Source organism: Candoia aspera, chromosome 2, assembly GCF_035149785.1.
Source record: "Candoia aspera isolate rCanAsp1 chromosome 2, rCanAsp1.hap2, whole genome shotgun sequence".
NCBI classification, from domain to species: domain Eukaryota; kingdom Metazoa; phylum Chordata; class Lepidosauria; order Squamata; family Boidae; genus Candoia; species Candoia aspera.
The window spans coordinates 240,709,245-240,777,950 of NC_086154.1; the positions used below are offsets into that span (position 1 = coordinate 240,709,245).

At 39.3% G+C, this 68,706-nt stretch overlaps 1 protein-coding gene across 1 annotated transcript; it reads right to left on the minus strand.

Annotated features, from left to right (window-relative positions):
* Window positions 1–16,802: 16,802 nt before the first annotated feature.
* GPBP1 (GC-rich promoter binding protein 1) lies at window positions 16,803–46,885 on the minus strand. Its single transcript, XM_063295638.1, has 13 exons — window positions 46,788–46,885; window positions 44,882–45,796; window positions 43,502–43,564; window positions 32,981–33,097; window positions 30,171–30,294; window positions 29,471–29,694; window positions 26,453–26,519; window positions 25,047–25,234; window positions 23,891–24,028; window positions 23,569–23,730; window positions 22,200–22,393; window positions 20,827–20,929; window positions 16,803–17,672 (listed from the first exon to the last, which is right to left on the minus strand). The coding sequence occupies exons 4-13, from the start codon at window positions 33,041–33,043 to the stop codon at window positions 17,517–17,519; spliced, it is 1,419 nt and encodes a 472-aa protein (XP_063151708.1). The 5' UTR covers window positions 33,044–33,097; window positions 43,502–43,564; window positions 44,882–45,796; window positions 46,788–46,885; the 3' UTR covers window positions 16,803–17,516.
* Window positions 46,886–68,706: the final 21,821 nt, after the last annotated feature.

Consider the following 68,706-nt stretch of genomic DNA (forward strand, 5'->3'; position numbering starts at 1 on the left):
GACTGCCCATACCCTGATGCCAAGGCAGACAAGCCAATCACTGTCAAGCTTGGAGGAGGTATTTTAATTCAACCTTCCTGAATTACACATGTGACTCTTCATGTTGTTCTCATTACTACAAGCCTACTGTGGCCAAGACCCTTGTAGACAGAGAGGTAAGGAGCTGACTAGTTGACAGAAAACAAACCCTAGACTGTCCAAAGATGTGGAGAACCTGCTGAAGTTTATTCTCCCCAGTCCCTTCAGCAGTCGGGGGCAGGTGTTCAAAACAAAAACAAACTCTTTGGAGCCTCAGCAGCCCAAACCAAGAACTCAAAGTAATGTTCAAAATAAAAATTTTAGTCAAGGAAGTAAACAGAGCTGGTAGAAGCAGTTTCAACCTTGTTCTCCTGCTCTTGCACCTTCCAGCCTCAGCTGTAGGCATATCAGTAACTCCTTACTTGGCTAGTCTCTGGCCCCCTCTTCCCTCAGAGGAAGACTTTCCAGCTTGAGGAACTAGCTGTCTTCTCTGCCCGGGCAATGAGATGAGTCAAAGCCAGGCAGTGTAGAATGGTAGGGGAGTTTGTACAGGCTAGCATAATCCAGCAGCTGCTTTCTCATTGTTATTCTCTAACATCAACCTTCTCCTCCACCCCCCACACCTGCTCCTTCATCAGAGCAGCCTTTATGCTCAGCAGGCCCTGAGTCCACAGGTGCTCCTACCCTGCTGCTGTGGTTTGGAGGCTGGTGTTTTCCCTTCCCGACCCCTACCTGCATTTCTTAACTTTTTCATATTCTGTGACTCCCAGGAGTATATCCACAGTATGAGAAATAAATGTTATTTGTTTATGATGAAATTCATATGGCTGCTCAACTGGACCAATTGCAACTCTACGTAGGCGGTATACAATCAACCAAGCAGCAAGTAAGCAACTATAATAATTTATTAAATTTATATGCCACCAGACTCCCAGAGACTCTGGGCAGTTTACGAATAGTTAAAAATGTTTAAAAACAAAGAAACAACACTAAAAAAAATGCAGAGAAACAACACAACCGAAGAAACAAAAGATCACTACAGATAAAACAGCAACAAAATTATAGTATTGTTCCTAGTGAGTAGCTGCACTGTTTGCAGCTCTTTTAAAAATTTAGAAGCCTCAGGAAGAAAAGAGGGAGGCAGAGCCATAGATAAGCAGCACAAATGAAAGCCATAAGAAGCTTGAAAAAGGGTCATGCTGGTATATGAATGAGCTGCTATATTTGCAAATTCTGCCCAAAGCAACAGGTCTGGCAAATTGTCCTGCTGGCAGTCAATATAGCAGCAAAGTTATTGCTCTGGAGTAGCATTAGATCATTTCACCTTGCTGTTGGACTGTAGATGATGGGTAGAGAATAAATGGATCTGAGGATCAAGTACAGTAATTGGAACAAGGCTTCCCAAAAACATGCTGTAAATTGCATCCCCCTATCTGAAATGAGTTGATTAGCCATGCTTCTATATCAGAATGTTATCAATAAACAACTTGGCAATTTCTGATGTAGATGGAATGCTATTTCAAGGAATGAAATTAGATATTCTTATAAACAGATCCATGACTACCAAAATAGCAGTCAGGCTTCCATCACTTGGGAGGTGAGTAATGAAATCCAAAAAGACAATATCCCAAGCATCTTTTGGAGAGAAAAAAGGGTATAACAGCCCATCTGGCTTGGTAGCTAAAGTTTTGGCATGCAGCAAATGTGACAAGTGGAAAGAGAGTTTTCAAACATCAAAATGTCCCATGGTTTGATCGTCATGACAGAGTTCCAAGACTTCTTCCCTGATGGAATGTACAAATGACTGTTATGGAGCAACTGACCGCATTCCAAGAGAAAGGGGGGAATTAACAGGAGGGATCCGCTAAAAATTATTCAACCAAGCCCATAGATATGGGTCTGGCTGCTCCAAGCTCATTCATTCACTAAATCAGGAATATGCCTCCCAGTAAATGTTATAGACCAGGTCAAAGACATCAAAAATGCATTTTTCTAGCTTAGCGTACAGCTTTTGTTTATGAAATAATGTCAGAATATTCCTGACATGTTCCATATGGGCAGCTGGAGATTTTGAAAAAATCAAAATGTCATCTAAAAAATCACCACATATGAGTCCAGGATGTCTGAAAATATTTAATTCATGGATCTCATAAATATCAAGGGGCAATTTGAAAGTCCAAAGGGCATCACAGGGTATTCACACTTTCCATAACACATCCAAAGTCATTAAATATTAATGTCACTCCTTCATATGCATCAGACTATAAGCCCCTCTTAAGGCCAATTTAGTAAAAATACTTTCATTTGGTAATTGTTCCAGAAAACCAAGTATTAGTGGAGGCAGGTTGTGATCCTTAACAGTTGCAGCATTCAAAACTGTGAACTTATGAACCAGAGTCTTAAAGATCCATGTTTCTTCTTGACAAAATGGGAGCAGAGACAGGAAATAAGATGGTATAATAATCCTTTTTTGGAGACTGCCATCAATACATTCCCTTAAACAAACCAATTCCTGTATAGCTATAGGATATTGGGACACTGCAGGGATATAAGCTATAGGAACCAGGGTGATAGTACAGTCATGGAAGTCAGTGGCAGTGTATCTGCTCCTTTCCAAAAGCATCAGCAAAATCTGAGTGCATTCCCGAGAAAAATCCCTCTTTGAACTAGTTCACCCAGGAGAAAAGTAACTAACCTCCTGTACTCTGAGAAAAGGTATTCAGTCCTTTCAGAATGAAAATGCTTATTCAGTAAATAAAACCAGACCTTTATTGTGTATTCTAAAGTTAAGGAACTACTAGGAATTGAAAGCCAAAGGGGGAAATAAAACAAAATAATAATGGATTCTGCAAAGTTTATCCTAGTGGCTGCTCTTCCAGCCAGGAATAAATGCCCAGAGAATACTACAAAACAAAGATAATGAAGGTATAATTCAGCTCATTTTCCAAAAACAAAATTTAGGTTCTAATTCACTTCCTAAATTGATAAATATTTCCTGGATCTCCAGTTCTAGTTTTCTGATAAAAGGTAAAACAAAGGCAAACCTCCACTCTTAAAAACTCACCTGAAAGAATGGGAAAAGTTCCCTTTCCTGATTGGTTGGTTGCTCAGAATTCGCATTTCCTTGATTAGTCTCTGCCCACTATCTAGATTGTCAGGTTAGATTGATAGCTCAAATCAAACCTTTCCTTTAACTATTTCATGTCTGAACCTCTTGGGTAGGATTTTCTCGATAGATGATAGATAGATAGATAGATAGATAGATAGATAGATAGATAGATAGATAGATAGATAGATAGATAGATAGAATCTCAGAATGCAGTAGCACAGATATTAGCTCATATCACAAAGCTTTCCCTAATATTCAGCTGCCTTCCAGGTTCCTGGAATCACCAATCAGCTTAGCTGCTGATTCCATACTGGAATTCTAAGAATTCTATCTAACTCATCTGAAAAGCATGCACTTAAGGAAGACTATGTATATTAGCATGGGAGCAGAGATACACTCACTAGTCTCTGCTCCAATGTTTCATTCCACATTTCCATCTGGAACCTCAAAAGCTGCTAACTGGGACACAGAAAGTTTGTATCATTAATCCCTCCCCCTTTTTTTAAGACCACAAACACCTTCAGGCTCATGAGATTAAAAATTAATCCTGCCTTTCAAAGTCTAGCACATTGTGTTTTACTAGGAGCTGAGACCTCTTAATTAGCACAGTTTTGATGAAGTTATGCTTATTAAAAGGTGTTGTTGAGAGTGATAAGAACCATTCTTCTAGAGGCACAGCTGTTACCAGATTCAGTTTTTTAAAGGATGCCTGTGATGTGCTGTAATGAATATGTATATTTCTATTCCACCACAATACATGCCAATATTTAGATCGCTAGATTGGGTGAAGCTGGGTTTAAGAACCAGAGACTTCCTAAACACAAAAAAAGGCATTGAGAAGTAAAACCTTGCTTTCCTGAGCTAGACAAAATTCCATATGGACTGCTTCTGTTTAGGCTTCCAGATACACCTTTCCAATTCCTGTCCAAACCAGTTTGCTGCCTTCTCCCCCTTCCCCACAACCCCACCTCCAAACTAGCCACTTTAAACTATTTTGTTAATGCTTCTATCTCTGTAGGAAGCCTTTCCCAACTTGATGGCTTCCAGATATGTAGGACATCAATCTCATCTGCAACGCATCTGGAAGGCACCAGATTGAAACAGTCTTATCTATTTACCAGTATTTACAACATCTTAGAAAAACTCTCTGGTCTCTCCAAAAGCTGTCTGATTTCCCCTGTAGCAACTAAACTCATAACCTGTACTCAGCCTGTACATAGTTGTAAGCAACTGCACCTATAGTAGTATAGAGACAAGTACTGTCTTTGGACACAGATTTTTTTTTCCAGATGGCCTAGCTATCAACACACCTAACTTCTATGCATTTGTTGAATCCATCCCTTTGGCTCCAAAGTTAGGTAAAGGAATCCAAGGACCACAAATGGCTCCCTAGAGTCTTGAGTACAGACCTCAAAAGTTGCCACAAATTGTAATTATAATATGATAAAAGAGGGAACATTTGCATTAACTCTATGGTTTAATATAATTTAATTTAATTTTAAAGTTAATCAAAGTTGGGGGGGGTGTTCTATCTCCTTTTGGTGAGTAACCCAAGTGTGGGCCTTGGCCCCCAAATGTGTATTTTTCCTGCCTTATCACTTTCAAGAAAGACTCTCTGAATTGCCTGTTTTGCTGGGGCACTTTCCATTAATCAGTGGGACTTCAGTCATTACTGTGTGAAGCTACCCAAGCAAAAACTGAAACAAGGTTAGTCTGGCAACATATGTTTTTGATCTTATTCTGAAGATTTAAACTGATTTAAGTGAAGAAGTATTCCCTGACCATGTTTGAATCTACAGTTGTGATCGAAATTATTCAACCCCCATTGCAAGTCAGGTTGATTGTCAAACTGAACAGACTTTCAGCTGTTTGCAATGAACAGATCAAACAAAAGCAACTGAAATAGCTCAACACAATGAATGCTTCAAGTGGTGTCCCCAGATTCAACTGAAAATGCAACTTATCATGACTTCTCCAGTCTCAAAATTATTCAACCCCCTGAATAGAATCCAGCACAACAGCACACAGACAGTATGCAAAATAGGTATTGTCTCAAGCACACCTGATACAACTAATCAAGGGCTTCATTAGTTGCACCAGGTATGCTTGAGCTGGAACACATGAAATACCTGAACTGGCTAGGGGTTTGTTGAGTGCCACGTTTGACTGCATTTTAGAAATACAGTATGGCTAAGTCAAAAGAATGGTCCAAAAAGGTAAGAGAAGAGATCATTGCTCTTCACAAACAAGGAACAGGATACAAAAAGATAGCGAAGGCACTGAATGTTCCTAGAGACACCGTTGGAAGCATAGTTCTCAAGTTCAGAGTTAAAGGAACAGTGGTTACACTACCTGGACGGGGCAGAAAAAGGAAGCTGTCAATGGCTGCAACCAGATTTCTGAGAAGGCAGGTGGAGAGAAACCCTCGAGTGACTGCAAAAGACCTGCAGCAAGACTTGGTGGCAACAGGCACTGAGGTTTCAGTGAGCCCAGTAAGGCGCGTACTAAACACAGAAGGTTCCCATGCCAGAACTCCAAGACATGCACCACTACTGACCCAAAAGCACAAGAAAAGTTGTCTCCAACACGCTCAAAAGCATATAAATAAACCACAGAAGTTTTGGGATTCTGTTCTGTGGAGCGATGAAACAAAACTGGAACTTTTTGGCCCGATGGAGCAGCAGTATGTCTGGAGGAAGAATGAAGCATGCACTGAAAAGAACACTCTGCCTTCAGTTAAGCATGGTGGTGGCTCGGTGATGCTCTGGGGCTGCTTTACATCCACTGGCACTGGAAACCTGCAGCATGTGGACAGCAAGATGGATTCACTGAAGTATCAGGAAATCCTAGGAGAAAACCTCATGCCATCTGTAAAGAAGCTGAAGCTTGGGCGTCATTGGACCTTCCAACAGGGCAATGACCCCAAGCATACTTCAAATTCCACTAAGGCTTGGATGCAGAAGTAGTCCTGGAAGATTCTACAGTGGCCATCACAGTCACCTGACTTGAACCCCATAGACAATCTCTGGTGGGATTTGAAGAAGGCAGTTGCAGCACCCACACCCAAGATTATTACTGAACTGGAGGCCATTGCTCATGAGGAATGGGGTAAGATTCCTCAGGAACGCTGCCAGAAGCTGGTGTCTGGCTATGCATCTCGTTTGCAGCAGGTCATAACAGCAAAAGGGTGCTCTACTGAGTAGTGAAGATGCTTGCCATGAAGGGGCTGAATAATTTTGAGACAGGAAAAGTCATTGTAAGTTGCATTTTCAGTTGAATTTGGGGACACCACTTGAAGCATTCATTGTGTTCAGCTATTTCAACTGCATTTGTCTGATATGTTCATTGCAAACAGCTGAAAGTCTGTACATTTTGACAATCAACCTGATCTGCAATGGGGGTTGAATAAATTTGATTACAACTGTATCTTAAGCTTCAGTTCTGACCCTTAAACAAGACTAGTTAAGAATTTCCTGGAAGAACCATGCCTGGCAGAATTTGTCCCCCTACAGATACGAGAGTAATTAAGTCTTTCTGCTACAATTTCATGCCTCTTTGAAAATCCAGAAGTAATGTGAGCTGTAATAAGGACAAGAACTAATTAATTAATTAAAAAGACGTAGATGGACACCCATCTCACATGTGATTCTAGGCAGTTAGTAATTTAGTAATATCAACAATAACACAGGTAATTGTGTAACAATAGTACAATAGTAACAATAATAATCAATATAATACATTGGTGTTCAAGTTTGAATAAAAAAAACTCCACAGAATATGTACATCATACAAACTAGGTTCAACCTAACACGCTGGCTCCAGGCTTTGGGAAAGTCCTCATGGAAAGGCAACAGGTTGACACCATCTAGTTGAAGCAAATGGTGTTCCATGGGGCAGACACCAAGGCAGAGAAAGTATTTTCCTCAGCCCCATTAGATGATACTACCTCATAGAGGGAACCCAGAACATGCCTACTCTGTCAGATTTGGTGGAACAGACAGAAACAATCGGAGACAGATGGTGTTGCAAATAACTTGTTCCTGAGCCATGAAAGGTGTAAAGATGATAACCAGCAACTTGTGTTATACCCAGAAGCCTACTGGAAGCCAGTGCAGTTCACAAAGCAGTGGTAACACATGGGGATACAATGATGCACCTGAAACTGCCTGCACCTCTGCATTATGGACCAATTAAAGCTTCCAAATACTCATCAAGGGGATGAAAAATACATTGCAACAGTGTACATGAGAAGTGAATAAATAAGGCACAAGTGACCACGAGCGGGGCCTCCTGGTCTAGAAATAAGGACAGTTGGCACACAAGATAGATTTGTGCAAAGGCTATCTTGACTATAGCTGCCACCTACTATTTGAGTAGAAGCTGCAAATCTAAGAGGATGTCCAAGTTGCCCACCTACTCTGTATGAAGAAATCAACTCCATTCAGATTTAAATTTGGAAAATCTCCACATCCAGGAGGCCTCAAAACCCATAGCCACTTGATTTTCCCAGATTAAGCAGAAGCCTGTTCTTCTCCATCCAAACCCTGTCAGCCTCCAGATACTGTCATGTTCATCGTTCCAATGGTTTGCATACATCGTAACGTTTTGCATGTCATGTTTCTGATCCGTGTCTATCACCTGTGGGATGGGGAATTCCAGCCCTGCCAGGCTGTTATCTTTCTGTTACCCTGAAGGAATGTGTGTTTGGGTTATGACATGTATTCAAGGTTACTTTCCCAGGCAGATGTGTGATGCTTGCCAATGCTGGGAGGGGGTGGTTGCGATGTTGGGGTGGGGGGCGGGATCGGCTTGGAGGCAAGGGTTTTTAGTTTGTATTTGGCGTGCTTTTGCTTATTCTCAGCTTTCTTCGTATTTGCATACTATCCTTTCAATAAATGTTTTATTCACTAAACTCTGGTGAGACTGACTTCGTTGGGATAAGGCAATCATTACAGATACCAGGAAAGAATCTTGGCAGCATCACCTGGTAGGCCCAGCAGAGAGATGTACAGTTGATATTGTCAATATACTGATACCTCACACCATGTCAACAAATTACCTCACACAGAAGCTTCATGCAGATATAAGAGTAAGGAGGAGCATGGAGTCCTAAGTATCCTGCAGACCATGGGCCTAGGGCAAAATCTCTCTCCTCCCCCAACATTGACTGGAACAGGCCCCAGAGGAAGGAGAACTACCACAGCACTGTGCCTCCCACAACCCCTGAAACTAGCCCAGAAGTATACCATGGCTGGGTATCAAAGGGTGAGAAATCAAGGAGAACTGGGATGGATGCACTTCCACATTCCTGGTCCAGAGGTCATCCACAAGTGCTGTCTCAATGCTACAACCAGGTCTGAAACCCAACTGAAAAAGTCCAGATAATCCATTTCCCTAGGGGCTTCTGCAGCTGCATGCCAACCACTTTCTCTAGAAAGGTAAGGTTGAAGACTGGATGAGATTTGTCCAGGTTCGTTGGATCCAGCAATGATGTCTCAAGGAGAGGGCTGACATGTTTTCAGAGTTGGAAAACCTATCCCCTCCCTCAAAGAAGCATTCATAACCACCCAGATCCAACCACTGTTACCTCCCAGAAGGCCTTAAGCAACCAGTAGGGTCAGGGATCTAAAATACAAGTGGCCAAACTCACAGCTTTTAATATAACTGATAATCATCATTTCTCCTCTAGCATTTTCTTTCACATGAAAACACAATATGGAGCATTAAGTGGAGAAAAACATTGAGGAGACAAGTTTTCTTCACTCAGATTGTTTTATTTTCCACTGCAGAGAAAAAGATAAGTGTATTCAATTTCCTTTCTTTGCAAGTGAAAAAACAGCTGTGAAGTTTCTTAAGTGAATCGTGACCAACATAAAAAGGGCAGGTTTTTAATTTTGAGGTCATGGCCACTACGTTAATGTTTTTTACGCCCTCCCTAAACACTCCTGAGTATGAGTCATACAAGTCAAATGTACATTCCTTTGAGTTCAATGGAACTTATTCCCAGGCAAGTATACAGGATGCAGCCTAAATCACTGAGTGGGGTGGGTTTTTTTTTTTTACTCGTTCAAATACTTGTGTTTGTTCTCAGAGCCCTTTGATACTATGACACACACACACACACACACGAAGTGCTTGGACTCCACATCTCTTTCGCAGAAAACATGAAGAAAACCTGTTGTTCTATAAGAAGGAGAAAGAGTTTTGAGCATATAGTTCTGGGTTGTTTTGCTTATACTGGCTTGGGTGAGCTTTTTGCTGCAAGATATTTATCGGCTGTCAAAGCAATAGTGAATGACATTTAGAGCAAAAGAAGGATTTTGTCATCACAGAACAGGGAGCAGGTATTTCCATCAACCATGCATTTTTCCAATCATGGGCTGTCTTGTACTGCATTTCACTAGAAGGCTTTAGAGAATTTGGATAACCATACCCAGTTTCAATCAGTTGCAGTTTAGTTGCACTGAAATGGTTGGAACAGATGTTCTTATTAAACCTCTCAGTAGCCTTTGATGCCATATTCTTATGGCCCACCTGCAGGGGTTGGGAATTGGGGGCACTCTCTTGCAGTGATTCCACCCCTTTCTTATCAGGATGTTCCAGCTGATGGTTGTGAGGAAAGGGAAGTCGGCCCTGTAGTACACTTGTACTACAAATTTTGGTCCTTTCCCCTGTATTTCATTATCTACCTCAATAAGCCAAAACACACAGAAAGAGGCCACTCATGGGGTACTCTTGTCAAATGCTCTATGTCCAAGAGACCAACCAGATGCTCAATTTGGCACCTGCAAGGTTGGTGTGAGAATCCCCAGAACCTTCTGGAATCTATCAGGATCAATCAGGCACCTGAGGTGGGTCACCCCAATCACTCCATTCACATTTTGGAGGTGGAGGCAATTCTGCAGCAATGTCCCTACTTCCAATTGATTGATATAAAGATATATTTTGTTTTTGTCTCCTAAGGGCTGACCTTTGGCTAATTCAAAGGAAAAAAAGGTGGCTCAGCAGAGTAATAGAGTTTTGGGTGAAAATATTATGGACCAAGGATCATGACCTGCCTTTCTATTAAAGGTTTCTTTTCTTCTTTTCCAATGAAAGCATTCTGACTGCGTCAAAGACTTGATTTCCAGGAAAGTTTACAACTATTGCATCAACAATGAACTGCCTAAACTAAACATGAACAAATATAACCCCAAAACAAATGACATCTATGAATCATGTTGATTTGAAATATAAACAGGATATTGCTCTTTCAACTGTAGTACTGTAGTACTGTGTACTAATGGGCATGCAAGTAAACTGAGCAGTATTTTAAGGTTATCTTAGGTAACAGCAATAATTCTAATTATAGTACTCTTGCATACGCTTATATTACCAGAGTTTTCATCACTGATTCTTGATCCTGAAGCTCCAATTTTATCCAATTTTTGTGTGCTAGAGAGAATTGTCTTCCAATTAGCTTTCAGTCAATAAAATCCAACTCTCAGTTGCAGTTCCTTGAAATACTGTACCTCTATATGAAGGCTTCTTTGCGTAATGGCTGTCTATATAGGCCTGGTGATGGACTGTGGTCAGGGGCTCCACAGCTGGGGGGAGTGTAAAAAAAATAAAAATGGCAGCTACTACTATGCAATCAAAGCCCCACTTGTTTTTACATTCATCACACATTGCTTTGATTGTGGCTCTCATCTTGACCAAATCTTGGTTGCAAAATTCTAGGTAAGTAGTAGATAACTGCAAAGGAAGTTAAGCAATGCAATATTGTATTATCTATTCAGAATACAAATGAGAATATCTGTACAGATTCTAAACTCATCAGTCAACTGTGTTCTAAGCTGATTTACCCAAAATCTTTATCAACAGAATACCATAGTTCTTTTACAGAGAAGTAGGTTTACCAGATTTATCCCAGGATCAGGTTGCTAACTTTTACTTACTTTTCTCACTTCAAGAAATTGCCACTACAATTAAAATCTGTGAAATTGAGGAAAACTCCTGTCCCTACTTCCAATTGATTGATACAAAGATATATTTTATTTTTGTCTCCTAGATATATAGTGCAGATTTTTGAAATAAATCCCTGCCTTTTAGATTTAATGAAGCAAATATCACATGTTGGGCAAATACTTTTTTCTAACCATAGGCCTATTTCCTTGATAATTTGCTGTACTGCTTACCAGTAAACCTCTGAGCCCACGGAAAGTGCTAGTGGTCACCTACAAAACCTCTACAATGTAGCACTGGGTTAGACCAGGCACAGCCTCACCAATATTGGATCTGCCAATTCAGTAAGAACATTGCAAGAAAGCCAGCTTAAAGTCAACCTTCTATGTGGGCTGGGTGACCAGCCTTCTCTGCTGTAGCCCATCTTCTTGTTTTATATATAATGTAATTTCCAGGGTCCTTCCCCCCACCAGCTCCTATGCTGATTAATGCTAAGACTGATCCTTTAACCCAGCTGATCTTTTAATGCTGTTTTAAGTACACAGTCATGCCATAGCCATTTTCTTCTTTTGATGATCACCTGACCATGCATCGTTGCAGTTCACTGTATGTATGAAAAAAGAAATTGGATGACAATAAAGGGCCATAGAGATGTCCTTGGGGAACAATGCAGCAACAGTTACAAAAATAAAAGCATGTTTTAAGATGGGGAAACTAGGAAAGCATAAAAAAGAAACTCAAACTGGTTCTGGTTTAACTCCCTGAGGTATAAGAGGGAGGAAAGGGAAAACACAGTCAAGCTTTCAGGGTTCTGTTACTACAGCTTTTATCGTATGGCATAGCAGTTCGGTGTTCATGCTGTTTTTTCTTGCTGGGAAATCCTTGTGAGGTCCAGCAGCCAGATGTGTAGACTATTTAGCCATGACAAGTCACGTTGCCCGGGGTGCACCACAAGGAGGCTAGTCTACATTGCACCAAGTTGGGCTGAGAGAGAGTGACTGGTCCAAGGTCACCCAGCCAGCTTTCATGCCTAAGGCAGGACTAGAACTCACAGTCTCCTGGTTTCTAGCCCAGCACCTTAACCACTAGACCAACCTGGCTCTCTACAGCTTATCTCCATAGAGTTCCAGTCAAACTTCTGGAGTCTGTTTCCTGACCTGGACTACCTGGAAGGACTGACAATAACAGTGCTTTTTGCACCTGTGCAAAAGTGTGAGGGTCTTTGGGAATTAAAAAAAAAACATTTAGAATCACTAATCAATTAATTAGAGATTATTCAATAATCAATTATCTCTGGAATGTATACACTCACTGCAAAACAAGCAGAAAAAAGACCTACCTCTTTCAAAGACTATTAACTCCCCTAAATACGAGGGCCCCAATTCAGCCTGGCATGAACGTGCTGCCTATCATATTTTGCACTTGTCAAGTGCAGGAAGGGAGAGGAAAAACCATACTTCTTAAAGGCACAAAATAGAGTATGAAGAAGTACCTCCCCCAACAATCATAGCAATACTGCTAATGGTCAGCAACGATGGCCAATGTAGTAATGATGCAAGATTGCAGATACTGCAGAAATGCCCTCATGGCACCAGACAAGAGAAGAACCAGTTCAATTCAATCTTGCTAATCACTTCAAAAGCTAAGATGCATGTATTACCATGCTGAAATACTATGAATAGGCTGTTGTGCTGGTATTTAATCATTCTTTTGCAAGGGGAGTTCATAGCTATCAAGATGTTCATTATATCATGTTATTGTGAGATACAAAGAACAGTGCTATGTAGCAGGTACCAGGGCTGTAACATTTTCTGAAGTTGATGATCAATTATTTACCAGATTTTAATTGGTCTGGGAATTAAAACCATAAAAATGTTTTCTCTATCCTCACTCACCCATACAAGTAGTCCCATGTTCTAAACCACAGCTGATTAATTAAACTCATCTGAACAAAGAGTTATCTTTGATCATGATAGCAATAATTGCAGAATAAAATAAAAGTGTAAGTTGTAATGTACATTTTACAAAACCATAGTTTTAGCTCCATCTGGTGGTTAACTGGATCTCGTTCCTCAATAAAATGCAAGTGTACCAATGGCCAAAGACATCGGTTCAAAAAATTCCAAAGCCTTATCAACACCACAAAATAATAATTCCTAAAGCTAGAGCCACCAATCTAGCAACTATAGATACAATAGTTCTATTTATATGGGAAGATAGGCCACCAAGAATTTAATTTTCTAAACTGAGAAAATTGATGGTTTTAATTTATCACACTTTTTAAAAAAATTACTTTATCATCTATATTTATGTGGAATTATAATTTAACTGAATTCCAACCTTTATGGGCTGAACTGGAAAGTTATTACTTATTTCCATTAAGATCTTGGCAATTACCTGGATCATAAAGCAAAAAGAATCTTTTATTTCCTGGCTTGAGACCAGCTAGACATACTCGGGCCCTAAAAATCAGATTTTGATGCGAAGTTTCATGATTATTCAACTTTTTTACATTAATTCAAAAATACAGTAGATGGTAAAATGTTTTGTTGGAAAATATGGGCAGAGTCTGGAATGGTAATTTTAAATGTGTACATTCAATTACTTTTGAATGATTATTTTAAGGAATGTCAATGACCTCAGATTTATTTCCCTAAAACACAACAGTGACAATATATAGTAATTGCCTCAAACGTTTGATAGGTCACTTAAATCAGATCCCCTAATCACTTCAAAGAAACCTGAGATGCTCTCATTTATTTATCAAATTTGTCACTGCCCATCTCCTCCCACCAGAGGGACTCTTTATGTTGTGAAATTGATTTCATATCTTTATCAGAAACTTAAAATTAATTTTAAAATTGGAATTACTGACATTTATGATTGATAGAAGAAAGAGTTGGAGTATCCAATAATGGAACATCAATGGATACTAATCTTAAGAAATGTTAAATTTGTTCTTTGGACTTGAAGTTGAAATTAATTCATCAGAATATTTTGAGTTTAGTGGATGCCCCAAAGAATCCATCAGAAAGGATAGACCGTAGATTGTTGATGATGTAAGAAATTTGAGAATACGTTAATCCATGTGATTTGGTTTTGTTCATTATCGGTTCCTTTTATGAATAATATTGTAACGTATATAAGTAGATTAGTTGGTAACATTGTCATGTTAAAGATGTAAATGCCATTTTAAATTATATCCCACTTCTGAAGTACATGCTGTTTTTGTGGGTTATATGTAGATTATTCAAATATTTTTGCATTTCTTATACTTCGTTTTTATAAAGCTGCCTATTGCCATGTGTCTGTTCTACTGGAAAACAAGTTTTTGTTTTGTGTCTCCATGGGCTTGAGGAAATCCAGATGAGTATTCCTTTTAATCATGATCAGTTGTACAGAGTTATAGCTGTCTATTGCCTCATACAGGTGGTCCTCGCTTAACCACCACTCGTTCAGCAACTGTTCGAACTTATTACAACACTGAACGAGTGGTACTTAAGACCGGTCCTTGTACTTATGGTCACAGTGTTTCTGCGGTCAAGTGATTGCAATCCAGGCACTTGGCAACCAACTCCCAATTACATCGCAGCATCCTGCGGTTAAGCGATTGCCATTTGCAACCTTCTTTGCTGGTTTCCCACAAGCTGGTTTCCTACAATGGGGAAGCGGCAGGAGGTTGCAAATGGCGACCATATGATATCCTCGCTTAATGACCCATAGTGATTCACACTTTACAACTGTGCTGCTTAGCAATGGAAATTCTGGCCCCAATTACCATTGTTGAGGACTCTCTGTAGCTACTTTCCACCAGCATTTTGCATGTCTTGCTAAGGTATATACATTTATCCACTTGCTGTACTTTTTCACTATTTATGTATAACTTGCAATAGTTCAATCGATTTTCCCAGGCAACTATAACTATCTTGGTATTTGATAAATTAATTTTCAGAGTCCATTGGAGATGTGGACTTTTGTAAAGTACCACCTTTGTTATAACCTCAGATGTCAGTGGGACACCACAATAAGCATACAATAATTTCTTTGGATCAATGCAATGTTGTCAGTTTCCTTACACCAAATGTCAAAACTGATTGCTTCCAAGGCCTCTAATAAAGCTTTGCACAAAGCTTTGTACAAACGTTATGCTGTTTATCATATTTCTAATGCATATTCCACAGTGCATCATACCATTTAACATTTGCTGCAAATCATTTGGGTTCTCAGCCAACATGTCATCATCTGCATATGCTCATGTCCCCAGCCAAGGTACCTCTATTATCAAAATCATTCCTTATACATAGATCTGTCAATTCATTAAATCACCTGGGTGACATCACAGATCCCTTCTCAGTGTTAAGCATTCTCTAAGCATTCCATTTATTCTCACATATGCTTTACTTCCATCATAAACCACTCTTATTCATTCAGCAGCCAACCTCCTTACTCACAAAGTATTCCCTAATTCAAACCTATTGATTTTTTATATACATTCTCAACTTTAATAAATCTACAATATACTTTATTGTATAGGGATCTGCAGGGATATGGGGGAATAAAAATTCAGTAACATGTTGAATTCCTCTGCACATCCCTACCTGGCATAAAACCATACTGCACTGCCCAAATTTTGCTCATTGTCACCTCTTATATCTCTTGGAGGATTTTGCCAAACAGCTTCCCAGGCACACTCAATAAACTAATACCCTATGGTTTTTGTATTCACACCTTTTCCTGTCCTCAGGGAAACAGTAACTGCATTATTCCAATGATGAGGCACAGATACAGTTGTCTCACACATAGTTTACAGCCATTCCATAAACAAACCACATATATCTCATTGGTTACACAACCTACAACTGCAGAGCGTTTTTTTTTAATGTTCTCACTAGCATTTATGCCTTTTCAAAAAAGAAAATTCTTGGATGCTAACATTTACATCGTACACATCCCAAATAAATCTCTAAAGTATTTCTTCCAACATTCCTTCATTTCAGTTTATCCCAAAGCTTATCACCCCTTTCATTTTCATTCACTTCACTGGAGGCTCCTTGTGCAGCCCTCTTCACTCTTCCTAAGCAATGTTTTCTTTCCATCAAAATTGCTCAGCATTTTCTCTGCCTACTTTAATCTTAACTATTCCTTGTTCTCTTTGACTGCATTCTTTGCATCTACCTTTTTCTTTATAGCCATATTACACAATCATTCTCATCTTCATTCTTTGCAGCCATTACTCTGCATTTTTTTCTCATCCAGAGCCTCTTCTACTTCATCATTCCACCAATTATCTCTCAAAAAACAGCTCTTTCAAGAGAAAACACTGGCTTCTGTGAAAGTATTCCTTTGTGCAGCTGGATCAGACAATTCATTTTTCAAAAATCTTGTTTCAAGGGTTTATAGGCAAGTTTCTACAAATTGCCTCTGCTTTCCATATAAAAGCTGAGACTGGATAGCAAACCACAAAACAGGCATTATATAAAATTAATAGGGGAAGATACTGCATCCATCTTTACTGTTGGATTCTATACAGCTAATCAGGAAACTAGTGTTCTATTTTAGAACTTATTTATTGTGCAGCAACACATACCAGTCAAGATTCTGAAAAAAAATATATTGATTAAAGGACTATTTACATAAGTATATTCAGTGGAATGTTCCAAGATTCTAAAGAGCTTTTATTTTGTACATGCTGGATAGATCCAGCTCAAGAAATAAACTTTCTACATCTGAGTAATTTATCAAAATAATGTTTATTTTCCCCACAAGGATCAGCACCCATTGTGGAGGATCGAGATTCCTGGGTGTTGCAGCATCCAAATAAAGCTTTTGATTTACACCACTTCCATAAAGTCTGGAACTGAAGCAAGTCTTTTCATAATTACTGTAGTATAAACTGCTAGAGAATTACAGCTATGTTTCAAGAAGTGGAACAACTATAACAGTTCAAGAAATAGATGTTTTAGTGCACTTTTGTCATTTTTAGCAGACATGGTACTCTGTGTATTGTCTGTGCACAAAGCAAACACTAGAAATTTCCATTGTAAAATAAATCTGCCTCAGTGAGCAACATACTGAGTCAAGCTGCCATTTTATCCCTTACACCTGCAGTTTTAAGACAAAACTTTGCCAAATATTACATAATCTTTTTATTATTATTATTAAATGAGAAAATCTCATTCTCTTACATTGTCACATTGCTAGTCAGAGAAATGCTGCAGTGATGAAGAAAGGCAATGTGGAAAAAAGTTCTCATTTCTACAACATCCATTTACAAAGAAATTAAAAATCATGTTCAACACAGCTCATTAGCACAACAATCTTAGGTTCTTTCATGAGGAGTCCCAAATATCCTCCTCCTACTGGTGCATATCACTACATAAGAGTATAGTTCTCCTTTTTCAATATTTCTTAAATTGTATGAGATGCAGTACAAATCTTCAACTCTTCACACATCATCATCTGATGTGTCACTGCTGCTTGTCTCTGTATCTTCATTCTCAAGCATTGCTTTGAAAGTGCTGTTTTTCCAGGGACTGAACTTGAAGTCACAGATGAGGCCATTTTTTAGAATACCATTTTTTCTAAGGCCATTTTTTTGTAACTGAAATAGAAAACTAACAGGATTAGCAGTCTTACAATGACAAAGGGATCTTGATCTTGGCTTTTTGGTTTTATACTCAACAAAATATAGCTTGACATATTTTGAATAGTACAGTACTTCTGTTTTTAATTTTAAGCATCTGTGAATCTTTTGTAAGTATTTGGTTGATTATTATGTAGTAAGCCAGGATTTAAGGAGAGTTTTTTTTTCTCTCAAGGCGAAAATAGGAATTAAAGCATCCTTCTACTGTACAAAATTGAAAAACTCCTTCAAATAAGGAATGATAATCACTACTCTTCTTCCAATCTTGTTAGGAGGGGCAAGGGTTGAAATACACAAGGGCAACCTCAAGTTTAATGAACTAAAAGGAAATCTTTCAAGAGTAGATATAAGTTCTCACTGAGTCCCAAGTCAGACCAGGTGGGAGAAATTTTTAATTAAAGTAGTTGAATAGGTAAAAAGACTCAGCTGTGTGTGTGGGCAGGCAACTATGTATGTTTGTTTTGACCCTGGAAAGTGGCTGTAAAACTTACATGTCTGTCTGATTTTTCTTTTCATTTCTATGTTTGTCATAACAAACATGATAATCTCCATTGCCATTATTAGCTTAATGTGGGACAGGGATAGGACAGTTAACTGCTACAAAAGTTGGAAGAGAAGGAAGAATATCAGAGCAAGCAAAATGGAATGTTAACCACCATACTGAATAGTTAAGAGGCTAAGCTATTATATTTTGCATTTCAAAATAATGACTGTATTTCCTTGTAATAGGCTTGTGCACACTTCAAAAATGATTACAAAATAGTACTTCGCATCTTGAAAAAGCATTACACTCTCCTATTAAGACATGTCTTTTTTCAGCTTTCTTTAAAAGTTATCTGAATGAATTCATTAACCTACAGTGAACGTTAGCAGCAAACTGCTGGTAACAGTAGTGCAACTGCCCAAGGCAAAAAACATGGTACATGAAAAAGTTCACCCTAGGTAAAGTTTTTTTAATTTTTTAAACATGTATGGACATAATATTTTATCTTCATTCAAACAATATAAAGGTAAATATGATATAATTAAACAAAAACTATGCAAAATTGACATTGCAAACATTTATTCAACAAAAAATTAACAGATATACTATTTTCTTTTGTGGAAAAAGTAAGTATACCATTGGCTGTATGTAATACCTGGTATTGCTCCCTTTGGCAGAAGCAATCTCAAGTAGGCATTTCCTATAATTTTCTACCAGTCTCTAACATCTAAATGGAATTTTTTGCCCATTTCTCCATGACATTTTCTGCTGTGCAATGTTTGAGCGGTTTCTTGCATGCACAGACCATGTCACATCACCCCAACACCATCTCAATAGGATTTAGACCTAGACTTTGACTTGCCAGTTCTAGAACCCTCCACCTTTTTTTTCCCCCAGCCATTCCTTGGTGGATTTACTGGAATGTTTAGGTTCAGTGTCATGTTACAAGGTCCACTTTCGGCTGAGCTTCAATCTTGTGACAGATGGTCTCACATTATCCTCAAGCACCCTCTGGTACAATGAAAAATTCATAGTGAAGTCTATGATTGTGAGCTGCCCAGGCCCTGATGCAGCAAAGCAGCCCCAAACCATAACATCCCCACCACTATGCTTTACAGTTGGTATCAGATTCTTCTGGTAAAATGCGATCTTTGGTTTTTGCCAAACATGTCTTCTGGTGTTGTGCCTCATCTGTCCAGAGAACATTGTTCTAAAGGTCCTAGTCTTTGCCTAGGTATCATGAGCACACTTTAGTTTTACCATGATGTTCTTTCTGGACAAAAAAGGTTTCCTCCTGGCACACCTCCCACGTAGACTGAATTTGTACAGCTTCTTTCTAATTTGTACAGGTTCTTTGACATCAGTAGTAGCAAGAGCTACTTCTAGGTCACATGATGAAATTCACGGTTTTTAGAGACTTCTTTCAGCATCTTGCATTCTGCTCCTAGCTGAACATGCTGGGATGGCAAGTTAGCAGTTGTTTGCAATCTTCTCCACTTGTATATGATGTTCTGGACAGTGGAATGATTGATGTCCAATTTTTTGGCAATCTTTTTAAATCCCTTCCCAGACTCATAAGCATCTATAACCTTCTTTCTGAAGACCTCAGAGAGTTCTTTCAATCTACGCATGGTCATACCACACACTTCAACAACAAAGCAAATCAAACTAAATGGCTGAGGTTTAAATTAGACAGGTTCCTCCCAGATCCTCTCTAATAATATTCTAATCATCTGCACCTGATCTTCAGCAATTTTAGGTGTTTGAAGTAGTGATAAATGTAGGGATATACTTACTCTTTCCACATGGATTTACTTACTTCCTCCACATGCAAAATTTGCATTTATGTTTATTTAAATTACACAATGGACTACAAAATGTAAATGGTGCATGATATTTGTTATTTAATATTCACTTTATCAATAGTGTTGAAACGAAGATCAAATATCTGTACATTGAAATACGTTGAAAAAGTTAAAAATTTCAATGGGGTGTACTTACTTTTTCATATGACTGTTATGTAAACTTTTATTTAATTTTTTAAAAAATCCCAAAGCCTGTCCTCAAAATCAAGCAATCCTACAAGAGCCCTGTCCCATCTACCACTCTATCTCCTCTAATCCTCTGTCACCAAATATGCATTTTAGGTGCCCCAGGCTACTTAGATTGGCCATTACTGATTTACTCTAACATGCAAGCAGAAACTTGGTTTCTTCCTGTCTCCTCCTCATGGTCTGAAATTGGTTTATTTAGCAATTAACTACAGTTTATCTAAAATTAATCCTCCTGATCTACATGCCAAGATATAACTGGAATGAGATCTAGTGAAACTGAATCCTGGTTTATTTCAGAGGAAGGGGGAACTCAACAGCTTTTTCAGGTTCTTTCTGCTTGCTCATGTGCTGCCAAAATATAATTCAGCCATGTGTGTGTACCCTTGCAGAATTTCACAATGAGACATAGAAAATTCAATAGATCAGGCGTCACTGGCTTTTGAAACCTTCAAATGTTATACCATCAACAGGATACAGAAATTACTTTAGGAAATATTAAAGAGGTATCCTGGTCTATAGTTTGCTCAAGAAAATGTTTCACTCTGAACACACATTTTGTGCTAATTTATCTTACCTGTTCACTAATGACCTGAAATTCCCTCATTTCATCCTCAGTTAGTGGGGCACAAGTGTCATCATTTTCACAGTCTTCCTGCCAACCCATTTCCTTTAACAACCTTTTAAAAAAGGGAGAATGGTCAATATTTTTTATTAGATTTATATCCTGCCTTTTGGTCAGAAGCTCAAGGTGGCATATACAATGTTCTCTCTTTCAATTTACCTCTACCATAACAATTCTGTGAGGTAAGCTGGGTAAGAAAGAGTCATATTACTTATTAGATTTATGTAATATATTAGATATGTTACATATTATATTAGATGTATGTAATAGATACATATATATGTAATACATACATACATGCGGGCCTTCTCTGCAGTGGCTCCCGCCCTGTGGAACATGCTGCCCCCGGAGGTGAGGTTAGCCCCATCGCTCCTAACCTTCCAGAGGAACGTGAAGACTTGGTTCTGCCGTCTTGCTTGGGGCGGAGAAGGGAGTAGCTCCGCTTGGGGATGACTGGCACCCTAGAGCGCTCCTCACATACATGGGCTGTGTAAGATCTTGCCACTTGGACGTTATTTTTACTCTTATCTTTATCATTATTAATGGTGTTTATATTTTTTATACAATGCATTGTATTTTATATTTATTGTTTTTATTGATTACTTTTGTTGTAAACTGCCCAGAGTCCCTCTGGTGGGAGGAGATGGGCGGTGACAAATTTGATAAATAAAATAAAATAAATAAATAAAAATAGTCTAAGGCCTATGTAATACTCTGTAATAGTCTTCAGACTCAACTCAGTTACCTGAAAGAGGGGCAGTTACAACATTTACTTGCAAGACTTTTCTACTTGGAGCAAATCCTCAAAAATTCATGGACCTGTAGAAAAGTACATCTGCTTCTCTGGCTTGATATTTTCCCCCTCATGTTAAACACCTAGTTCAGAAGTATTTGTACTTTTATAGCCATTTCTCCTTATTTTTTCAAAGACAGATTGTAGAAGGCAGGAAACCCTCCTCCACCCTCACTCTTTATTTCTATTTTTTTACTTCTATTTTGAAGTAAAAATGTGATTATAAAAATAATTTAGACAGACAAAACAAACCAAGAAAAGGAAAAGAAAAAAAATACAGAAAAAAGCATTCTAGTAGCCCCTCCTCTCTTCCCTAAAGCTGCTAATTGCTACTTAAATATTTTTTATACTATGCTCTGGACCTCTGTGATTACTGATCATTTCTATTTGATTAAGTTCTGCATTCCAAAGAAATCCTGTACCAAAATTATTTGACTCCTTTTAAAACAACTTAATCCTGTATAATAATCCTTAACAACCTTCCTTCCCCTGCCAATGATTAAAATTATTTTAATAAAACCAAAATACTTACCGATGTTCTGCCTCAAGTGAACTTGAAAGGACATCAGTCTGTGGAAATGCTGAAGACTGGATCATCTGCTGAGTTATTGCAGCTTTTCTATTATCCTGAGGAATTTCATTTTCAAAATTTCGGTTTACATCCCTCCCTTGGTGGCCACTGTTGCTGTTATGTAAATTAAATTCATCATCATCATCATCATCATCCTGTTAAAGAAGTCACATATCTGAGTAAATTCCAAAAAGAAAAAAAAAAGATTTTTTTGTAGACAAGTTGTAGACAAGTTCATACATCTGGAAAATGCCAAAATTAGGAAAGGCTAAACTCTGTCCCTCGGAATGTGTAGATATTTGGACTGGACGTGGGAAAGTGCTTTAGACGCAACATACATGTCCTTGCTGTACCTAATAGAAGCACTTTAAAGAAACCGCCTTTTCCTGGTCTTGCACAATTGCTATGCAATCCCAGGAAAATAAGTATGTGTTTCAGTTCAATACGCATTAAGGAAAGGGTGCCCACACCAGATCAAAAGCACCTTCCCCAATTCATATGTGAATACCACATATGTCTAACAAAGAACTTTCTGCTAAACAATTCTGATACTAAATTTAAAGCAAAGTAATTCATAATTGCTTTAACTGTTTGTACTTGAATATCCCAAAACTAGGCTACTAATGTCTGTGGCAAAGGACAATTTATTATTCTGCTAAGGCTGGGATCATTAACATAGCAAATACATGTTCTAACCCTTTTTGCTTTTTATTTTTCCATCAGTTTCTCTTCACCACCTCACATTTTTTATTGTTTTTATGTACAAAATACCTCTGAGCTCCAAATAAACCCCATAAGCTTTCTTCGAAGCACGCTTATCAGTACAGAAAAAAGGACAAAGCTAAGCAGTACTGTTGCTTGCTTTCCAAACTCTTGTGAATGCTCACAACATGCTATCAAAACTCTAGCTTAAAAAAGTCAAGGACTCCTGAGCTAAAGGTTAGATTAATTCACTAAGCAAACTCACACATATGCTAATTAACATGCCCACTATTATGTGGATGCTAATCATCACAATGCTATGGCTGTTTACTCAAAAGTCTCACCAAGTTCAACTGGGCTCATTACCACAAAGTTGTGCCAAGGACTATAATCATGTTTTATGTCTAATTTTATGACATTATCTTTTTATTACTTAACATTTAACTGGAGTTGTTTTTTATTATTGATGCTATTCTTTATAGCTTGTATTCTGCTTTAATGTTTTATTATGAGATAAAGCGTTAAATGCTTTATCATGTAATAAACACTATTATGTACCCTAAGGTCCTTAGAGATGATACAAATAAGTAATGAAAAACAAACATATTTACTGCACAACTTGCTGTACCTTCTCTTGCTCAACAGAGTTTTCATCATGTTCTTCTTCCACTGGATCCCGTTTCAACATCTTCAAAAATTCACTCTTCTTATCAGTGCGTGTTCGTGTTAATTTGGTTAAGCGAGGCTGACCAAGTTTATCAACTGGAGATAAGGAATTTGACCGATTACACTAGGAGAAAAAGAAAATGAAATGTAGTGAGTGGCAAAAAAGACATGGTTCTTGTTTAGACAGTGGCGTTATAGTTAGCATTGATAGTTTCAGACTTCCATTTAATTTTTCAAAATCATAATAGAGACATACTTTGCCAAGCAAAAAAACCTTACAGTACCTCTTTCACCGAATTCTGTAATCCAGCAGGCTTGGTAGTAGATTTTAAAGCACTAAAATTTCCACTACCATATAGAGAGTCATGAGGAAACGAAGGCCCAGTTTTGTTCTCTTTTGTCTGGCTTTTCCACTGTGTGATCTAAACTTATCAAAATAGAAGAGTATTTTTGAACTTAGGTTGATAAACAAGTTAAAGTGTCCAAGAATAACTTCACTATTCTTTATATTTATTGCCCAAAATAACATCATATACTGGTGTTTTAAAAGAGCAAACACAGGGGAAAGTCCCTATACTGAGGAAGAAATAAAAGGGAGAGCCAGCGATGAATTATAGACATGCCCCATAACAAAGACTGAGTAAAATTAAATTGATAAAATACATGCAACTTCATATTACAGTACTATAACAAAATAAGAGAAATACTGCAAGAAAAGTCCACAGGATTCCCACTTTGCAAGCTTTATTGTACTTTCCATTAGAAAGATATTCCCTCACCCCTACCCCCATTACTTGTGAAGTATGTGGGTAGGTGTCTTCTTACATTCACTGGGAAAACTAAAAGGCATGTTGAAAAAACAGTGAATGGACAAAGGTAGAAATGGCTGCAGAACCTGAGGTGGAAAAGCACAGGTGCCTTTGAAGCTTAGCCTGACAATCAGCCATCACTTGGGAGTGCAGAGGATGCTTGCCTGGTTAACTAAATGCTTTTTGTAATGTTTAAAGAGGGCTTCTCTCCCTCTCACATCCATCTCTGTTATTTTTCTATCCAGATTTGTTCCCCACTTTTTCTTTTCCTTTCTACCACAACCACTCTTCCCCTCACTCCATCTCCATTCTGAGGTTTTTTCCCCCCTTCCTTCTTTGGCATTTCTGTGGGTGACAGTGATTTCCACATGTATGAGAATGATTGGGGAATCAACTTTATAAGCAGAATATCCTATTTCACAGGCAATTTTAATATGTAATCAATTTGTCTTTTTTTTTTTTGAAGTTGGCTTCTGACATAGATGTATGTATATGCATGCATACAGTGGAAGTTGGGGGGAGAAATCTAAAGGATGGGTTTCAGATGGAATGGGCAACTCTACTTTGAAAAAGTAGGGAAGTTGGACTTCTGTCTTTCCTTTTCAGTAAGTACAGTATTTTCAAATCTTACCTTTGCTGGTGGAATAATAGGTTTAGGAACTAAACCTTTATAGACATTCAGGCCAGTTCCATTCCCAACCAATTGTGATGAATGAATATTTCCTCCCACAGGAAATCCAGATATCTGTAAATCTTTTGTATTGCCTTTTTTAATAATCAGCATTCGTGGAGATCTAGATATAGGATTCAGAGGATATTCTATAAAGAAACAAAAAAAATTGTTCTAGATAATGGCTACATTGAAATCAGAAATGCAGTAGTTCAGAGCCAGATGACAGTGTTGTTGAAATACTTTAGATATTTGTATTCACTGACTCTCTCATTAGACCTACAGACAGCAACTGCTATGTCTAAAAACACAGAGTTTAATAATTCTGCTTCAATTAATGGGTGCCAACAGATCAGGAAGCTAAATGGTAACTCAGAAACAAGAGGAAGTCTGAACACTCTTGAAAACCTATGGTGTGCAGAAATACTCAAAGAAAAAAATTAAAGAATCCAAACCATTAATGAGAATGAAGCATGCACAGGAGCCCTGCAAAGCAGACGGCAAACAATGCAAAATAAAATAGGAAAGAGTGGGATGAACTTCTAGGTGATGACGATATATTGCCACATTTTGTTGCAAATCTCCCACGGTTATTTTCAGTATTAATTTCATCTTGGTTTTTAGCAGACAAAACACATGAATAGTCAGAGGAGGATGTATACACACAAGCCTAATCCTGTATGAATAGCAGCTATACAGTAACTGTGATATATGGAACATTATGAACTATTAGAAAAATCAAGATATACCAAAAATTTTGGGAGGGGGCAACTTGTGACCCCTCACACACTTTTTTTTTTTGGAGGCATGAAGCATCCAAAACCATTATTGTAGAAAATCAGCAATATAGTTACCTGTTATTGAGACAAAAGTGTATGCCCCAAAATAGATTTAACTTTTAAAAACCCTTAAGAACATTCTCAAAGGCTCCCAAGAACTAAGAAAAAAGCCTGAAAAACCTAACCTATACATAAATACATACATATACATACTACAATGCAATGAAATATTTACTTTAAACACAAGGCAGTGTTACAATCCAGAATCCCAAGATACAATTATTATTTTAAAGGCACTTGCTGAGAAATTGGTTAATACAGTTTGTGGACCTTTCACACATACATACCAGTCTTTAAAAATGAAATGTGTTTAATATTTTGAAAAAAAGTTTAATATGATGTAATGTAATGTAATAATTGTGTATTAGTTAAAGCAACTTTGGGTGGTTTAAGGTAATGTAGCATTTTTAAGAATAAGTGTTTATATTTTATCATGGCATAACGTAAGTGTATTTCAATACTGCTTTCATTTACAAAAAAATATATATTCAAACAGTTTTCAAGCATATTAAGTCCTAAAGTTCTTACCCCAAACACCTTCAGCTAATGATTTATTCTGGTTTGGTTCTCTCTCATGTTCAGGATTCAGAGATGGCTAAAAACACAAATCCACAGCTTGATTAGTCTAAATTCTATTAGAAAATGTCTTGTAGTTGAGATCTTATATTCCAGACTGCATGAAGCATTCTCAAAGAACTCTGAATCAGTAAGAGGAGATGGTAAACTTGGTAAACTAACCATACTAGTCAGATGAAAAGTATAACCATGGTGATTATAATGTATTAAAATAATCTACATTATTTTATATTGGCCTGCAAGGTAAACTTCAGGAATGAGAACAGGATGGGACAACCATAATGAAGTAACACCTGGCCTAGCATCATTAGCGGTAGCAAGGCTACTTTCAGTGGAGAGTATTTCCTTGAGGATGAGGTTGGATGACAGGACACAACTCCCAAGGAGATCGCTTCTTGGAATTCTTTTAAAATGAGGGCATCTTGCCATAAAGACAGGCAGCTATGGTAAGAGCAGGTATTGCTCTTTGGAGAGGTGATACAGTTACATCATGGTCAGTGTTGAAAAAGTGGTAGAAAGCACAGAACCTCCTTTACTCAGTGATCCAGGGCTTAGAACTGGATATGAATTGGATCCTGCTCCATCTACCTCTGACAATCCAACCTCTAAGGACCTCCCCAACCTCACTGGGGGGGGGGGGGGGGGGAGAGCAGCAAGCTAAAAGACACAGGATTGCTAGATTGTAAGGCTGTAACTCCTAAGGAGCCTGACCAATTAAATGGTACTAGTTCATTTCTGTCACAACCTCTTCTTCCCTCTTGGAATCCAATCAATTCATAACAAGTTGTGACAGAAATGAACTAGTACCATCTAATTGGGTGCAAATCTCTCTGGGGTTTGGGGGTGTTGGAGATGATTATATGTGCTGGAGGGGTACAAGTGATGTGTACACTACTGCTCAGAGGGCTGTAAGGTGGTAGATGATGTAGCCCGGGTAGTGATGCTGCATTTCCAGAACTACTTTGACTATCCTGGGGGATTTCATGTTATCTTCCATATTTGGAAATGGCTCAAGAATGCATGGCTGCCAAGAAAACAGGTAGATTGTTGCCACTCATTTCTAGTAACATACGGTTCTCTCAAGAGTTCCAGACAGAAGGAGCACTGAATCCTTCCCCCAAAGAAATAGCTACACAGGTTTCTGCTTTATTTTGTATTCAGTAAATATTGCTGTTAATTTTATATCTTTCTATGGTTCAGAACTAGGATATGAAGGGCCATTAACCCATTCAGATTGTAGGCCTTTTTGTTTGTCCCAAGAATCTCTGCTAAATGCACAGAGACTAGAACACAGCTTTTTCAGTGGCTATCGGAGACCCTTCTTTCCTCTTTATAATGGCTTTCCACTAGCATAGAATTCTTTTTTAAGACATAAAGCAATTTCTCCCTTCTAGAAATGATTTTTGCTCACTTATATAATTAGAGAAAACTGGTGATTTAACCAATTTGGGATATAATAGATCAACTTTCTGGCCAGATTCCTCCTGAAATAATGTAATGTTAAATCGAACATTGAGTGGATGGGCTGGCAGAATAATTGGTGGCGGCAGCAGCAGGAGCAGCACCCTAAAATGGTCAGGATCCTGAGTGGGACAATCAGGTGCCATGGCAGAAAGGACCTGTAATCGTAACAAAATGGGTGAGACAACTGACAGCAATGGGAGGCCCTGTTTTGACAAAAGGAACAGGGGGAATGAGGAGCAGCACCAAGTAAGCCCTAGGAAAATTGGTGAGTCCATTAGGAAGGTCCTGGGATAATCAGATGAGGGGATGGACAGCATGGTAGGAAAATCAGCAAAACCAAAAAGGCCCTGGGAATATGTGGGGATGGTGGGCCAGCAGGATGCCTGATGTATACTTTTATATGGTACAAAACAGCAGATGGGTGTTTTATGCATGTACAAAGTACCTTTCAAATTTAATGGACATTTGGGTTTAATGGATACCGCTTTCACACAAATGGTCCATGAAATCAAGGTTTTACTTGTATTTTCTATTTTTATCTTTGTTAATTTATATTTCAAAAATTGATTGTCAATTTCTTTAAAAGTTATTATTTAACTATGGGCCAAGTTAATATATACAGGGAGTCCTCACTTAACAACACTAATTGGGACCAGAAAGTCCATTGTTAAGTGACGCGGTTGCAAGTCGAAAAACCCACTTCGCGACAGCAGTTCCAGCAATCCCAGTTTCATTGCCAAGCAAAGACCTCATGTGCCCACAACTTCCCACTTCCTGCTGGCTTCCCCACTGACTTTGCTTGTCGGAAGATGGCATGGAAGGTCACAAATCACGATTATGTGACCATGGAGACACTACACCAGCTGTGTGTGTGAGAACCGATCGTAACTACCACTCATTCAGCACCGTCATAAGTTTGAATAGTTGCTGAATGAATGGTTGCTAAACGAGGAACACCTGTATTATACTAATCATATTGCTTGCCCTCAAATGCAAGAGGGACCTTCATCTGGATCAAGACTGGAGCATGAGGATAGTGAGGGCTCAAACCACAGTAGGTGGTAGGGTGGAAACCACTGTATCCATAGAATTATGTTAGGCAATTTAGACAGAAAAAAACCCAATGCATTCAAGGACAAACTACACAACTGACCTAAAATACAGTTTAGCCTTTACGTTCTTAGCCACCTCAAGTTCACTGACAAGACATTTTTACTGAAAAAAAGGAAGCACTGTAATAAATAAAATTTAAACTGTAAACACTAAATAATGCACTAGTAAAAACACTTCCATTAAATCATACGGAAGTTTTAAATCAGACTGTACAGCACAGTTCTCCTGATGTAACATACCATCAAATGTTAATTTACTTTACAGCTCATTCTCACTATAAAACTGAGAATGAACAATTTCTTCCCAGAATCAAAGACCAACTGTAATTCCATGAAACGTTTTTAAACATTTTAAACCTTCTGCAAGTACCTGAATGCACTATGATAAACTTACAAAATCTTCAGCTTCAAATTGTTTGGGTTCTTCTTTGCTTGTCTTTTTCAGAGTCTCACATTCAGATGCTTTGTTTTCCTGTGATCCTTGGCTCTTTCCAGACTGAAAGCTCCTGGTGCGAGCACGTGAACCTCCATTATGATATCCTGCTCTATAGTTTGAATTTTCTGCTCCATTTCTGCCTTGTGAACGCCAACCATTTCTTTCTTTTCTTCCTGAATGCCCTTGAATAAGATTTAGAAGATTAAAATCAAAATTGCATGCCATGTTGCACAGAGTTTATTACAGGAAAATATAAATACAACATGTTAACTGAACATTTTAAACTAGTTCAGGCTAATAATTTAATCTACTTTACTTATATATTGTCCAAAAGCTGGATTCATATATCTCCCCAATGAGAGCATTTAAGTTTCCAGAAAGGAACGAGAAACAGTAAAGATACTTATACAATAATATAATAAGCATAATGCATCTACTGGTTTTAAGGTACTTCAGAGGACTCACAACTATGCTAACAATATTTCTTTATTCATTCCACCTATAAATTAAAGCTTATATACCAACATTGTCAGAACCTGTATAATCCCACTATAACTGAATATACATGATTTGCAAAGTAAAACTAGTTAAATCTTGACTCTGTATAGAAATAAAATACTTTGATGCCTTATTCAAAGAAAAAAAATTATGAACAAACCTCCATTTGAATGGCCACTACTAGGATCCAATCCATCAGAAGAGTTATGCCGTCTACGATTAACTTCATAACGATTCTCTGTCCATGAAAATGTGCTGGAATGTTTCTCAAAATTCAGTGATGACTAAAAGTGAAAACAAAAATTATATGGTGATAGTATCAGTGGTAGCAAATCAATCAACACAAATAATATCATGTAAATTTGCAGAAGACTGTAACCTAGTTTCAATACCCAGCTATTCTAGTGCAATCTGACCCTTACCATATAAATACTATCACATTAAAAAAGAAAGTTTTTAAGATATACTATACCTCCATTCAAATATTCAAACCATAATTTAAACAGCTATTGTCATGTCTTATACTCTAGAAAACTAAGCCATTCAACCATAACCCTATCTGCATACCAGTAAAACTCTGTTTGTAATCTTCAACTGGCCGAAACGGTGCATCATAGGGCCAACATTTTTTGAAGCAAGGTACCTCAAATAGGATAACTTAAAGAATGTGTCCAAAATTTGGGACCCATGACCCCATGGAACTGAAATTTCAAGGATCTTCACACCAGCTCTATTCACAAAGTTGTGGTTAGCCACGGTCACGTGTTGTGATTTCTGACAATTCCCAGAAGACCATAGGCTGCGTGGTGCAAGGAAAGATGGGAGGGACATATCCCCACCCACTGCCCACCCCCCTCTGGCCCCCGTGCCCAACTGGCTGGCAGCAAGGCCCAATGGACAAGCGGCAATTGGCTCCTTTGGAACTGAAGCTGAAAACTGAAATCTCTTAACGGCAGTGGGCAGTGAGGGAAAGACAAGGGAGTGTCCCGGATGCCTGCTGGTGAGGTAGGGCTGGCTGGGGGGTGTCGGCGAAGGGTGAGCCCTCTTCCTTCCCAGAGGGAGGGGGCCCTTGGAAACATGCAGGGATGGGAAGCAGGGATGCAGTTTTCCTCATGGTCAGTGGCTCCCTTTGTTGCCCCCGCCCAGCAAAGTGACAGGCAGTTCTGCAGGTCAGCTGAGGAGGCAGCAGCAGCTTCACTGGGGCTCCACTGAGGGTTGTGAGAAGAGGGGAAATGGTGCCAGTTGATGTATTTGATCAGGTTAAAATAAGACATTTTAACACTGTACGGATTTTTTGCTGACACCAAGATCGAAAAGTTGATGTTTTATGGATTTGCTTATAGATAAGGGATGGGATATGGCATGAAGAGATATCTGTTTAACCTTATAGGGGGTGAAGAGTTATTAAATTTGTTTATACTTATTGTGATGAAGGTTGGAAGTCATTTCTTTTTTTTCTTATATGCTCGTCTTTTTCTCTTTTCTTGAACTTTTTACTCTTTCTTTCTGTTCTATTCCTCTAAGTTAAGTTTGCATTAGTTTTTACTATTACAATTAAAATTCTTAATAAAATTATATTTGAGATATTTTGCACAGCTGATATTGATGCAGAAATTATCATAATGTATATACTGCATTATGCTAGCCTACCGATTCCATACTGATACTGATTGTGCTTGATTGATTCTGTAATAGGCTATTATGTTAGTGACAACAGATATAAATTATTTGCTTCAGAAAATGATTTACAGATAAATTACTTATGTGTAAGGTCTCAAGAGACACACTTTCCAGGAAGTCTAACACTGTTATTTCAAAATTATCAATGGATCCAGTAACTGGTTAACTAGAATAAAGACACAATAAATGACTTTTGAATACACTGCAATAACTAACAGCAGAACAGAGCAAAGGGTTTCCTATTGATAGTACAGCCAGCAAACTGAGGCTATACCTTAAAATAATATAGTCAAAAACCATAAGTAAGTCATATCATACCACTTTGGATTATCTGTTGCTATTAGCATGCACACTCAAACCATACTGTGTGGTTAAAGTTATCTGCTATACAGAAAACTAAGCCATTGGTCATTCTTCCTATATTTTCATGCTTAAGTCCTCTATAGTAGCTCTAGATAGTCAAGGATGTGCTATTATTCAGATTTTTCCAAAAATGCTGGTTCTACGTACAGTCTACCTTTTCAGCACATGGTGGAGCTAGCGTTCTATTAATCTTGATACTGCAATCAAAGCAAGTTGCTACCAGTTTTATTGATTTATGATCTTTCAAGCTGAAATTGATCTCTGGGCTATTGTGAGATGAGAAAAACTTGATACCAGGAATGGAAGTATACATGTATTCTATCCTGTTAACAAAATCAAGATAGAATTTTACCTCAAGAAGCTATACTGCATTCATAAAGTTAAAAAACAAGCTACAATGTAAACTGACTTTCAACTTATCTTCACTTGGTTTCTTATATTTCTCTATACTGAGTGAAATTTTGAAATGAAAGTAATAAAAATTTTATTTTCCAGTTATAAGAAATATTAACACTGGAAGCATTTACTTCAGTTATAATAATTCAGTTCACCATGAAAGTGATGCTAAGAATCCAAATTCAAAGCAGAGTGGTTAAACTGAATGTTATTAAAAAATAAGAATTTAAGTCTAGGTTCCTATTTTGAAATGTATCTCAAATAACAGAAAAAGTACCAATAAGTATTTAAAAAACACCAAAACATTTTAATTGCAGTTTTTATGCTGTTTAGCATAGGGGATTTTTTAAAATTAGGCTGGGCAGAATTTCCATATTGCATAAAACATCTAGGTTAAAAATTCCTCCTTCACCCAGCATCTATGTACTTCCTTGGAAACCTGTTCTGGATGGCAGAGGTGCCTACCAGTGAAAAAAAAAGGTAAAGGGAAATTTTCCTACACTAGTAATTTAATAAATAGCACAAACAAACCTTTGATGAAGATGGTGGAGTAGGAAAATTAAGCCAGGCTGGAGCAAAGTCATGCTGCGCCATTTAGGTTCAGTCTCCCAATCAGTGAAACAAGGCTTCAACACCTCATGACAATACCTGTCAAAGAAATGTAATGACTTTTTGTGCATGACATATTTTAATCCTGGGGCAATTAATTTAACTTTTTTTTTTTAAAAGCTAGAAACACAACTAAAGAACACAAATGCATAATGCACTTTATGTAATGCATTTGGAAAAGCATGTTAAATGGACAACACAAAGAGACCTTATAATTTGAACAAAATATTTTAAATGTCAATAATGTTTAATACTGAAATAATTGAAATTCCCATTTTTATCTAATTAAGATTTATATCAGCATCCTGAGATGATGCTTGAACATGAAAATGTTTCCTGTACAAATGCTTTAATCTACAGTTCCTGAACAAATTGAACAAAAGGGTTTTAAAAACCCCAGACAATGAGTTCTCAATAAAATTATTTGTGCTTCTCCCACAGGTAAGTCTCACTGAATTAAATGAGACATATTTTGAATCAACAAGTAGAGACCACAGTATTATTTGCATAGCCCAAAGTTAAATATAAAAAGCCTATCCACAATTAATATTATAAATAGAAGTTAATCCAGGGGTTATAAACTAGGTGTGAAAATCACAAAAACATTCATCTTGAACTCCAGGAGGAAAGGTAGGATATAAATCTAACAAAAAATAGTAATAAAACTACTCCCATATTGTTGCCAAGAAAAATATATGCCCACACAGACACCAAGAGTTGAAATCAACTCAACAGAACCTTAACTTGGGTAACACTGAGGGACCAAAATTCTGGTCATGGAAGAGATAAAAGTAACATCATAGATGCATCACTGATTTACCCTCCCCCACTCAAGTCTGAAGAAGGCTTCCAGCACTTTTTTTTTTTTTAAAATCAGCCCCGATTGTTTTTACTCTGTGGTACTTTCAAAATTATAATTATAAATCCTACCCAGAACAGAACTTAAGCAATGAAGCACTGTTGAAGGATTCATAAAAACAACCCAAAGTATCACATCAGTTATTATGCAGTCTACGTTAAGTGCACGCAGGCTTCAAAGTACAGGCAGGCTGGCATTATAACATTAAACTGGAGTAAATATTGTAGCTTTTTCTTAAATCAATAATCCAGTAATTACACCAATACTTGAAACCAGCAAATCTATCACTGCCCCAGCTAAGGGTTAGATGGTATTCCCCTAATATATTTTGCAATGCTACTGCAAAGGTATAGCAGGATTAGAAGCAACTTTCTCCTTTCCTTACAGGTCTAATTTAAGAAAAGAACAAACGTCTAGCAAACTCAAGAAGGGAAGAGAAATATTTGTCAAGGAAAAAAGGTTTCAGTCAAATGCATTTCTAAAAAACATTCTATAAGTATCTGTTTTTCTGCCCAGATTTCATCCAGATTTTGTGTAGGAATAATTTCACAGGTATACACACAAACTGAAAAATAAATTCAATTATATTCACAATATTTATTCTGCAGCACAGAAACTGATCATGAATGTCTGCTGACCTTGGGAACGGTTAAACCTGCTTTCTAGCAAATGGAAAATATTTTTTCTTCTTTCGTTCATTCTTTTTCTTTCTTCTACAGCAAACTGCAAGTACTATTTATATTACAATGCCCTCTTCTACTTCTTGAAATATAGACCAGGATAATGCCGACATGAAAAAGTGACATGAAACATCAAGCAGTGATGTAATACAGATCTATTTTTATTGCTTCAGCACTGGCTCTTCATTTGACACACACCAATGACAACCATGAAAAGATTCCCTCACCTCAAGAATGCTTCCCAACAAAAGTGAAAACATAGTAAACTACTATAAAATATTGTTAAGTAATTTTAAGAGGGTGAATAGAGAGTAAGAGAAACTGCAGAGCAGGATACTGGATAGACAGATAAAACTCTGTTAAAGGTAATGTGTATAATTTGTTTCAAAAACCCAGCTTGACAGTTTTGCTTATAGGCCTTTCAAGCTCTGGCAACCAATAGCTGCAAAACGTGAACAGATTTTCTCTCTGCCCGAACAATTGGCAAAAGTCTGTTATTTTTCAGCTCTGTGCTTGCTGAGCATAAACAGAAAGGCAAAACAAATGGCAACTTCTGAACTGGGGAAGAAAGTTGGTGGCAGATTTGTTTTTTCTGTGTGCCTACCCTGTTCCTGCACCCCTTTCAATAGGACCAGAGTGAGCTTCTTAGCACTTGCTAACTGATTGAAATGCCAACTCCCCAAACTAGGTATACACTGCCCCCAAGCTAGAGGTGACAGATTAGCTTCCTTTCCAACACTGCACTGAATTTCTCAGACACAATATTAGGTTAGGGGAATAACCATAATGAAATTAAAAATTTGTGGTTGGTACCAAATCTATTTTCATCTTCTCTGGCAACCTTTGTAATATATCACAGTGCAATGATTTGGAACTAAATGATTTTTTTTTGCAGGGGGGAGGGGACTCCCTTCGAGCAAATTCCACTTCAGGTTCAGTGACCTGAGCCCGGTGAAAGAGGGGAGTTCTTTTCAATGCCAGATCGCTTGTGCTTTTCTGTGTGTGAACAAAAGGATGTTCTTTTCTCCAGGCACAGAATGATTTGGCCAGCCCTGAGGGGCTTGACTCCACTCCGCAAAGGGGCAAGTCTTGGCAGGAAAGAGATTTCCCACAAAGCCCTCTAAAAGGCTTTGGAAAAAGGAAAAATGAAGCAACTGTTTACCAAAGACAATTAGCAGAAGCTGAAGGAGTATGCTCTTTGTTCATAACCACCAAGTTATGCAGATTTCGTACACCAGGTTGATTAGGATTCTACATAATGAAAAAGCCAAGGAGCTTTTTTATACAACTAATACCAAGTTGTGTATAGCAGAAGGTTTTACATTCATTTATATTTTTAAAAAATGGCTCCCTGTAAACTATTACCTCTGAATTCTGGGTCTTCATATAAATTTTCTTAGCATTTAGATAATGCTAAGAATTATCTAAATTTACACAGTGGAGTTTTACCACTGAAGCTAAGCAGATTTTGTCTCTGAACTCATTAGGGGATCTCCTGCAAATGTCACGTAAAGTACCCTGAACTATTCAGAAGAATATGCTCTAAATATAATTTAATTAAACAGAGTATGCTACACCCATATGGACAAAAAATATCTTTACAGACAGATTTATCTCATTTCCAGAGCAGAATCTTTAAGATTGGTAACATGCTGTCAAGAGATTAAGAATGTTACCATACTTTGAGTTAATGAAATGCTATTATTAGCTTGTTCAGTGTTTCTATTATCTACAGTATAATACTTAAAATCACATATTGTAAGGGGACAGTTAGACTGAAGACATAAAGAGATTAACACATACAAGTTCTACATGTTTATACACTGGGATTAGGGATAGTTATTCATGGAACTTTATTCTTGTAGCCACATTTTTTATCCCTACACACATATCAGTTTTTATTTTACTTTCTTTACAAACTACCTCTCAGCAGTGCTTTCAGATGAATTAAGAGTTTTGTTAAAAAATAAGACTTGGAATCCTAAAATAACAATGTATTAAAAGCCCGGGAAAAGAACAGCTTCACTTGGAACCAAAAAGGTAACAATGTTGGTGCAATAGAGATATTTTACAAAAGAGATCCCCTTGTTGCTACTACTCTCTTAGCTGGTAGGACATCTAGAAGACATCCTCTAAAAAGATAAGAGCAACTTGTAAAGATTTTTTTTTTTTTTAAATGTAGGCATAAATTCTCAGGTTGTAGAGAAAGGGTTGCATATCCATCACATATGTTAGCTTCAGTGGATGAATTTAAATCAACATTCCATTATTACTATCTCATATATTTCTTGAAGAGACAAGCTCAATGTTAGAGCCAAAAAGTTAATTTAATTTTTACAACAATACTATGCATTTGTTATACTATACTATAACAATACTATGCATTTGCTATAAATGGTTTTCATTCTTTTCCTTTTCTTAAATAATGAAATGTCTTCCAATAATCTCTGATATGGTTTCCTGGGACTAGCAAAAGGTTTGTGAGGTTAAATATGGGAATACAGAAAACAGATTATTTTGCTTTTGCTTTTCTGTTATTATCCATCTTATACACAAGAGCTTTTAGCAGTACCATGTCTATTCCATTAAACTTCTCTTAGCCAGGCTAAATATGCCCATCTCTTTCAACCATGCCTCATAAAGCTAATTCTAGTCTCTCCCCATCCTCGTTATCAACCTCTATCACATGAAGATAGTGTCACGCTCCCCAATCAAATGTTCTTGAGTGCCAGTCATCACAGATAGGTACAAAGTACAGCTCCCAAAAATTCTCACATACCTCTGTTCGAGCACCTTCAAATGATACCAAGATGTATTTTGTAGTAAGTCAGATAGAAAAAATACATTATATATAAATGAATATTAACAGTATTTAATTTTAAATTTAATTTTATTCTTGCAATGACCCTATTAACTTATTGCAATATAGCTATCAGTGCATTAACCAAAGGCCAATTGTAGCCCTCTGGCTATAAAAGATTGATCTACATGGTTATGAAGAGCAGAGATAAACAATCTTCTAAAAATATAGCATCTAGAATTGAACACAGATGCACTCTAACTAGCACTGGAAAATAAATACTACCTTCTATGATCTGGGCCCTGTAATTCTAGTTATGTTAAAACTGCAAACTCATATTCAGCTTCTGACCTACTGTGAGGTTTCAGCCTGCTTCTGACTCTGAAAACGAAACTTCTCCAGAGTCAGAGGGGGAAAACGAAACTCATCAGGAGAGAGTTGAAGAAGCTCAACCAGGAAGTGACTCAGCAGACCAGGAGAATCTGCAAACATGGACTGGACAAACTCCAGTGGGGGATTTGAACTCTCCAATCAGCGTGCGAGACAGGAGAGCTGAGAAACACACGAATCAGAAAGCAGCTTGATTAGCTGCTGGACAGAAAAGGCTCGGAAAGTATCGACTTAAAACACAGATGTGCAAAGAGCAAGTTGCCGGAGACAACCTATCCTTTGAGCTCACAGCCATTGCAAAAGAGTCCTTACCTGCATCAGAAGCCTTGTCTACAGCCAGAGTGGAACCAGCACCAGTGTCTTCTACCTCTGCAGAATCACCTTCTGCACAAGCTGCTCCAGTCGAGCCTCTCCTTGCTGTTCCTGCCGAGCACAGCCTCGCATCTAGCTCCGGACCTCGTCACTGGAGCTAGACGCGATTCAGGTGTGCATCCAGCCTTGCCTTTAGCTCTCAGCCTTGCCTAAAGTCTCCAGCCCAGTCCAGCCTTGATTACAGCTCACAGCCTTGCCTAGAATCTTCAGTCCAGTCCAGCCTGGTTTCCAGCTCTCAGCCTCATCTAGGATCTCCAGTCCAGCCCAGCCCAGCCTTGCTTCCAGCTCTCAGCCTGGCCTAGAATCTCCAGTCCAGCCCAGCCTGGTTTCCAGAGATCAGCATTGCCTTGACTCTCCAGTAGAGTGCAGCCTTCAGGGCCAAGCCTCGTCTACAGGCCCAGCCCAGTCTTGCCTAGCCTTCACACTCCAGTCTGGCCCTTCCTGTGCGCCAGTCCATGGAACCTTGCCTTTCGTTTCCTCAAGCAGCACCAAGTCAGAGAGTTAGCTGAATGCCTTGCAGTTCTGCCTCAGTCTGACACCACAGCATTGCCTGGGTGGTCTTGACTGAAATTGCTTGCTTAATCATTCACAGACTTTATTGTTGTAAATAGTTGTTTTTAATAAAGAGTTTGATAGATCAGCATGCAGGCCAAATCTACCTTATCCTATTATGGTAATATTTTTAAAAATATAGGGCTTTGTCTAAGACAAAATCAATATTGACACTAACCACCTTTGTGATCTTCTGCAAATTTAAGCAGCATTCTCTCTGCACTGTAACTCAAATCATTCAGAGATAGAGAGATACAGAAAATGGGTCAGCCCAATGAAGTCTTACAGCACTCTCCTCAGAACCATTGGTAAGCAGCTTGAAGAATGCAACTGCTTAAAAAGCAATTAAGTAGATTTATCTACAAGTAAAATCTAAGCTCACATTTTACAATCCTGTCAGGAAAGATATATTGAGAAATTTTCTCAAACAATTTGTTTAAATCAACATATACTACCTCAATCATATTTCAATGACCTACCAAATCATATTTTTAAAAGGAAATTTAGTTTTGTCTAGCAAAATTTGATTTTGCTAGACAAGAAGAACTAATGCTTTTGAACTGTGGTGCTGGAGAAGAATCTTAAGAGTCCCTTGGACTGCAAGGAGGTCAAATCAGTCACTCCTACAGGAAATCAACCCTGACTATTCATTGGAAGGACAGATACTGAAGCTGAAGCTCAAACACTATGGCCACCTAATGCAAAGAGAGGACTCACTGGAAAAGACCCTGATGCTAGGAAAGACTGAAGGCAAAAGGAGAAGGGGACGGCAGAGGATGAGATGGTTAGATAGCATCACCGATGCAATGAATATGAAATTGAGTAAATTCCGGGAGACAGTGGAGGACAGGAAGGCCTGGCATGCTATGGTCCATGGGATCACGAAGGGTCGGACACAACTTAACGAATGAACAACAACAAAGCAAAATCTGAATGTTAATGTTTTGATTATAATATCTGTAACTTGTAATTTATAACAAGTACATGAAAACTGAGTTCCTTTTCCTAGATTATTCCAGTGAGCTTAAGGAGGTATCTATTGAATCAAGATTGCCACTCCAAAGTCAATTTGCTGTTCATTAAAATTAAAAAACTGGTGATAGTTCATAGCAAAACAATGAAAACATATTGCATAAATTAATATATTTATTTATTTTAGAGATTTGTAAGGCCGCCCAACTTGAACAATGTGACTCTGAGCCACCTACAAAACAAAAAGCAAACAATAAACCAAAAAAATAAAACTCACCATATACAATATATACAATATGTAATTACAAAATATAAAATAACAATCAAGCAATATAATGAAACAACCAAAAGGGGGCTTTCACTCAACTGGTCCCTAATGCCTGGGGGAATAGCCAGTATCTAATGGCTTTCCTAAGCACCTGCAGAATGGGGGCCTGTTGTATATCTAAATTACTTACAAAGCCTCACAACATTCATGTATATCACTTAGTTCACCCACTAGACTATTGTTTGTGTAGCTGGTCTAACCAGATTTTAATGAACAATTCTATAAAGTTAAACCTGAAGATCTGGCATTATATTCAAAACTCTACCAGGTACTTTATACGTAGTCTAAAACTACTCTTTTATATAAATAGTTCCTTTGTAAATGAGAAATTAATGAAAAAAAATCCAAATGACACAATTGCCAACATATTGACCAAAGCAACCTTTTAAAACACATTCAACACATAAATTATGCAACCTAAATATTAAAAGTTTTTTTTTTAAACAAACACAACTACCAGCACTAAAGTAATATTTTTTTCACATTAATCTCATTAAGGATTAGGTAAGGTTTTATATTGGCATTTTGTTCATCAATTTATGGCTGAGTTTGGACACATAATTAAGTAACCCAAAATAAACGTAAGTGTTTTGCACCTGCTCTAAGCTAGAACTTAATCACCTAACTGGGCCACTATGAAACTTATTTTTAAAATCATCTTTTGGTAGCCAAGACCTGCACTTAACATTACTTGGGAAAATAAACAGTGGAATGTAGATTTCCCTCTTTTTTTCCTGGGTTGGAGGATTTGTTAGTCCTGTAACTACATGAAGACTACTCTAGGGACTACCCTACAATTTCTATGTCTCCCACTTCATAATTTTAAGAACCATTTTTGGCAATTGTGATAACGAATGTAAGCCACAAAAAGAGGCTTGGGTGCCACATACAGTCCTGGGACCTCAGGGGCCCATTTTTCCTCTTCATGAGTTTAGCATGCCCATGCTGTAGAAGCAACCAAAGCATTCAATACCACCAAAGAATGTTATTTAATATCTTATTTAATATCTAAGATGAAGATTGTCACACAAAAATACAAAAAGCTCAATCTGTTGAGATCAGTTTATTTTTACTGCTATTAAAAAATATAAGAACCCTCCCTTCCTTTGTGTCTAATTAGTCTTTATTAATCCTGCCCCCCCCCCAAGCCTCCTTTGAAAATGGCTGTATTGGCTACAGACAACCAAACTTCAGTCAGGACATAATTCACCCAGAAACCAAAATTCTAACAACCCGCTTTGAGGTGAGCAACCCAAGCTGAAATCCTTACTAAGCAATGAAGCTTAGCCTATACAACTTCAGAGAAAGCATGTTTCCTGCTTTATTAACAGAGCTCTGATTCCCTGGAAAAAAATATGCAATACAAATTTCACAGTAAAATAATGTTAAATATTGGATTTTTGAAGTTTGTACACCTTCTAAAAATGTTTCATATCTTATCTTAATAATTCTTACAGCCATTTTAGAAACCTGATGAGAATTATCCCCAGTACTATAGATGGGAGAGCAAAACTGACAATCTGCCTAGGCTATGTAATAAATTCATGACCAAGACAGAATTTGGCCTGGAAATATGTATCTAAAGAGGATTTTTAATGGCATTAAAAGTTACTGTGTTTGCAATTGACAAGAACTGCAACTCATTTCTACGATTTTTTTTCCTTATCTACTCTTAATTTCAACTGAACATATATCATCTGAAAAAATTACTGTTCTGAGATGTTCTACTGTCTTACCCTCAAGTCTTGCTTCAATCAACACAAAAATTTATAAACATGAATCCTAACAGATCTAACTATGACCTACTATGCTGAATAAGCATTACCACCACTAGTGGCTAAACCATTTTTTCAGAACAGCATCAGACCATTACATTCTGGAAATACATAGCAAACATTCATACATCCATGTTTCCAGGCTTATTATCAATCTCTGACTATATTTGGACATTCAGAATATAGTATTTATCTCTTCACTCTCCTGAACCAATAAACCAATAACTAAGCGCCAAACATTTACATACGTTTTGAAATAGTATGAAACACAAGACTTGAATACATGAGATGGCCATTTTATGTCTGTCTGTCTATCTGGTATGTATTAAGTTCAGCTATCTATCTACCTTGTATGTATTAAGTTCAGCTCGCCCCCCAAAAAGCAGAAATAAACCACAAAGAACCTGCTAAGATTTTGGAAACACAAAATAACACAGAGATTCTGAGACTGATACAGCTGGTCCTCATTTAACAACTACTTGTTCAGTGACCATTCAAACTTATATTCGTTTCAGCATCCTGCAATCATGTGGTCACAATTAGCAACCTTCCCTGCCAGCTTCCAACAAGCAAAGTCAATGGAGTAGCCAGCAGGAAGTCACAGGCATGTGGTTTTTCAATTTATGACCACATCGCTTAACGACAGAGTTTCAGGGCCCAATTAGCATCGTTAACCAATGACTACCTGTAATTAGTAAGATAGTGTGCCACAAATTTTAAATTTTCAAATTTACAAATGTTTCAGCTCCAGAATAACCAAAAGTGATACTGAAAATACCATAATTGTCATAATGCTACAGTATGATATTGTTTCCCTGCGAATGTTTTAAACTAATGCCCCACTAAGAACTTCTGAAGCATTTTTTTTAAATTTGAAAATGTAATAAGCAGTTTGGAATTTTGAGATCATTTTCAAATAGGCAGTCAGACGAAAATGATATACATGTCCCTTTGGATCATGGTCCCAAATCTACTTGGTTAATTTATTAAGTTGCACCTATAACTATATGCATGTTCTTTTCTTCTAATTAATACTAAGGTTGGGTAGTCCTTTGGGTTCAATCTCAAAGGAGAAGAAGCATGAATATTGTACCTTTCTATAATACCCTAGCAGCTACTCCTTTTCCTAGGACTGCACAGCTGCCCACCAAAGCTACTGCATGACTTTGGAGAAAGACACAGCTGCTTCAAAGTGTTGCAGTGTTATATGAACACTCTGAAATACTTCCTTGAAATCAAATCTAAAGCATTGCATAGTCATTTTAAATAATGTCAATACATGTCCTTCTTTCTAACCATTTCATCAAACCTAAACATTAAGATTTATACACCAACCCAAAAATCCAGATTGTATATTTATTTATAAGAAAAGTAAAAACATAGGGAAAGGTTTGCTTTGAGCAACTGGAAAGGTTTTATAGGAACACAAAAATAAAAAGTTGTAAAAAGGAAATTCAAGCTTAAATTGAACTTACCTTTTAATATATAAAATGTTATGCATAATTATATATTCGCTAAAGAAAGCTCTTCACTAGATATCATATTAATATCTGATTTAAGGCTATTAAGTAACTAAATTTGTAACTGGAAGAATTTATTTAAAACTGTTTAAGTACTCCAAAGTATGCTTTAGTTATTAAGTATAAGTAATTTACTTAGAAACAGGAAAAAACTAAATAAATGCTACTTACTTAAAAAAAATAAATGCTACTTACTGCTGAATTAGATTGCTTTGTCCATCTTATATGAGGTAGCACTGGATTCTGTTGAAAATAAACCTGCAAGGAGATTTAAAGCACTGAAGCATTAAACAATCAAGTGTGCTCTGTTCTAAATGTGTAGCTTTGTTGTTAAACAGAAATACAAACCAATACAAATTTATAAGTCATTATTAATCAGATCTTTTGAATCTAATGTGATAGATATCTATTTTACAGTTTAAATCTAAGAACTAATCTTATTTTGTACCACATTCCACACGTAGACAGAGAAACACACTGCCTTTGATCCTGTGCAGCACCAATTGTCAAAATTACTACAAGACTCTGGAAACACCCCATCACCAATATAACCTAGATAGGGAAGAGACTATCAAATAACATTATGGAGATAGGCAAGTTTCCACATTTTGGTTCAGCAATGCTACCTAAACAGGGTAACAAAGAGGTTTTAATAGCACATCTTTGTAGAATGAAGTCTTATACACTCACACAACTTGCTAGGAGATACAATGCTGCAATGCAACAAATATTAGCTAAGCTACAAACAGAAAGATGCTTCTTTTCTGTGAGTCTATAGCTGCTCAGCAACTATGTCCTGAACACATATTTCAGACATACGTTCATATTTAATCATGACCATCTTCTCAAGAAAGTGGAATCATTGCAAAAGAGATTCCCAATCTCTACAAGCTGCTCTACATCTCAAGAATACATCTAGATGGTTCACAAAGGGCTAGTGGATAGAATGCAAGGGCAAAAGCATTTGTACTAGCAGAAAAACTTCCTACAAAACAATAGCTTCAATCTCTCAAATTAATAAAATTGTTTCTATGCTAATATTACCATTACATCCCAAGTGGTGGTCTTGGCATAGAAAACTTACAGTCGTAACTTCCTTAACAGCCACACTGGGATGTCAGGCTCAAGAAAAACTTGCACACTCTCATACATCTGGGTTCAATGTCAACACCTTGCCTTATTAAACCTGTTTCTCAGGTTAGACATTACTGAACGCTGTTTTAATATGCCATAGTATAAATGTATGTGTATGGAAAAGTTGCAAGCAGGGAGCAGAAAGGCATATAATTCGTTTCCTATTTGAAAAAAGTTGACAAGACAAGGATCATAACATGTGAATATGAACACTTTATTTCTGAACATCAACATTATTTAAATCTAAAATATATCATAAATTCAACTTGAATTCAGTGTGATTTCAAACATTCATGCATCAATCAAGCTGTATATTTAAGTATGCAATTTAATATTAAATGTCACTCTATTTCTCTAAAGAAAAGTTGCAATAGTAGCCCAAGCAAGCAACCTCAGTGCTCTTAATTCTACCAAAATATGAGTATTTGGATCAATACTTACAAAATCCAAGAGTACTGCACAGAATGGCATTGACCTTCCACAATTTGTTTTCCAGTTTTGCTTCCCTTGAAATATCCTGAGTTCCTTAATGATACTACATCTGTAGCAAAGAACAGCTGACTCTTCAAAATCAGCTACCCATTCTTCACATATAAGGACTCTGCAAAGTTATTTCTTGAAGTCAGACAAGTCTGATTTTAGTAGCTTGTTTTCTGAAGTTTCTTCACTTTCCTATTCCATATATTTCTCACTATAATGAGCATCAGCTCTAGAAAAAATAAATACCCCTTTTATGACATAAAGAAGAGAACAAATTCCACATCTGAAATGAGGTACATTTCTAAGAGTTAATCCAGGCATCTGCACACAGCAGCTATCTCAGTATTTCCATATTGCTTCTTTACATAAAAATCAAATGCAAATGAAAAATAAAGTCCATTGTCTCCATTTAGGAAATACGGTTCATTGCAAACAGCAATATCAATTATCCTAAAAAATTTAAATAGTAGTTACCATCAATTATATGCAAAAAGGGAAGAATTAGAAGCCAGTTAATATAATCTTCTAGGTATAGCTGACAAAATAAGTCAATCTGTTTTTCCTGAATTTTGTGAACTGAAAAATAAAAGTGAGTTTTGAAAGCAATATGCAGAGCCTAAAAAGTTTATATAATTATCCATTCCATATGGGTAAAAATTAGTCCAAGGTGTTTTCAATGAGAAGGGGAAAAATTTCGAAAGTTCATAAGCTTTTTGGACTAGGGTCTGAAGATTTCAGAAAAAAGTGAAGTGGAAAGTGACTGAACAGATCAACTCCATAGTAATAAATACAGTCCTTTCAATTGAAGAAGCCTTTCCTCGTTTACGCAGAGGCAATGCAAAATAATTAGGCTGACGTCCAAAACTAGAGAATCACCTAGAAATGGGAGAGGAGGGGCAAAAGAGAGAGACAAAACACACTGTGGTCAGTTTCCCTCTCTAAGTATCATCGAGATGTGATGCTTTATTAAATATTATCCAAACCATTTCCCTACATGCGAACAAGAAAGGTCTAGGCACACAAACACTGATCAAATCAGCAGCACAGGAGATTGGGGAGAATCTCCCATATGGTGAAAGAGTCGTGGCTACAAACGCAGCACCATGGGAGGAAGGCCATAGGAAGACCGGAAGGATAAGGCTTTAGATCAAGTTCCTTTACCCAATGAAGTACAGAATCAGAGCGAACAATAGGAAGATCGAGGAAACCAAGATGGGCCCACGGTGTACGCTTTCCTGACAGGAAGCACCAGGGACCTTTCCCCCGCGCGCTTACTTTCAAAACAACGTGCAAAAGGCTCGCGTAGCAAGTCACCGGAGCAAAGAGAAAGTAAAATCCCGACAGGAGGAAGAACGTCGAGAGAAAACGAGCCCGCCGCTTTCGCTCGCTGCACCCAGGAGAGCGCGCACGGTTTCCCTCTTGCTCCCCTCCCCCCCACATTTTGGACTCCAGTAAAGTAGGGCACAGGTCCTCGTTTCCTCACCTGGCTCCCTAAAATTTATCTGGAGAGGAATTGCTAGTCCCCTCCCTCGCAAGCCCTTCTCGGACGTTCGTCTGAACGAAGCTGAGGCCGAACAGAGTCGTGCCTCGGGTTCCGAGGGCCCCGAGGGGAAAGGGAAGGGGGCGGAAAGGCCACACGCTCCGGCTTGGGGCGGGCGGAGAGGGAGACTTCGGGACGGCAACCGCTCCCAGGCGAAAGGCTGTCGCCATCCCGGTGGACTTTGACCCAGCTCCCCACCCCCGCCTTCCCCGGGGACGCGCCTTCCCCTCACAGCTTTCCGCCGCCCCCAGACGCAAACATTATTTCCTCGCCACTTTTTCCCTCGGCCTCCCGGGCGGGGGAGGTAGCCGCGCGGGCCCCACCTACCAGCAAAGTTCCCAGCGAAAGCGGGATCCCAAATTTGAAAGCACCTTTGCCGCCGCTTCTCCCCGCCGCGCGCACAACTCCTCGCACCAGTCACTCCGTCCCAAAATGGCGCCGCTTCGAGCCGCAGCAGCGATGCCCTGCTCTCAAACCTCGCGAGAGTTCAGCAACTGCCGCCCCCACGAGCCGGAGACGCGTCGGAGTGTTTGATGACCGCGGCGGGGGTCCGTGCGCCTCTTCAAGAGCTGGCTGGTGCGAAGCGGAGGGCACCACCCCGGAGAGGGATGAGCAGGGAGGCTCGCTGCTTGAGGAGGCCCACTACGTAGTTTCGTGAACGCTCCCTGCGCTTTTAACTCCTCTGCCTCCAGCCAGCCCGCGAGCGCCTCGAGTGACGTCACTCGGAACAATCCCGAACTTCCGAGAACTGCGAAGGGGGGAATCCCCTTTCCTGCCATCTCCAGCTGGAAGCAGGGAATCCCCCGCCCCGCCCCTCATGCTACCAGCGGAAGCCAACATTAACCGTGAGCTCGTCTTCTGCCTTGGCGGGCAATGTTTCTCCTGGACGAGTTCTTTCTCGCAATAGCACCGCCTACGATTAAGCCAAACCCTGCCAGCGTAATCGTTCTCCGAAGAAGAGAACGAGCGATCAGGTGTGATCTGAAAGCAGGAGCAAAAAGGAACTTCTGTCCTCGCCCGCCGATGTCTCGAGAACGTTCCGATCGCCAAGATAAAACGACCCCTCCTCTCCTCTTCACCTGGATGATATCTGCCTGCGGCTCCTCAACGCAGTTTAACAGACGCATCTAGCTACAGCACAGGGACACATCGGACAAGAGGCAAATACTGTTAAATTCCTTGACAGGTGCTCCTGGTCCCTACATACTTGTTTGTGCCGCTGGTCAAATAAGTTGCATTTTGCTGTAACTAGTTGTGATAGTTTTCTGTGTCCAGGATCAGAAGCAGCCTGGTTTTGAAAGTAAGTGGATGGAGATGGAATTGTTCTTCGGTCTTGACCAGTGTTTCTCAACCTTGGTAACTTTAAGATGTATGGACTTCAATTCCCAGAATTCCCCAGCCAGCAAACACTGGTCTTGACTGTCAACCTTCCAGAGATATCTAGGTGTTGGGTATTATGGAAACTAGATACGTATGCAAAACTACAGCCTAGTCCACAATGCTGGACTAGACAAGTTTGTTGGTTGGTCTAATCCAACAGGACTCTTTTTACATTCTTTTTGCAAAAATGGAGTGAAAGATGCTGGGATTCTTCCATTGCAATATATTTGTAGCAAAATGATCATCTCAAGGGATCTTTAATTTTAAAGGGCACCGGCTTTGGTGGACCTTCCTGATGCAAGAATCCAATAGTCTCTGCCACATCAAGAACATATATTGGGGGAGGGTGTGTGTGTGTGTTAACAGAAACAGGATAGTTTGACCTAGAAGCAGCAAACTGAGTTTGCGTATGAACTCATATTAAGTATGGACCCTAAACATCAAGGCAACCCATCCTATTTACTAATAGTTACAAACTCCTCATCAAGAAATATTTTAAATATCTGGAAAAGTAGGAAGGTATTTGATGTTGATTAAATAGCCTTCTTCCCTGCTCCTGTTTTCCTGTAGCTTTTTCACTGTGTTGTCTGATGAGAAGTCTTGGAAACATGATCACTTCTAATTATTTTGTGAACCTTCAGTTATCCAAAAATATATTTATTTATTTGTTTGTTTGTTTGTTTATCAAATTTATCACTGCCCATCTCCCCCACAAGGAAGGACTCTGGGCGGTTCACAATAAAAACTTTCAACCACAATAAATATACAATAATATACAACAATATCAATGACATAAAAATACAAATATAATAAATATAATAAAATCCAGATGGCTAAGATATTCTCTCTATCCACAAGCAAACAGGGTGGTTCTATGGAGCTAACCATCCCCAAGAAGAACTATTTTCTTTCCCGTCCCAGGCATGTTGACAGAGCCAGGTTTTAATTTTTTTTTGGAAGTCAAGAGCGAGGGGACCTGCCTCAACTCAGGGGGAAGAACATTCCAAAGGGCAGGTGCTGTTGAAGAGAAGGCACCCTTCCGCCATCCCACTAGATGAAACTGTTTAACAGATGGGATCCATAGCATGCCCGGTGGGATGGGTGGATATTTCCTTAATATAGATTTGCATCCTCACAGCTGTGTTTGCTTTTCATGTAGATGTAAGAAAACTAGTTTCTGGTTCTTGGGGTTTCATACATTCCATTCAAGGATGTTGGCTGCATTTTGTACACCTGCTACTCAGTCAGGACAGCATCTGCACACAGTACTAAGATTTTTTATCAGAAGTTCAGAAAAGAGCAGCAACTTGGTTATTTTCCCAGGGTGTGCACTAAAATGTATTTAGTTAGTTGGCTCTTGGTTTTTTTTTGTTTTTTGTTTTGCCTGCTACTAGTGATAAAATCTGGTGTCCAGAAAGTTTTTGCCTGATGGCAGATAAATTCACACAAAAGAAAATTTGCTTTCTTGTCAACAAGTGGTGGGAAAACAGAGAGTGAGAGTCAGACAGACAAAACTGGCTTTTCAACAGGTAGCCCACAGATTTACTACTGTTGAGGTTTATTTCCTCCAACCTCTGAATGGAGAATGTTACAAGTAAACATTGGCTGCTCATGAAAAACTAAGCAGGTTGACTACTTGGGATAATATAGACTCGACTGGGAAATAAAACCCCTAAAGGCGACAAACCGCTTTCTGTATGCACTGTTCCAAGACAATTACGCGAAGACTACCCTTCTACCCAGTGTCGACCAAGCTCTGTGGAGAAACGTGCACAGCTACTGGTTAAAAGACCTCCTAACAGAAGTCAGTCGGGGCTACCCTGCGTTCCACGTCCCTCCTTGCAGCCAGCTCTCAGGGCACTTTCGCTTTCATTTCCGAGGACGCAAGCCCGTTGCGCTGCAGCGTTGCTGGAAAGAGAGCGCGGAAAAGACCGTAAGTCGCTCCCAGTCTCAGAGCGCAAGCTAAACCTGGCAGGAGGGTTAAACCCTGCAGAAGGGTAATCAAGGGTGGGTTTAGGGCCGACCGAAGGATCGCTCCCTTCCCTCTTGTGGCTAGGGCGCCGGGAAAGAAAAGGGGTCTTTCGAGATGCGCGGAGGGAGACCCGGTGCCTGACGGACCCATCACTGACGCAAGAAAGGGCGCGCCCATTTTCGATGGATCAGAAGGTGCGGGGAAAACGAAGAGGCCTCCGTCCTAATCTTCGACCACTCAGAAGTGTTTCGAGCTTCTGCGGACGGGTGCCCCCCGTTCCCCTTTACGCGCTGCTCTGCACCGAAGATGTGGGCGCGTTTCTTCCCGATGAATGACGGCGCGAGGCTTGTTCTGAATCTTACGATTCTGAATGGAAAGGTCCAAGACCCCACTCGTTTCTTCTCTTGCCCCCTGAGAGGAGCAGCTTGTCGGGCCGCCGAGACGGGAGTGCCCCTCGGTCCTTCGAGTCACGCACCGTCCTGACAAGTAAAGAGATGTGGTCCGCCTTAGGCACGCACTGGGAAGGGGGATGAGCAAAATGGGTTGGGCAGGGTTTGGGAAGCGAGATTCATAACCTGGGATTCCACCCAACAGCTTTTAAAGGTGTCTTTGCTTTTGGGGGTTGGTTGGTTTTGTTTTAAGGGGTGGGGGGACGCCTTCATCGTCTCTATTTGGACCCGAGATCTCTCACTGGCCCTTAAGTATGACAGAATGAAACCTTTCATTCTGGAGTTATGGTTGGGGGGGGGCAGTTTGATCCGGTTGCACCTAAGGAAGGGAGAGGGCCCTTGCAGCTGCTAGTTTGGTCATTTCTGTATTAAATCTGTGCCCCTCCTGGTTGGTCAAGGCTGCCAGAGGAGGCACGTGATTGGGTCTGGGCGGTGGTTAATTCCTCTTTGAGACAGGGGATGGTGCGTCCTCTCCTCAAGGGGCCATTGCTCCACCCAACCAGGTTGTGGAGAGAGTGGTCGCACGGCAGCTGCAGAGGACCCTGGATGAAGCGGATTATCTGGACCCTTTTCAGTCAGGGTTCAGGCCGAGTTACAGGACTGAGATGGCATTGATCGCACTCTTAGATGACCTCTGGTGGGAGCGGGATGGGGGCAGTGCAACCATCCTTGCTCTTTTTGACCTCTCAGCGGCCTTCAATACTGTTGATCATGGTATCCTTCTGGACCGGCTTCAGGAGTTGGGGGTGGGTGGCACAGTGTTGTGCTGGTTCTCCTCCTTCCTCCAGGGTCAGTTCCAGTTGGTGTTGATGGGGGGGAGAGGTCCAGCCCATGTCCCCTACTTTGTGGGGTGCCTCAGGGCTCGGTTCTCTCCCCTCTCCTATTAACATCTACATGAGGCTGTTGGGGGAGGTGATCCAATGGTTTGGGGTGAGGTATCATCAATATGCTGACAATACCCAGCTTTATATCTCCACCCCTGGCCGCCTGAGTGATGCCGTGGATGTCCTGACCCAAAGCCTGGAGGCTGTAAGGGTCTGGATGGGGCACAATGGGCTTCAGCTCAACCCAAGCAAGACTGAGTGGCTTTGGGTTTGTGGGCCTTCCGGTGACAAGGTTTTTCCATCATTGGTCCTGGATGGGGTGGCACTGCCCCAGATGGACCCAGTGAGCAATCTGGGGGTCCTCGTAGACTCACAGTTCCTGCTGGAAGAGCAGGTGGCATCTGTGGCTAGGACGGCCTTTGCACACCTTCGGGTTGTGCGCCAGTTGCACCCATTCCTGGACCAGGAGGCACTACTCACTGTCACTCATGCCCTTGTGACTTCCTGTCTGGACTACTGTAACACGCTCTACATGGGGCTGCCCTTGAAGAGTATTCGGAAACTTCAGCTGGTGCAGAATGCAGCTGCCCAGGTAGTAAGTGGAGTTGGATATTCGACACACGTAACACCGCTGCTACAGGAGCTGCATTGGTTGCTGGTGTGCTTCTGGGTGCAATTCAAGGTGCTGGTTGTTACCTTTAAAGCCCTTCATGGCTTGGGACTGGGTTATGTAAGGGAGCGCCTTTTCCCAGTTGTTTCTACCCATCCAATTTGATCTGGTAGATTGGGCATGCTACGGATCCTGTCAACCAAAGAATGTCAGTTGGCAGGGACTAGAAGGCATGCCTTTTCAGCCGTAGCACCTGCCCTCTGGAATATTCTCCCCTCAATGATCAGGATGCCCCCGACCCTGTTGGCCTTTTGTGAGGCCATGAAGACCTGGTTATGTGCCCGGGCCTGGGGCCCCAAGTGTGGTAATGGTCCCGTTTCTCTGTTGTATTAACAACTTACATTGTTTACTTGGCAGCCATGTATATTTATTTTGTTTTGTAACCTTTTTAATTGTAATTGTTTAATTGTTTTATGGTTTTTATTGTTGTAAGCTGCCCAGAGTCACTTGCTGAGATGGGTGGCTATAGAAATTGAATAAATAAAATAAAATAAATAAAATAAGTATGACAGAATGAAACCTTTCCACTAACTTCCAGATCAGCGACAAAGGAGGATAGAACTGGGCTGGTAAAAGGCGTCCCTAAATGAGGGTTGCGATCCAAGGGGCGAAGCCTTTCATTACAGCCCACTTTTCTGGTGTCCTTGCCTATCCAAAGAGCATCATCCTGCAGAAGAGAACATGGGATTTAACACCCAACACTTGTGTACTTAGATAGTTACTATAGCCCACTGTTTCTCAACTTCAGCCACTCTTAAGATGTGTGGACTTCAACTCCCAGAATCACCCAAGCAGCATGCAATGGAATTCTGAGAGTTGAAGTCCATGCATCTTAAAGTTGCTGAGGTTGAGAAACATTGGTGTAGTTCAACTGTTCTTGTGAGACTAGAAAACCAGGAACTAAAGGACAGGACTCTAGTGAAAGAGTAAGACTTGCTGTTCCCTGGGTGTTGCATCTTCATTTCCCATAATCTAGAATGCATCCTCTGATTCCAGAAATATTTTATGCACCTGAGTGTCAAAGAACCAGTTTTATACCTGGCATGCTTTTGTGATCACTGAAACATCAGCCTACACTAATGTTGTAAAACCTCATTTAGCTGACAGATAACCTGATCTGCCAAGGTGTAGGAAGCTCAGAAGTTATGTCACTGACACCATTTTGAAATGTTTAACATAGGTCAAACAAGTAACTGCAAGTTCTCAATCCTTGTTGATATTCTGCATCCCTTGTCAACCGTTTAGTAAGCTTACTACGAATAAGTACCTATTTTGCTATGCTTATGCCATGACTTGTATGTGTTCTAATTAAAAGGGTGTTGTTGCCATCCTTTTAAAAGGGCCTTTTAGTTCCATCATCCCCTGGTAATCCAAACTAAACCCAATATAGAGAAGTTAATAAGGACTATTTGTGAGTGTTTAAACTTATGAGGGTTTGGTTCTGCTGGAGAGTTTGAAGTAATATTTACAGTATCCTTCATAGAAGCCACAGATGTTTGGAAGGGGGGATCCTTTATTAATGTGGGCTCTTAAAAAGTAAAAAATACAAATTATAGCTATGTTAAATTGCATTAGTTCCTGAATTCAGGAGAGGGTTTAAACAGTACAGTCTCCTTTGAGTTAAACACAAATATTGGTGACCTGATGAACGTATTTATGTTGTTTTCTTAACGAAGTATGGAAGAAGTTCATTATTACCTTTTTCTGGGACTTCTTTTTACTTCTCAGTCTAGTATAGAGGTAGGAATTCCCAGTGGCCTCCCATCCAAGTACTAATAACCCCCAGCCTGCTTAAATATTTGAGATCAGCCAAGGCAGCTAAGCGTTGCCCTAGCTGGGCAGGAGGAGAGATAAGCTTTGATGAAAAAGACTGAGTTGGAAGGCACAAACTCAATATTTCTCTTTCCTTTATTTGTTTTGGTCAGTATTCTGAGTAATTGACATTTCCATAAATTTTGTAACATGAACAAAGCTCATTGCTCAGCAAATAGGAAGTTAACTCCCTTCTTAAATTTCAAAACTATTGCCACCCACATCAAATGCAGGTGTTTAGGCTTCATTAAGGTGGAATGCAAAGGAGTTAGACAACTGCTGCTCCCTGAGGTTTAAAACTTGGAATGCGTAATGGACAGAGAACAAACTTGGCAAGGATTAGAAGCTTTTCTTTGCAGCTGTGACTGTACCTTATGGATCCCAGACTGACTGTTTCCGCATCCCCCCTCTCTGGAGAAAATGTATTAAGGCCCTTCCCAGATTTAAATAAAATGTGTTTATGATTGAAGTATGTGTATTTATAAACACACAGGTTCCATATAGACCTGGCTGGGCGCTGAAGGGGGGGTGCCCCTTTCGGAAATGTGCCCAGCTGGGTTTACAGTATGGCACCAGCCGAGATCCCAGGGCAGGGGAGGAGGGGTGGCTGTTGTCATCTGAGAGTCTCTTGTGGCCTTCAAGGATCCTGCTCCACAAGTGGCTGGCTGTGAGACCCTGTTCTTCAAGTTGGGTTCCCAAGAACAGTTTGGAGTGTTGCTGCTGTACCAACCTCCCTGCTGCGTGGCAACCTCCCTGCCTGAGCTGCTTGAGGCTGTCTCGGGGCTGGCGGTGGAGTTCCCCAGGCTTATGGTTCTGGGGGACTTCAACCTGCCATCCTTGGGGTATGCCTCGGAGGCAGCTTGGGAGTTCATGGCTACCATGACAGCCATGGGCCTGTCCCAGATTATTTGGGACCCAACTCGAGACAGTGGTCACACCCCGGACTTGGTTTTCTTGTCAGAGCAGTGGCAATGTGATCTGAGGGGAGAGTTAGATCTGTCCCCATTGTCATGGTCAGACCATACCCTGGTGGCCCTGAGATTCTCTTATGCCACCCCCCTCCACAGGAGGCAGGACCCATTCAATTGGTCTGCCCCCGGCGACTGATGGACCCGGTAGGGTTTCAGAGGGAGCTGGGGGTTATACCCAGTGATCTGCTGCACGGTCTAGCGGAGGCCCTGGCTGCAGCCTGGAATAGGGAGGCGGCCGGGGCCTTGGACAGGATTGCGCCTGTGCGGCCTCTCTTGTCCCATTGAACCCAGCACTCCCTGTGGTTTACGGAGGAGTTGAGGGTTCTGAAGAGGGTTAAGAGACGCCTAGAGCACCGCTGGAGGAAGACAAAGTCCAAAACTGACCGAACACAGGTAAAAGCTGCTATTAAGGCCTACCTTGTAGCAATAAAAGCGGTGAAACATCAATATTTCTCCGCTCTTATTGTGTCCACAGAATGCTGCCCGACAGCCCTGTTTAAGATCACTCGATCCCTTTTGGGGAAGGTGCGTTCAGTGACACACCTACAGGGCCGTGCAGAGGAATTTGCTGAGCATCTGCAGGACAAAATTGCTTGGATCCACTCCAAGTTGGACTCCAGGCGTGAGGTGTGGTCTGGAGAGGTACCAGGGAAACAGGCTTACCCAGTTATCTGGGAGAAGTTTGATCCTGTTGGACCTGAGGAAGTGGACAGGATCCTACGGACAGTAAATGCCACCACGTGCTATCTAGACCCGTGCCCCTCCTGGCTAGTAAAAGCAGGCCGGGAGGTGACATGTGGTTGGGTCCATGCGATGGTTAATACATCCTTGGGAGAGGGGGTGTTTCCGGCGACCTTTAAAGAGGCGTTGGTACACCGCCTCCTCAAGAAGCCATCGCTGGACCCTACTGTTCTGGACAATTTTCGTCCAGTCTCCCACCTTCCCTTTTTGGGGAGGGTGGTTGAGAAAGTGGTGGCTTTGCAGCTCCAGAGGGTCCTGGAGGAAACGGATTATCTATGTCCTAACAGCCAGGAACCACGCTGAGACAAGGAACAGGTCTCTAGTATTTTATTGCTGCTACATAACAGGAAAATCCTAACAAACTGAAGAAGCATGGGAAAAACCCAGACATATAAACCCCAAAGGTTAAGGCGGGCCCGATCTGTGTCTCTTGGAATGGCTACCTAATTCCTCAGTACTACGCATGCGCTTTACAGCCTGGATGGGAGCCCCCTGCTCGCCATCCTTACTCATGACAATCTAGACCCCTTTCAGTCAGGTTTCAGGCCCGGTTATGGGACGGAAACGGCATTGGTCGCACTTATGGATGATCTCTGGCGGGAGCGGGATGGAGGCAGTGCATCCATCCTCGCTCTCCTTGATCTCTCAGTGGCCTTTGATACCATCGACCATGGTATCCTTTTGGGGTGGCTCAGGGAGTTGGGGGTGGGTGGCATAGTCTTACGCTGGTTCACCTCCTTCCTCCAGGGCCGATCCCAGTCGGTGTTGATAGGGGAGGAGAGATCGGCCCCACAGCCCCTTCTTTGTGGGGTGCCACAGGGATCAGTGCTCTCCCCTCTCCTTTTTAACATCTACATGAAACCCCTGGGCGAGATCATCCGTCACCATGGGATATCATCAGTATGCTGATGATACTCAATTGTGTATCTCCATCCCGGGTGAAGTAAGTGATGCCGTGACTACCCTCTCCGAGTGTCTGGGGCCTGTGGGGGCCTGCATGGGGAACAACAGGCTTCATTTGAACCCTGGTAAGACAGAGTGGCTGTGGGTTAATGGTTCTTCTGTATCTGGGACATTAACATCTCTGGTTCTGGATGGGGTTGCACTGCCCCAGACAGACCTGGTGTGTAACTTGGGGGTCCTCCTGGACTCACGCCTCCTGCTTGAAGAGCAGGTGGCAGCCGTGGCCAGGAGAGCCTTTGTGCAGCTACGTGCTGTGCACCAGTTGCGCCCCTTCCTGGACCAGGAGGCCCTTCGAACAGTCACTCATAGCCTTGTTATCACTCATATAGACTATTGCAATGCGTTCTACATGGGGCTACCCTTGAAGAATATCCGGGAGCTACAGCTGGTCCAGAATGCAGCTGCGCGAGCTGTTTTTGGTGCCCCTAGAAGGGCACATGTAACACCACTGCTGCGCAAGCTGCACTGGGTACCAGTTTGCTTCTGGGTCCAATTCAAGGTGTTGGTTATTACCTTTAAAGCCCTACATGGCATGGGGCCAGGTTACCTGAGGGACCGCCTGTTCCCCATTACATCAACCCGTCCCACCCAATCGTGCAGAGAGGGCATGCTGCGAACTCCATCTGTAAGAGAATTTCATCTGGCGGGGTCCAGGAAGCAGGCCTTCTCCACAGTAGCTCCCGCCCTGTGGAACATGCTGCCGCTGGAGGTGAGATTGGCCCCATCACTCCTGGCCTTTCGGCAGAGTCTGAAGACCTGGTTCTGCCACCTAGCTTGGGGTGGAGAGAGGAATAGATCTACATGGGGATGGTTGCTATAGACCACTCCTCCCACACTTGGACTGTTTTAGATTCTTCACCACTTGGATTCTTTATTTTACTTCTATTTATATTATTTATTACTGTATTTTATTCTGTGTATTTATGGTTATGGTTTTTAACTGATTGTTGTAAACCGCCCAGAGTCCCCCAATGGGAGGAGATGGGTGAGGATAAATTAGATAGATAGATAGATAGATAGATAGATAGATAGATAGATAGATAGATAGATAGATAGATAGATAGATGGAATATACCATATATATTTATGCTAATATATATATGTATACACACTTAAAGATAATGACTATAATTTACTGAGAAACACATCTCACCAAAGTGGATGAATATTTTTGAGGTGGTCTTGTTAGCGGGGTCAGTCTGCCACCATTTACTAACCTTTGATGGAGAACTTCAGTGTATCCCCTCACCCTTCTTTCCCTTTTCTTGATTTTCCCACTATGCTTTTCTTAAGTAGTTACACCTTCCCTGGAAAGCATCCAAGCATTTCCTTGGCAAAGAGGCTTTCACATTAGCCAGGCTGGATGCTTTGCATTCAGCAGTCCTTTTTGGATGTTTCAAGGGTACCCCTATGCACCTTTGGTTAAGTCCATGTCGTGATGGCTCAATAGAAACCCTAAGCCATATGCTATTATACTGCTCCCTATATAAGCACTCTAGACAGACCCTTATATATATGATTTTGAAGAAATTTCCAGGTAGGGAGTGTGGTTTCTATTTAATGCTACTTCTTTCAGTCAAGGACTCAAAAATATCTTCTCAAGTTGCTCAGTTATGTGCTACCATTTGTATGATATGTGGCACCATTACTTAGGTTTAGAATTTCTTAAAGTAATATTTTATTTTGATTTATTTTAGTATTTCTATTATTCTTAAATCTTATTACACTTACTGTTTTTCTGTTTTATACATATGTAGAAGGATGTATTACTGTTGTTATTAGATTTTTTTTATTGTATCTGACCTTAGGGCTGTAATAAACTTGAAAAAAAATGGAGCTTCTCTTGATATTTGTCCAGGTACTCCAGCTGCACGAACAAGAGTTGCCCAGAAATGTTTTTTTTTATTGCAAGATTTTATTCATTAAAAATTTCTATTAAAAAAAATTCTACAAGACATATATACAAAAAGATTTTTCAACAAAACAAATTAACAAAAAAATCAACCTACATTTCTACACATCTTGCTATAATGTCTTATGATTTTAACTTTTCTTTTTCCTAAGGAAAATAGGTGTGTCAACATATACAAATCATATAAATAAGAGGTTTCCGACTAAACTAGCTAAAGATATATATTAAAACCCCTAATGTAACTCCCGATAATTTTGAACTCTTATTTTACTATTTATTTCAAAATATTCGCTTCTTTACAATACAAAATCCAATATCATTGCTTCATTTTCATCAATTGCATACAGGTAATCTAAAATTGGTTGCCACATTTCCTTAAATTTCAAAATATTATTATCTTTCATTAAACATGTTCATTTTGCCATTTGTGCTAATTCAATGAGTTTTATTATCCATTTTTCCATTGTTGGAATAGTTTCCCTTTTCCAATACTGTGCATATTGGCTGCTGTGATCATGTAAAGCATCAAATTACTATATTTTTCTTGTTGATTGCCATCAAAGAGACCTAATAAAAACAACTCTGGTTTTTTTCCCATCTTTTTCTTAAAAATTTTCTAAAACATATCATGAATCTGTGCCCAAAATTTTTTTGCTTTGCTACAAGTTCACCACATATGATAGAATGTTCCTTCCATTTGCTGACATTTCCAACATGTATTTGAAGTGTTATTATACATTCTTGCTAGTTTTTGTGGTGTCAAGTACCATCTAAACATCATCTTATAAAAAATTTCCTTTAAATTATAACATAATGAAAACTTTAAATCCTTAGTCCACATTTTTCCCATTTTTCTAATGGAATGTCATGACCAACATTTCTTGCCCAATTAATCATGCATGTTTTAACTTGTTCATTTTCTTGATTTGTTTGTAACAAGATTGTATACATTTTTGTAATAATATGATCATTATTTAAATATAATTGTTTTTCAAATTCTGATTCTTCTTTTTTAAATTTATAGTTCTTTTTATCTAACTTGAATCATTCATTTAATTGGAGGTAACTAAACCAATTACACATGTGACCTTCATTTTGTAGTTCCTCCCGAGATTTTAGAATAGGCAGACCACTTTGGTCGAGTTTTAATAGATCTTTATAGCTTAACCATTTAGTCTGGTCCCCTAAGCTTTCTCTTCTTGATAGGGCTTCTAATGGTGATATCCAATTTGGTATATTAGGAAGTAGTCTTTTTTTGTATTTGTCCCAGGTCTTAAGTAACGTTTTTCTAATAATGTGATTATTAAATTCTTTGTTCAATTTTACTTTTTCATACCAGATATAAGCCAACCAAATTTAATTTTGTGTCCTTCTAACTGTAAAAGTTTTTGATCTTCCAATATTAACCAGTCTTTGATCCATAGAAAACAACAAGCTTCCAGATATAACTTAAGATCAGGTAATCCCAGGCCTCCTTTCTCTTTGGCATCTTGCAATAGTTTAAATTTAATTCTTGGTTTTTTTCCTGCCGTATAAATTTCAAAATGTCTTTTTGCCATAACTTAAAAGTTTTTTCATTTATCAAAATTGGAATTGTTTGGAACAGAAATAACATCTTTGGTAATATATTCATTTTAATTGCAGATATTCTTCCTAAAAGAGATAATTGTAACTTACTCTACCTCTCTAAATCTAATTTAATCTCAGACCATATTTTCTCATAGTTGTTGTGGAATAATGCATTATTATTAGCTGAAAGTATTATACCCAAGTATCTAATTTTCTTTTCTATTGTAAAGCCAGTTTTTTCTTTTAAAATTTCTTCTTGTTTTGGGGTCATATTTTTACTCAATATTTTAGTTTTTTGGTTATTAATTTTAAATCCTGCTACCTCTCCAAATTCTGTTATTTTTTTCAATAAATAGTCTATCAAATCTAATGGGTTTTGTAAAATAAACACCAAGTCGTCTGCAAATGCTTTCAATTTAAATACTTGTTTTTTAATTTTTATCCCTTCTATCCGTTTATCAGATCTTATCTCTCTAATAAGAACATCTAAGACAAGAATGAATAATAAAGGTGACAATGGACATCCCTGTCTCATTCCATTTTCTATTTTACAGTTATCTGTTACTTCTTCATTTACTATTATTCTGGCTTTTTGTGATGAATAAATTGCTTTGATCCCCCTTGTAAAGTCTTTTCCAAACTCCATTTTCTCCAATACCTTGATCATAAATCTCCAATTTAAATTATCAAAGGCCTTTTCCGCATCCAAAAATATTAAGGCTATTTGGCTTTCATTATGATGATGTGCATATTCCAAAATATCTATCACTGTTCTTGTGTTGTCTTTTATTTGTCTTTTTGGCAGAAAGCCATTTTGATCTTTATTTATAATTTCTTGAAGGACTGTTTTTAATCTTTCAGCTAATATTGCCGTAAAAAATTTATAATCATTGTTAAGCAAAGAAATCGGCCTATAATTTTTAGTTGAAGTGGGATCTTGTTCTCCTTTTGGGATAAGAGTGATATTTGCTTGAGACGATGACTCGGGTATCTTGGACACCATCAGAATCGAATTCATTAATTCTTTAAGTGGCGTTAAAATTTGTTCTAAAAATAATTTATAATAGCCCATAGATATACCATCAGGGCCAGGTGTTTTTCCTATTTTAAGTTTTTTTATGCATCTATGATCAAAAACAAAAATAAAGATGGCAAGGACCTAACAGAAGAAGAAGAGATCAAGAAAAGGTGGCAAGAATATACAGAAGACCTGTATAGGAAGGATAACAATATCGGGGATAGCTTTGACGGTGTGGTCAGTGAGCTAGAGCCAGACATCCTGAAGAGTGAGGTTGAATGGGCCTTAAGAAGCATTGCTAATAACAAGGCAGCAGGAGACGACGGCATCCCAGCTGAACTGTTCCAAATCTTGCAAGATGATGCTGTCAAGGTAATGCACGCTATATGCCAGCAAATTTGGAAAACACAAGAATGGCCATCAGATTGGAAAAAATCAACTTATATCCCCATACCAAAAAAAGGAAACACGAAAGAATGTTCAAACTATCGAACAGTGGCACTCATTGCACATGCCAGTAAGGTAATGCTCAAGATCCTGCAAGGTAGACTTCAGCAATTCATGGAGCGAGAATTGCCAGATGTGCAAGCTGGGTTTAGAAAAGGCAGAGGAACTAGGGACCAAATTGCCGATATCTTCTGGATAATGGAAAAAGCCAGGGAGTTTCAGAAAAACATGTATTTCTGTTTTATTGACTATTCTAAAGCCTTTGACTGTGTGGATCATAACAAATTGTGGAAAGTTCTTAGTGGTATGGGGATACCAAGTCATCTTGTATGCCTCCTGAAGAATCTGTATAACGACCAAGTAGCAACAGTAAGAACAGACCACAGAACAACAGACTGGTTTAAGATTGGGAAAGGAGTACAGCAGGGCTGTATACTCTCACCCTACCTATTCAACTTGTATGCAGAACACATCATGCGACATGCTGGGCTTGAGGAATCCAAGGCTGGAGTTAAAATCTCTGGAAGAAACATTAACTATCTCAGATATGCAGATGATACCACTTTGATGGCTGAAAGCGAAGAGGAACTGAGGAGCCTTATGATGAAGGTGAAAGAAGAAAGTGCAAAAGCTGGCTTGCAGCTAAACCTCAACAAAACCAAGATTATGGCAACCAGCTTGATTGATAACTGGCAAATAGAGGGAGAAAATGTAGAAGCAGTGAAAGACTTTGTATTTCTAGGTGCAAAGATTACTGCAGATGCTGACTTCAGTCAGGAAATCAGAAGACGCTTAATCCTTGGGAGAAGAGCAATGACCAATCTCGATAAAATAGTTAAGAGCAGAGACATCACACTGACAACAAAGGTCCGCATAGTTAAAGCAATGGTGTTCCCTAGTAACATATGGCTGCGAGAGCTGGACCATAAGGAAGGCTGAGAGAAGGAAGATAGATGCTTTTGAACTGTGGTGTTGGAGGAAAATTCTGAGAGTGCCTTGGTGTCATGCACTGCCTACCGCTGAGTAAGACACAGACGCTGATTCATAGGAGAGCAGGTTCTGGTTTATTCATACGTAGAGTCAGTTGCGAAAAAAGCTGAGAGTGAGGGGAGCGCGCCAGTGCGGGGTTTAAATACCCCGCGCCGGTCAGCGCCCCCTCACCCTGGGTTACGTCATCCCCCCTTTGTCCTGATACTGTCGTGCCGGTAGGTGAAGGGTTGCGGGGCCCCAGCTGTTGCCCCGGGATCGCCCATCATCGGTTTCCTCCCTCAGCCGGTGATTGCTGTCAGCTGGGCGATCTCCGTTGCGCTTTTACCCATCACGCCAGTAATTCTTCGTATTCTTTAGAAATTGTAGCTGACTCTTCTCTGCTAGTTTCTTTGATATTTGTCTTAATATGGTCTAAATCCTTTTTGTATCTTTCTAGAAATTCTTTAACCTTGTGCATTGAATTCAACTTAAACCTCCTTTCCTGAAAGGTAAAGCTTACCCCCTCTAATTTCTCCCAGCAAAATGGTATGTTGTTTCTTTTCAACATTTCCGTTAAACCTACATATTCCTTTCTTTTTCTCAAAATTATCAGTATTTCTTTAAGCACAATAATATATTTTCCTTTAATTCTAATTCTATTGTCAAAGTGTGCATGTAATATCATCTCTTTAGTTTTTCTCCTTGAAAATTCAATCAGTATGTCTCTAGGTTTATTATGTGTCTATGCATATTTTGAATTTATATGAAACATCTTCTCAATCTCCTCTTCCATCTTATCTTCTTCCCAATTTAGTAAGTTTGCTAGTGTTCAGACTATTATTTCCTCTATCTCATCCTCCTTTCCTTCTGGTATAACCCTAAACCTTAAACTGAATTCCTTGTCTCTTAGTTCTAAAAGAGCTATTCTGTCTAATTCATTTTCTCTACTTCCGATTCTTCTACTCTTTCAATCACCTTTTTTATTTCCCCATCTATTTTCTCATTTATTTTATCTAAATTTTGTTTCAATCGTTTCTCAAAATCTTCAAAATGTTTTTCCAACATTATATTTACATTTTGCAAGATTGTTTGTGAAGTCTTTCCAGAAAACTCTTCAAACATTGCTCGAAGTCCATCATTTTCTCCTGCTCCTGATTCTCTTCTGTTTTGCCTCTTGGTATTCATTGTTAAAGTGTTCATATAATATACACAGTATTTTAAAGGTTATATCCACCATGTTATAAGGAGAAACTTGCTATACAGCTTTTGTCCACCAAATCCACTATATGGCAAGAAGTAGTATAGTCACAAGAAAATGGCTACTATATATTAATAATTAACTTGCACTCTGTTCCTGTAGTCCTTATTTTCTCCTTTTAATCCCTCTACAGTTCATCTACCCGTTTTGAAATAAAGCGACTCACCAGGCTTTCCTGAGTCTCTACAGCTACATTTAGTCTCTTCTTCTTTCTTCTATTAAGTTGTAAAATAGCCAAGGAAGTGGGGTGGTTGAGGGTATTGTCTTTTAACAAGACGTTCAATTGCAGCTTCAGCTTACCAAAAAGAAAGTGCTTCCCAGCTGAATCTCTGCTTCGCAAAGAAGCGACGTCTGCCGTTTTTCTTGCTTGTCAGCTGTCCAGAGAGTACTTTCGCTTTCTCACTCACAGCTCCTTTCGCCAGGAGTTGCTTTCGATCTGGAAAAACCTTCCAACTCATCATATCAAGCCGCAATGAGAACTCTATCTGTAGAGCTTCAGTAGAGTTCAGCCCAACGCCATTGCTCCCATACCGGAAACTCTGGTTGTCACATGATGTCAAGAGTTGCCCAGAAATGTTCATCAGGAGAATAAGTATACTTTGACCATTCCAAAAAATCTTGAACATAGGAATTGCCAAGAATATGCTGTGCAAAAGCTCAACATTATATATATATATGAAAGAAAGGGAGAAAGAAAGAAAGACTGTTATTACTAGATATTTTGATTGTATCTGGCCTTAGGGCTGTAATAAACTTGATTTGATTTGATTTGATTTGATTTGGCAAAGAGGCCACATCTGGCTGTCCCCTCTGCTCTCTCGGCTAGTGGTACTCATTTCTCTTATTTGCAGATTTATTGGCTTCTATGCCTGCTCTCCCAAACAGCTGAAAACAAAGTTGATACACAATTACATGCAGAAGTCTGGGCATGTTTCACTGGATCCCTAAATGAAGAGGGGAGACAATCTGTATATGGTACAAAGTTATTAAGCATGACAGCCCTCTGGAAATTTGAATATGTACTTAGTATCTACATGTAGTTGTTTACATATTCAAAATAAGAAGTAATGAATATGGCAGGTGCAGAAGTTTGGCCCTCCTTCCAGTTGATTTCAGTGCTGCTCTTTAAAAAACCTATAAACTTGTTAATAAGGACCAACAAGATGACTGACCCATTAGGCCTACAATTATCCTTGTGAAGATAGTTCCACAGATAAAGAATCCCTTTAGTCTTTCAGGATGTGGTTGTGGTGCTGTCTATGTTCAACAGACCTGGGCTCTTCTAAGCAGTTATCAGAGCATTTGAAGATTACTTACTCTTACAAAGCAGGGTGGGCTATAAAATACATAAAGAATTCCAGCTAGCAATTTCTATTGTGAGAAACATAGCTAAGAAATGGACATTAAATGGAACTGCTGAAGTCAAGGTCTGAAAGACCAAGAAAAAAAAATCTGCTAGAACTGCCTGAAAACTGGTCACTTCTGCAAACCAGAACCCACAAATCACTGCAAACTACCTGCTGAAAAGCTAAGCTGGAGTAGTTTTCTGGAGGTCTACAGCACAGCAGTATTTCTATAACAATGATTTGCATGAAATGGTTCTCAGAAGGAAATCTTTCTTCCTTTCTTTCCACCTCATCACAAAACTCATTGTCTAGAGTATGCAAAAGGAAACAAACGTTTTAGAACAAAGTGCTTGGACTGATGAATTAAAAGAGGGTTAGGGTTAGGCCACAATCACATAGATTTGGAGAAAAAAGGTGATGCATTTGGAGAAAAAAAAGTATTGCCAACCATTATGCACCAGAGTGGCTCTCTTATGCTTCGGGGTTGTGTGGCAGCCAATGGCACAGGGAATACTATGCAAGAGATAGGACGAATGGAGTTAACTAAATATCAGCATATCCCAGAAGCTAATGTCTACACTCAGTGAACAAACTGGAGCTGAAAAGATGCAGATATTTCAGCAACACTCCAAAACATCTCTACAAATCAACCATGAATTACAGGAAACAAAAATAAAGGTTTTGGTATGGCCTCTACAGTTTCCAGACTTGAGTATTACTGAAAATCTGTGGAGAGATCTCAAAAATGCACTAAGCGCAGAAGGCCTAATAATATCTCTGAGCTAGAAGAGTTGTACATGAACAAGAGGGGAAGAAAATCCAAATGCAGGAATAGAAAGACTTGATCACCAGGAGAAGGAAACATTTGGAAGATGTTATTTCTGCCAAGGGAGGAGTTACAAAATGCTAAATGAAAGGGTATCCAAACATATGCACCTGCCATATTCACTGTTTTCTAATTCTGAATCTGTGAACAACTGCTCATAAAGAGTAAACATGCATTCACATTTGTAGAAAGATGCCATGTATAATAACTTTGATGTGTTTGCTTCCATTCATTTACAGATACGTTGAAACTTACTATTTGACCAGGCTGCCTAAAATTTTGTATGCAACTATTTTTATATCCATCCATCCACATTATTTTGGTCAAATGATGTTTCTGGGTGAACTGTGAAGTCAGGATTTTCATGCTTCATAAAACTTATTTTTATAAATTAGGAGTGTACATTGGATTCAGGTGAATTCTGAGCTAAAACAGCCATATTGCAGCATTCTGTAACTCCAACCAAAACAGGATCTCTGTGAAGCAATCAAACCTGAGTAAGGACTTCCACATTATTGGATGTGGAGGCTTCCACATTATTGGATGCTTTTGAATACTGCAGAGGGAAAGTCAGTGTGTCTGGGACCAACACTATCTCACCTTCTAATTAGCTAGTGCTTTAATTGTTCAAAAAAAATTTACATATACAATTGCATTGTAATCTGTTTAGTAAGTCCATAAATGTGCTTCCAGACTGAGGGCTCCAGCAGTACATCAAAATAAATTATGCAGCTATTCTTTGTTTTCTTCCTCAATTTTTGTAGAAAGAAAAAATACTTAGTATACTATATGATGGAAATAAAAAATGTAGAGTACCTGTAAATAGAATACTCAGTGAGCAGGAGTACAACAAGGATATGTGATGTCCCCTTGGTTGCTTAACGTGTTAATGGATAAATGTACAGTATAAGGAGTATTTGTGGTGACATTAGAAGTGCATTGGTTGGGGACAGAATGTACATATATTATTGTATACAGATGATGCTGGATTGTTGGCTGAGAACCTGAATGACCTGCAGTGAATATTAGAGGAAGTGTATGATATAATAGGGAGTAGGATATGAAAGTGATTCCATCAAAAATCTAGGTAGTTGTGTTTGACAGTGAAAATAGCATTATTGCAAGTTATGTATAAATGGTGAAACAACTAGAGCAAATAGATGAATTTGTGTATCTTGGGAAAATGTTGACAAAAGATAGGGAAATAGATGGAGAAATATTGAATGTGTAAATAATGTGTAAATTCTGGGAGATAGATAGTGGTTAATATGTGGCCTGTTGGAAGGAATGAAGATTTGTTGAAAGAAACAAATATGTCTTTATATAAAAGAGTGAGCTTCTATCAACTGTTAAATGGAAATGAGAGTTAGGTATGTTAGGAGAATCATAACTATCAGTTGAATTCAGTGGGAATAGGGTACTTAAGAAGTCTATGTGGTCAAACAAAGAGGGGTCAAAAATGACTGTGAGCTATGGATTGAATGTGGATTGGGTACAGAAGGAAGTGAATGACCAGGATGAAAGTAGTACACTGAGTGGTATGGTCATACAGAGAGAATGAATGAAGACTGAAGTGTAGAATAAATATATGGAGGAAGAGTAAATGGGTTAAGAATAGTGAGAATATGGTGCTTTGATGGATTTGATGAGATCCTCAAAAACAGAAAGGTTTGAGAGAGCCAGTTTGGTGTGGCAGTTAAGGCACCAGGCTAGAAACAGGAGACAATGAGTTTTAGTCCCACCTTGGGCACAAAGCCAGTTGGATGACCCTGGGCCAGTTGCTGTCTCTCAGCCCTAGGAAGGAGACAATGGCAAGCCACTTCTGAAAAACATTGCCATGAAAACTGCAGGGACTAGTCCAAGCAGTCGCCAAGAGTCAACACTGACTCAAAGGCACAAAAATGAAAACAGGAAGGTTGAAGTTTAAAGAACAAAAAGCAATGTATGAAGCAGTGTATGGATGAGGTTAAATTAATGACTTGCAAGGATAGAAAAGTATGAAGAGGTACAGTGAATGATGTTAGTGTAAACTAGTGTTAGCTAAGTTTTCATTCCTTTTTGTACTTTTTCTACACTCTGTATAGTGTTTATCCTGAAATGGAATAGTGTAATGGGTATGTATGTATGCATATATTTCATAGGAGAAAATGAAGTATGTTGAATATGGAAACCGGCATATAGTTTTGCAATATAGTCTTATCCATATTTATCTGAAAATAACTTAAGCATCCTGCTATAACATAGGTACACCATTTGGCACCGCTGAGCTGTCGATCGGAAGGTCGGCGGTTCGAAACCGCGCGGCGGGGTGAGCTCCCGTTGCTCGTCCCAGCTTCTGCACACCAAGCAGTTCGAAAACATGCAAATGTGAGTAGATTAATTGGTACCGCTTCGGCGGGAAGGTAACGGCGTTCCGTGAGTCATGCTGGCCACATGACCCGGAAGTGTCCTATGGAAAACGCCGGCTCCAAGGCTTTGAAACGGAGATGAGCACCGCCCCCTAGAGTCGGACACGACTGGACTTTACGTCAAGGGAAACCTTTACCTTTACCTTTACCACTCAGCCCAGCAGAATTTAAGGTATTTGTAAATAAGGCTTTTATTATGCATTGGAAGTTATAACAAGGAATCCTTATCTCATCTTCCACTTGTCCAATGTTGTTGGGAGGCATATACATATAATAAACAATAATAATTTGTAAATAGTTTGTAGTATTTCTCACTACTTCTTCCGTTGGTGCTTGCAGAACAAAGCCTCTTAGCCCAACCTGTCAGAATATATTGTGTGCATTTGTTCAATTCTTCCTTAATGAATTTTTGCTGAAAGAAAATGTGGATGGGGAAAATACAGGAGAGTTCTAAGTGGAAAATGATGACCTCTAGTTCTCTGGTAAAAGCCCATCAGTGAAGCAATTGTACAATTTATCTGGAAATACGTTTTAAAAACTTGTTAGATTGGTGAGCCCAGGGATACCTGTGGCCAAACCCTCTCTTCCTCGAAGTCTGTGGTCAGGACTTAGTGGCTGAGCGTCTCACATCATCCTCAGCCACGGTGTGATTCGTTTGGTTAGCTCAGCAGGACAGGTGAACGCGCTACAGGCAGGCTCAGACAGATGTTA

Excerpts from the sequence above, each read along its gene's own strand:
- GPBP1 (XM_063295638.1), bottom strand. The coding sequence starts at position 33,043 with ATGGCGCAGCATGACTTTGCTCCAGCCTGGCTTAATTTTCCTACTCCA. Across the intron at positions 26,520-29,470 it reads AATTTGAAGCTGAAGATTTT|CCATCTCTGAATCCTGAACA; the intron begins GTAAGTTTATCA and ends TTGTGTTTTTAG. Across the intron at positions 23,731-23,890 it reads TACAGAATTCGGTGAAAGAG|TGTAATCGGTCAAATTCCTT; the intron begins GTACTGTAAGGT and ends TTTTTCTCCTAG.